This window comes from Nuphar pumila, chromosome 12 (assembly GCF_984573655.1).
Source record: "Nuphar pumila chromosome 12, dmNupPumi1.hap1.1, whole genome shotgun sequence".
Classification (NCBI taxonomy): Eukaryota; Viridiplantae; Streptophyta; class Magnoliopsida; order Nymphaeales; family Nymphaeaceae; genus Nuphar; species Nuphar pumila.
In genome coordinates this window covers 94,865,161-94,937,249 of record NC_143260.1, presented here as the reverse complement: position 1 = coordinate 94,937,249, position 72,089 = coordinate 94,865,161, and the positions used below count along the sequence as shown (strand labels likewise).

The window sequence follows — 72,089 nt, the reverse complement described above, 5'->3', positions numbered from 1 at the left end:
AAATTTTCAATGTAAAAATGATAAAAGAATATATACATTTACCGAGTATAGTTCGGGTCTGGTTCATGTAATTCTTATAAGATTCAGGTATGGTTTCTCTTATGGTGGGTGCGATTGGACCTGAATTCGGATCTGATACCAACAGCTTAAATCATGTTGGTCAGGTTCCACCTGAGTTCGAACCAAACCTAACCGGTTGACACCCCTACACACATGACATGGATGATGGCATGTGAGCACATGCATCCATGTCCAACGACCTCTTTTGGTTTTCTAAAAAAAACACCTTCTTTTGTAAAGCCTCCCTCTTTCCAAAACAAATCCAGTTCGGCTAATGCCTACACCAATCTTTCTTTTGGTTTGGCTACACCTACGCCAGCTACTTCCAAAAAAAATCCAGTTTGGGTAAAACCAATTTGTAAAAACTATTTTCTTAGAAATTCGTACTAAAACCAATGTTGTTCGTATATCTGCCCTGAATCGTTTGCCCAACAATTCAAGTGAATAGGCCCATATCGATTTTCAAGTGAATCGTTCTGAATCGGCTAAAAATAATTAAAAAAATATTTTATATATGTCAATCAGACTGTGACACGTGTTAAAATCATTAAAATTTTAATTTTAACCATTTTTTTAGATTTATTAAAAAATAGCCGATTCAGGTTAGTATCGTGTCTGTTTTCTGCCGATACGATACCTATTGTCCAAATCGTTAATGGATTAATTGTATGTAATATTGCTGGAAGAGAGCACCATCAATGGATTGTATGTGATAAAGAAACACTTGCAATTTATAAAAGAATTTTTTTAAGGGCTAAAGGTTTTTGCACTTCATAGATATCCATCGTAACAAAAGATTAACTAGCTAGAAAATCTGAAATAACATCGTATAAAAAATCATGCAAGTAGAATTTGAAGAGCTCTTCTCTAAATAAAAACAAAACAAAAAACAAAAAAATAAATATTATATTTTACTATAAGCAATCATGAAACATAAAACTAAAATCTAACTCAATTTTCATCTTTAATAGGTTCATAATGAATATTTACCAAACAACTAGAAAAGATTACACCATCTAGTAGTGCAAATTGGGTCCTCATTTGATTGTTTAATTGGATGGAAACATAAGAAATTTTGCACATGATATGTACTTGTATAAATCAATAAAAAAATTATAAAAGGTTTCAACTATAGGATTTTTGTTACTTTTTTCAACCTGTTGCAATTGCATTTGTCATGGCCAGTCCTTTTGCAATGCTTCATTTTTTTTTTTTGAAAGCCAAGCTGGGGTTAGGCAGACCCCTACTAGATATCTCTTAAGCCCCATGTGGCGTAGGGATTCGAACCAGGGCCTTCAGCTAGGCACAGGACCCCGCTTACCACATGGGATACCACCACAGTGGTTGCAATGTTTCATTTTCTTAATGCTTTTTCTGCCATCTCTAAGCTTGATTGAATCCTCACACATTTAGAAGATTTTTTTTTTCACAGAATATGGTGGATCTAACACAATCGTTTAATTTTCAGTTACACCAATGTCGGTGATGTTTTTGTCTACAGATTCATGGCAAACAAGAGATTATATGACCATTCTTGTTTGCATTAGTAGCATCTACCGTCCCTTGATCAATATTTTTTAGAGTAAGGTAGAAAGCATCTAATAATTTAGCTCCAACTTGTGCTAACTTGATGGCTTGATGACAAAGATAATTATAGAACAAAATATATGAATTTTGAATATCATTGCCTGTGTACATTGTGACCTTCAATTATATTTCTATTCCTAGCATCTTTTGTCCATCACTTACAAATAAAGTGACTTGGAGTATTGATATGTTGTGCATTCCGAGCACCACTAGTATATGTTTGTAAGATATGCTAGAAAACACAAACATTTGGCATGTACAAGTGGCCGATGTAACCATAAGGTGACTGTTGGGTGCCATTCCAATAGTCATAATATTCAAATGTAAGAGACATGTCTCTTGGGAAATGAAGGATTTCTTTCAGGGTTATGACCCAAAACTTGAACTCTTCACAAACTATAAAATGCAGTGAAAAGGATATGGTTCAAGTATGAGAAAATACAAGAAATCATACGAGCATTCACGGTTACAATCATAAAGGCATTCGGTCTTGTGAACCGGTTGAGAGTGTGGACCCCTAACAATTTTGAGTGTAACAACATCTTCATCCCGTTGCAAATTTTGCATCCGTGTATCGGGTTCTTACATTGGTATCAGAGCGGGTTTGACATATCTCTGATGGTACCGAAAGCAACCTGTGCATGCGAACATGTTGATGCAGAAATCAAACACCGGTAACGACAGTGACTCATCGCCAGAAAAAGTGCATAAAAGAAAAATAATAAAAAAATCAAAACAAGAGGTCAGTGCTTATTTTCTGATTTAGACAAATCGGCATTCTCGATTTGCGTAAAAAAAATAGGAATAGGGTTCGGCCCTCTTCGGGTTTTTGATTTTTTTCTAGATAGAGAAAATGAAAACCACCACCGGTGGTGATCAGACACCGGTGGTGGCCTGATCATTCTGACCTTCTTTTTTTGTGTGTCGGATCACCAGATTTCTCAGTGGTCTCAATGCCAAAAAAATAAAAAAATAAAAAGAGAAGAGGAAGAGGGGTCGGTTCCCTCTTTCTTCTCTCTCTTTTCTAAGAAGGCTTGAACCAAACGAGGGTTTGATTCCCTCTTTTTTTGAGAAGGGCTCAAACTGAACGAAATCATCTACAGAGGCGTCGGTTGAATCTATTGAAAAAAAAAAAGATAAGAGGAAGCGGGTTCATTCCCCTCTTTCTTCTCTCTCTTTTCTAAGAAGGCTCGAACCGAACGAGGGTCCAGTTTCCTCTTTTTTTGAGAAGGGCTTGAATCGAACGGAATCGCATGCAGAGGCATCAGCTGAATCCATTGAAAAAAAATTGCTCACCTTTTCGATTGGAGGCCGGATTAGTCGGCGAAGGTATTGGTGGGTCATCATTGACCGGAGGTGTTGTTGGACTGGCTGTCTGCAGCGATAGACAAAGGCCAAATTTTCTCCAGCTTTCAAACCCTCATCGGTAGAGGCTTTCAGAGGTCGTGTAGTGACTGTTAGTCACCCAATCTGGTGCAGTATTCTGTCGTCGGCTGATAGTCGGGTGTGGTGTGCAGTCGTCGGACCGACGCCGGATTTCTGCCTGCAGCAGCAAACAAACATCAAAATGAAAAAAAAAAAACTAGAAAAAGGGAGGAAGAAGAAGGGAGAAAAGGTATTGCTTACTTGGATATCGCCAGACAGGTCGGAGAGGTCGCTGAAAGGACCCTTGCCAAAAAATTGACCCTGCTTCACTGGCGGGTTCCCTCTTTTCTCAAAACAAAATAAAAGAAAATGAAAAGGGGAACCCTAATCAGGTTCCCTCCTTTTGTTTTAACGTATAAACCCTTTTACATAAAAAAAAATCAGTTTAAACCTGGAATTTCTTGAAAATTTGAAAAAAGGGTTGGTTTTCTTGAAAACAGAAAATAGCATACCGACTTTTTTGAAATTACAGAAAAATTGTTTTTTTCTTTATTGTTAAACTTAGAAAACTTTCCTTTGAGGTTTTTGTTTCTGTTTTTGCTCAGAAAGGTTTTGTCTTTTTGGAAATTGCAGAAAAGTAGTTTATCTTTTTTTATTAACTCAGAAATTTCAGAAAGTGGTTTGCTTTATTGAGTTTTTGCATAACAGGGTTTTTGAACTTTTTTGATATTGAAGAAAAGAGTCTGAACTTTTTGTTTAACTCAAAAAGTTTCATAAATAAGTTTCTGTGATTTTTGTTTACACAGAACCTCTCATATTACTTTTTGAAATTTCAAAAAAGTGGTTCTGAGTTTTAGAAAATGACCTGCTACTTATTTTTGTCAAATAGTGCTTAAATTTAACATTTTTTATGAATTTCTTGCATACTTAAATACCATATTGCATGCTAAACTAGTTTAGAAGAATCAAAACTAGTGACATTTATAAATATTAGTTGAAAAAACTTTATTAATTCTAATACTTGTTTATAATTAGGAATATGGCAAATCGGATAGTCATGGCTGAGTTATCTAAAATCAAAAAACTCATTGAGACAAATTTTGGAATGTGAAGAAAAAAATGAAATATCTATTGACATATGACAAGACTTTATACGTATTGAACAATGTAAAATCTTCACTAACTAATAAATCGACTAAAGAAGAGAAGAAAGCTCATAACAAGTTTATTGAAGGCGATCAACTTGCTCGATCAACTCTTCTAACATTTATGCAAGATGACCTTATCCAAGTGTTTGAAGACTTTGACAGTGCAAAGAAAATGATGGAAGAAGTCAGAAAGAAGTATGATATGACTTCAGAGACCCACGTTCAACTTCTTCTGGAGCAGTACAACTCTTGCAAGATGAAAGAGTCAGATAACATGGTCGATCATGAGAATCAAATGCTAGTAATGGTTAAAGACTTAGCCATAGTAGGAAATGATATTTTCGAGCGCATGCAAATCTCCACCATATTAAACAGCCTTCCTGTAATATAGAAAATGGTGTCAATTGCCATGAAATTAAATCAGAAAAGCCTTACTTTAACTAAGCTCCTTCTGCAATTAGCTCTTGAGAAAGAGCACATGTTAAAAGACAAAAAGAAAGAAGTTATAAATACCTAAGAATTCTTTTCGGCAACCTCTCACAAGTTTAAGCCTAAAGGCACATTCTTCAAAAAATTTAAGAAAAATAAATTCAACAAGAAGCGTCTAGTGCAAACCAAAAACTCCAAGACTGTAACCAGGAGAGCATGTTTCTCTTGTGGAAAAGTTAGGCATTTTAAGAATAATTGTTCAAATAGAACCAAAAAAAAGAATTCAAGAAAGCAAGTAAATGGAGAAAAAGAATTAGTATGCACTGTGTCTGAATCATTTATTACAGATAGTGATCTCTCAGGGTGGTGGATTGATTCAGGGGCGATGCAACATGTGTCTAAGTCAAATAAAGGACTTGTGGAGATGAAAGAGTTGAAGCTTGGATATCATAAAGTGTATATAGAAAATAATACCTATAGTGATGTAGTCGGGATAGAGACCTACATGCTTCAGGTAGAAGGGACAAGTCTCCTACTAACAAATATATTTTATTTACCTTAAATGAGAAGAAATCTTTTAGTAGTGGGAGATTTTGTTAAAAAGGACTTTGAAATCCGCTTTCGGGGTGACAAGGTCACTATTGAGAAAGATGGAAAAGTGAACCTCAGGGGTCCCTATGATACTGACCATAGTCTTTTTCATCTTAATGTAACTCCTATAAATAATACAATGAATGTTTCTGGTTATATTAATTATGCATTTAATGTTGATGCATATTTATGACATTTAAGGTTAGGTAATGTAAATGTCAATAAAATAAAAAGAATAATTCTCATGAGATTGTTACCTTCTCTTAAAAATATAGAATTTAAAAAATGTGAACCATGTATATCAGGTAAAATGACTAGAAAACCTTTTTCTAAGGAAAGTAGGTTATGTGACTTGCTAGTTATAGTACACACAAATATTTGTGGACCTTTGACAGTAGAAACACATGAAAGAAAAACATACTTCATCACATTTATAGATGATTACTCAAGGTATGGATACATATTCCTAATCTCTAAGAAATCTGAAGGTCTAGAATAGTTCAAGGCACATAAACATAAAGTTGAAGGATTATTAGGAAGAAAAATCCAAGTTATTAGATCTGATAGAGGAGGCAAATATAACTCTGATGAGTTTAAGACCTTCTGCATTGATAATAATATAACTCTTCATACAATTATGATTTATACACCACAACAAAATGGTGTAGCAGAACAAAAGAATAAAACCTTAATGGATATGACAAGATCCATGTTGGCACATGCAAATCTTCTCAAGAAATTCTGGGGAAAAGCAATTTGCACTGTTATGTATATCCTAAATAAACTTCCTTCTAAGGTTGTAGAGCTTACACTCCATGAATTATGGACTAGTAGGAAGACAGACTTGAGTCATTTAAGAAAATGAGGGTCATCTGCTCATGTGTTGATTCCTAGTCAAATAATAGACAAGTTAGATAGTAAAACTATCAAATGCATCTTCATGAAATCCCCAAAAGGATCAAAGGGATATCGTCTATATAATCCTTAAAAGAGATTTATAGAGAGTAAAGAGGTAAAATTCCTTAAAACTCAAGAAAGCAATTTTGTTCCTAAAGATGATAAAGTCTTTCTTGATATCATAAATGATCCTAGGGTACCAAGTCGAGGTAGAGCATAACGATCCAGTTGTGAATAATGAAAAAAATTTACAACAAGTAATTGAATAGAAAAGAACAAGAACTCCTTCATCCTATTTGAAGGATTATTATACATTCTTGAGTAAGAAATTATGTTATTTCATGAATTTGGATGAAACTCTTGACAACTTGAGTTTTGAAGATGCAATTGTTTCTAATGAGTCTAAACTATGGAAGGAAGCAATAAAAGATGAGTTGGACTCCATAGAAAAGAATAAAGTTTAGGAACTAGCTACTTTGCTTAAAATGGATATAGGGAAATTGGTAGTAAGTGGGTTCTAATAAAACTCAAGGCAGATAGATCTATTAATAGATTCAAGGTAAGATTAATAGCAAAAGGATATTTTCAATGAGAAGGGATTGATTATAAAGAAACTTATTCTCCTGTAGCCAAACTGACATTTATTCATATTATTTTGGCATTGTTAGCTTATTTTGATCTTGACCTATATTAAATGGATCTGAAAACGACCTTCTTAAATGGTGAATTAAATGAAATTATTTTCTTGCAGCAACCAGAAGGTTTTAAAATTGAAAGTCAAGAGGATAAAATGTATAAGTTAAATAAATCCTTGTATGGACTTAAGCAGTCACCAAGACAGTGGTATTTGACTTTTCATAATGTTATAACCAAATTGGGTTATGAGGCAAATTGTCTGGACCATTGTGTATATGCCAAGAATAGTGAAAGTAAGTTTATTGTGTTATCCCTCTATGTTGATGATATATTAATTGTAAAAAATGATATAGACATGATAAATATGACTAAATCATGGTTAAGTTCTTGATTTGGAGTAAAGGATATGGGTGAAGCTTCATATATCCTTGAAAATAAAATTCAGAGAGATAGAAAATCAAAATTGCTATGTCTGAGTCAAGAAAAATATTTTGACCACCTTCTAAAGAAATTTAGAATGAAAAGTACCAAGGCAAAGGGTACTCCTATAGTAAAAGGCCAAAAGCTAAGTGAGAATGGTTGTCCAAAAGATGGATAAGAAAAGTTGAATGTTCCCTATGCTTAGGCAATTGAAAGCTTGATGTATGCAATGTTTTGTACTTGACTTGATTTAAGTTTTTTTGTAAGTCTAGTAAGTAGATATCAAAGTAATCCTAGACTCTCTCACTGGGAAGCAGTGAAGAGAATTTTTTGATATCTAAAGGGAACTAAGAAACTTAAGCTATACTATCAGTTAGTTTAAAGCTTGTAGGCTACTCAGATGTTGACTTTGCTTATGATAGAGATGAAGCAAAGTCCACCTCTGGTTATGTATTTATATTAGGAGGTGGAGCAATTGCATGGTAATGCAAGAAACAAGGGTGTGTGGCACAACATACCCAGGAAGCTGAGTATATTGCCTATAACATGGCAGCTATATTTGGTGTATGGATAAATCATTTTCTAAATGAGGAAATTGGACATTTCAAAAGATCTAGTTCAACTTTATTGTGACAATAAAGTTGCTATAAGACTAATACAAACAGGAGCTGATAGCTCTAAAAGTAAGTATATTGAAGTTAAATATCAATATATTCATGATATGCTTATGAAAAATGAAATAACAGTGGATTATATTCCTTCAAGTGACATGGTAGCAGATCCGCTAACCAAGGCAGTCACTGAGGATGTTTTCACTAGACATGTGAGTCAGATGGGACTCATATACGTCTAAGTAATGAATGAGTAAAGATTACTCAGCAAGTGTGTATACAAGGTTCTGATTGAGAACAAGCACATAAACACAGGGTGAGTAAAGATTACTCAAAAAGTGTGTATGCAAGGTTCCAATTGAGAGCAAGCATATAAAAATAGGAAATCTCTTATGGCCAAGTGGAAGATATAAGGCCATGTGACCATAAGGTGACTATTGGGAGTCATTCTAACAGTCACAATATTCAAATGCAAGCGATGTGTCTCTTGGGAGATGAAAGAATTTCTCTTAGGGTTATGTCCCAAAACTTGAACTTTTCACAAACTATAAAATGCAGTGAAAAGGGTATGGTTCAAGTATGAGAAAATACAAAAAATCATACAAGCATTCACGATTACAGTTATAAAGGCATTCGGTCTTGTGAACCGGTTGAGAGTGTGGACCCCCAAGCGATTTCGAGCATAACAGCGACATCTTCATTCTGCTGCAAATTCTATATTTGTGTATCTGGTTCTTACAGTATTAGATGTATTCAACACTATAATGAACTTTTTATCTGATTCTTTATATTTTCATATGATAAACCATATAGTGTCTCTATCTTTCTTTTTCTATTTTGTGAAACAAATATTGCTATCAATAAGTTCTTGAAATTCCCTGAACAATTTCTTGGTATAAGTTTTTACTGCTTGTATCTTTATGAGTGAACATATCTTTAAAATAGGCTTTGTATGCATTGTTTTATAATCTGCATATAATTCTCCTTCTCATACTTGTTTTCAATCACTTTTACATATTGCTTAATAAATTCTTGTAACGTAGTCTTTGAGTTCACATACCCATAAAAAAAGAGTTCAAACTCTCACTCACTTGATTTGAATTCATACCTGTAAAAAAAGCGTCTCTTAAATACACATGCACCCATTTTACACTAATGTCATATAAAGAATTCAAAAATTCATTATCTCTTAATGCAAACTTATCAACGAGTGATTCCTATGATTTTTTAAATTCATCAATGGTAGATGAATATATGTAATTCTTAAACTCATATTTGAATCCTTGCCTTCTATTGCTTAATAAATTCTTGTAACGTAGTCTTGAAGTTCACATACCCATAAAAAAAGAGTTCATACTCTCACAACCTTGATTTGAACTCATACCTGCAAAAAAAAGCCTCTTAAATACACATGCACCCATTTTGCACTAATGTTATATAAAGAATTCAACCATTCAATATCTCTTAATGCAAACTTATCAACGAGTGATTCCTATAATTTTTCAAATTCATCAATGGTAGATGAATATATGTAATTCTTAAACTCATATTTGAATCCTTGCCTTCTATACACTTCAGGTGCAACAACTGCATTTGTTATTGCTTGATCTTGGTTTGTAATTAGTGAAACTGGATAACATTTATTTATTGCTTCAAGCTCTGTGTTAAATAAACAAATGAAAGACTTCTCAGTTCATTATGAATTAAGGCACACCTGAACAAGATAGATTCATTATGGTGGTTAACTCATGTAAATGGTGAAAAGGGCATAATATAGTGATTTGTCTTGTATATAGTGTCAAAATTAAGTACGTCACCAAAGTCATTATGTAACACCCCAATCTGGGACCTCGAGAGTCTGAGTCTGATTGGTATTACTTTCTAGATGGAAAGCATACAGAGTTCACACAAAAAAACACAGTTAAATTTTTTTTATTCTTTTTTCAATAACCCACTTTTTTTCACAAAGTTCATCATTCATAATAAAAGAAATTCACAAATACATGAGTGTTCAATGATAAGAAAATAAAAGCTACCAAGTATTTGACTGAAGAAGTTGATCATATCCTACATGTGATAGTGTGCCTTGAACCTACAATTGTAATTATACAGGGGTGAGTCTACAACCCAGTAAAGAATATTTATAAGCAAATAAGAACTTTAACTTACAACTATAGTGGGTTTTAGGCCTCTAGTCTGGGTTTAGTTTTAAATACACAACATAAGATTTGCATGTTTTAATTTTCGCCTTTTAAACTCTCTTAAACACTCATTCACACTAAACTAAAACACTAGATCAATTATACTGATTATAGTCATCTATAGGTGTAGCAACCCATGTAGAATACCCCAATTCTACAATATTGGCCAGACTATGAACCATACACTCTCAGTGATCCTCAGATCACTAGGCACTATAGTGAAACAAAAATGGGACCCCACTGGTAGCTAGCTAAGAGGTCAAGCTCAAATTCAATCTTGGCATGGTTCATGCTACATCCTAAACATGATGGCTTTCAACCATCCATGGTTGTCTAGAGTCAAAAATACTGTGTGTATATAACCCTAAGTCATATTTTAAGTTCATTACATTGAACTTTATTCTCAAGCTTGTGTTTCACTCGTTCTCTCATGAAATGATTATGATAGATCTCACTCTTAATCTCAGAATAACATTAGGGTTCATACTTGTATCATACTAAGTACACAACAATGTAGAGTGTCAACGTCGTTAAATCAGCGATGACCTACTTTCTATAGTGGTTGTACTCTAGCCACCAACCAGGTAGCCCTTTCCACAGGTTGCCACTTCTGGAATTTAAGGGGTTATGCATGATAATCTCAATGTAAAAATTCACATGATATGAATAGAATAAAATGACTCAAGTCTAATCACAATTTCATCATGATGCATATTATTTACAGATTATAACATAAATATGCTATCATAAAAATAATATCTTTCTAATATGCATGACATATCATGACTAATATGTGTATATAAACATCTCATTACAATGTATGGTTATTTTATGCATATCATGCTCACACTCAAGAGTTATCTTTATAATCATACTAACACATAACATCAACAATAACATGCAATACAAAATGGTTTGTTCACAACTAAGATTACTTATAATATCTCTTACCTTGGATACAAATGTTGTGCTCTGGTCACAATCGAGTTTCAAGAGGCTCTAACAGTATGATTTGATCACCACACAAGCATATTCGTATTAACACACATAACTTCTTATATTTTAATAAAATTACCAAAATACTCCTTCTAAGTTGACTCATCAGACCTCAAATTTTATACCCCTGATTTGACCAGAACTAGAGGACAAAAAGATTTTCCTCCACAATACGAGTCCAATGCACCAAACCTCACTCAATTCTGAGTTTAGGGTACAAAGTTATGCCCATTTTACTTAATTGGATCTTGGGTACACATAAGGGTAATTTGGTTATTTCAACTCTTATGATTTGACCTGACTCATCTTAGGTAAAAACAAGTTTGGTTTGAGCTTAGAGCACTAGGTTTATTGAACCTAGTCTCAATCCATCTAGGTTTAGATAAAAAACTCAATTGGATTCTCAAAATTCGTAATTAATCATAAACTATATCCAGATCCATTTCTGGTCTTGATCCAAAACTGTCAGACTGAATCCAGACCCAGTTCTGTTTTGGATCCAACACTATCAAATTGGATTCAGACCCAATTCTAATTTGGATCTAAAACTAATCTATTTAGTTGGATCCAGATCCAGTTTTGATCTGGATCTAACACTGATTCGAACAAAATCCAGTTTTGTTTTAGATCTAGACCTAGATTTATTTGGATCCAGTTTCATTTGGATCGATCCAGACTGAATGGATCGAACTGTCCCATATTCGGTGTGGTCCAGATCAGACCAGATTCTAATAGAAAACCGAGACTCAATCAGACCCGGCGTAGTCTGGTTCACACTCAGACATGTTTGGTCTGACTAAGTCGATCCAAATCGGTTTGATTTGATTCAGACCGGTTTGGTCTGAACTGGTTCAACCCGGTGCACATATTTTTTTATTACTTACGTACCTGGTTTGCACCCAGACTGACCCAGTTTGATCTGGGCCGCACCCAGACTGACCCGGGTCGTCCCATATAAAAGGAAGAGCGAAAGGGGCACAACCCCATCTTCCATCTCTTTTTTTTATTTTTCGCTGGAGCCGGCCCTCTCTCTCTCTCTCTCTCTCTCTCTCTCTCTCTCTCTCTCTCTCTCTGCAGTTTTATCGGGGTTCCCCCCCCCCCCCTCTCTTTTTTTTCTTCCCTGCAACTCGTCGACGGCCATGGTTGTCGACCCTCTTCTCGATCAAAAAAAGAAAGAAGAAGAAGAAGCACTTTACCTGTGTCGCCGGCCGAAATTCTGATAAGCCCCCCTTTCTGCAACTCCTTGTTCCCTCTGTCACTCTCTTGCTCGATCAGTGGGTGGAGGATACGTGACTCCCCTCCTCTACGAAATTGAGGAGACAGAGAGAAGAGGGAACAGGGAGGAGGCATTGCCCCTCCCCTGCGATACCGAGGAGAAAAGAGGGAGATAGAGAGAAGCGAAGAGAAAGGGGGCTCACCTAAGAGGAGGTGGCTAGGGAGTCGTCGGCGTCGGGTGGCCAGAAAAAGGGGGAGAGAAGGGAGCAGGGGTCCAGGGAGAGAACATCGAGAGAAGAGAGGGAGAGAGTCGGAGGTCTCCTTTGCATAAAAAGAGAACCACCCCCTCCCGTGTTTAAATAGAAACACGAGGGGGGGGGGCAGGTCGGGTACAGGTCTGAATCCAACCTGGATCCAAAACTTTTTTTTAAACGGGTTTTACATGGTGTGGGCAGATGTTGTTTGAAAAAGTAACCACCTTAAACATTTGGAGGTTCTAAGGGGTAAAGTTAGGGGGTAAAATTAGATATTGTCTCATAAACACATGCCAACATGCTTGTCTGACATTTCATGATAAGTCAGTGTACAAAACATTCTCTTCCTATGGGGATGGCATGTTGCAATTAAGGTCAAGAGCCATTGGTTGCCGAAAAATGTTTTGTTGATTATCATATTTAAAATAATATACTTGCAATTAGTTTTTTTATGAGATTTATTAATAGTGATTAAACCTTTTTCAATATCAAAATGCATGCATGATAGTCCAAATTTAAACTCCTATTAGTACATGCATCACTTCTTGGAATTTGGGTTGTTAATGCCTTGTCTAATGGAAGTTCAGGTTTTAAATAACTTAATGTATATGAATTAGTGGAACTTTATGTGTGAGGGAGGGAAGACGCAAGGAGGGAGGGTCTGTTGGTTTGTGAATTAACCATGTATAAATTGTTTCAGGATATTCCAAAAGACAAAATTGGTGTCATGATTATGCAAGGACGGTTTCTTTTGCAATGCTCCACGAAGTGGTTTTTAACTACAGGACGACATCCTCTTCCGGTATAAATATATTGTAATTTCTTATTTATTTTGTTGTTAATTATCATCTGTGTAAGATGTACATTTCTGGAAGGGTGGCGTACCCGTGTCAGCATGTTATGACACAAGTACTGGTTTTGGTACTTCATGTGTACGAGTCAGACCAGTTCAGATCTGATCCGATCTATACCTGACATGGTACCTGTCATCTAGGACTAGGATCATTTCCATCCATCTTTAATGTGCATAAAATGTTTTCATTCTTTTGTGGTGTTTGATGCACACAAAAACACACACATAGATGTACCCTCGTATCCATACTTTTAAAAATCCCTGTTTTGTACCTTATGTACCTGAAGGCCTATGGAATCTGGACATAGGATACCATATTGATGGATGTTTCTTTTTTAATGAAGTAGCTAAAATCATGTGAACATATGGGTTGCATGCATCAAAATCAAATCACAACTTTTTGCAATTACAAAACATCATGAAGATCCCTCATGGACATGCCTTTAATTCTCAGTTTAATGTTCGTATACGTAAAATTCAAAATGTTGAGTTAAAAATAAAAATGAAATTGATGCAGTTCCAACTTTGTGTTTTTGTGATGCAGATGGTTGCTGCTGTAGTTACTTTTGTTGCAGAGATCAATGAGGTATGTTGTATTTTTATGTCAATGATTTACTTTATATTATCTTTGGTTATTTCTTTAATGCAATAGTTGAGTTATCATGCATGAAAGTTCTGTTGTGTTTTTTCTTAATCTACTTACACCAGTTATGACATGTTTGCTGGCTGGTGTTCTTGCATTTAATTTCACTTGTTACTGGATGATAGTAAACTGATGCATTTTTCTATCAATAAAAGCAGGTCAATGTAGGAGTAAAGGATATTTCAAAAGAGCTTTCTGCATGTGAGGTTACTAGCAAACAAAGACTTAAGGAACTGCAGGTTTTATTTTACTAGTTAGTTTTTTATAACATTTTTATTTAATATGGTGGCACTTGAATCATCTCATGTTCTTGTTCTCGCCTATATTTGGTAAATGCCATGTTCATTTTGCTAGAGTTTCTAGTTCCGTGTTTGTCTTTATCTATTAAAGGTTGTCATGGACCCTTGTAGTTTTATTTATATTGACACCATGGAGTTGAAAAAAATGCTTGGATTTATTAAGGGCTGCCATGGACCCTTTTAGTTTTATTTGTATTGACACCATAGAGTTGAAAAATGTTTGCATTTTGTATTGGTATGTTTGCTGTCTGGAGTGTGGTGGAAAGCCTGAGACTAGGAAGGAAAAAAAATGAACAAACTAGGAGCAAAGACTTTAGCATTTGTATGTTGACTTTATCAATGTAAAGTTAGGTCAAATGGCCTCAACTGGTTTGATTGTGTAAGGTTTTTTACTTGTTGGACATCACTGAATCTTTCCATTTCTTCTTGCTGTTTGTCTTTCAGTTTGTATGACATTGGTGGTCATTAGAAATAAAAGAGATACCTATGTAAGGAAACAAAGTCAAAGATATTCACCAAATCAACAACGTGGACACTCAAAGAGTTCTACTAAAGTACCAAAATAACATACACAAGCCACAAAAATGAGTTCATACACAAACACCCACTAAAGAAGTAAGCAAAAAGAATAGAAAAATAACATTTTATTAACCAAAATATATGCAAGAAGCGTACAAGAATGAGGGGAGTCATTCCCTATATATACACAGCCAACAACTTCCATAGAGGACATTGGGAGAGGCCCCAATGGCTCTATCCCCTATATATACACAGCCAGCAACCTCCATAGAGACGTTGGGAGAGGCCCCAATGGCTCTATTTAGAGCCGTTGGGCATCTCTCAATGTCTCTTTGGTCTTGAATGTTGACTAGTCAACTATGTTGACTAGTTAGTTTTTAACCAAAGAAAACAAACCTAACCTAGTTCCTAAACCTAGTTATATATGCATTTATGTATGTACATAATATATATATATATATATATATATATATATATATATATATATATATATATATATATATATATATATATATATATAACACTCTTCCTCAAACTTAGGGTTGGATAACCAAAAGTTTATCTAAGAGAAAGTGAAATTTAGGATCAACGAGAGGTTTGGTGAAGAAATCCACCAATTGATATTCTAAAGTGACATATGGAAGATTGATAGTGCCATGAAGTTATTCTTCTTGTACATAGTGACAGTTCATTTCAATATGTTTGATTCGTTCATGGAAGGTCCAATTGTTAACAATATAGATAGAACTTTTGTTGTTACATCATAGTCGTGATGCTCTTTTACTCTGAACATCCATGTCAGCCAGCAATCTCCTTAGCTAGACCACCTCCACAGTGGTTGTTGTAATGATACAGTATTATGCTTCAGTTGAAGAGAGAGAAACTTTCTGTTATTTTTTACACCTCCGTGAAATCAACGAGATACCTAAAAAAATACAAAAACCAGTGATTGAGTCTTGGTTATTCGGATCATCTCCCCAGTCAGCATTAGTATAAACAATTAAATCTAATAACGAAGAAGCAGACAAGAAAAGTCCTAAAAAAATAAAAGTTTTGATATACTTAATAATACACAAAACTGCTTCCATATGGACATTGGTGGGAGCATGCTGAAATTGACTCGTTGTGTGAACTGCATGCATAATATCATGTCTCGTAATTGAGAGATATAATAGAGCCCCGACAAGTTATCTGTATGATGTTGGATTTTTAAGTGGTTCTCCATCATCAATCTTCATTTTAACATTTATAACTTCGAGAGTGTCAACCTTCTTATCATCTGAAATACCTAACCTGACAATAATATCTAAAGCAAATTTAGATTGAGTCACTAAATAACCTTTAAAAAAATAAGCAACTTTTATACCAAGAAAATACTTTAAAATTCTCAAATCAGTCATTTCAAAATGTATTTTGAGAAGTCTTTTAATGTGTTCAACTCCCTGTTTGTCACCTCCTGTGATGATCATGTCATCCATATAAATGAGAAGGATAATAATACCTATATCAAAAATCTTAACAAATAAAGTTCTGTTAGATAGAAAAGACTAAACCCAACATCAAGTATAACTTGACTAACCTGTCATACCAAGCCTTTGGCGCTTGTTTAAGACCGTATATGGCCTTATTTAGACGAAGAGACTTTTCTTTAGAAATAATTATACCAGACAATGCTTTCATATAAACTTTTTTAACCAATTTTTCATTAAGAAACGCATTCTTAACATTTATTTGATATATAGGTCATTTCTTCAAAGAGGCAAGGGCTACTACGGTTCTAACTGTGGTCATCCTAGCAATTGGGACAAAGGTTTTCTCATAATCTATTTCATAATCCTAGGAGTATCCCTTGGCAACTAACCTAGCTTAATTTGTACCTTTCAAGAGTTTTGTCACTCTTGGTCTTTATCTTATATACTCATCGGCAACCTATGGGTTTCTTTCCTAAGGGGTTATCGTAGATAGTCCAGGTGTTTGCATTTTCTAAAGCATCTAATTCTACCCTCATGGCTTCTACTCATTCAGGATGTTATGTTGCTTAAACTTAGTTTGATTGATACTTTAATGAAAATGACTCATAAGACACGCTAGGGAGTTTTAATATGTTGGATGACCTTCTAGTCTGTATTTTTGCATGGTTTTCATTAATAGTATATTTTTTAAGGGCACATGGATGATCAAAATTACTATGCTTAGAATATTGGATACAGTTTTGATATTGAGATTTTTCTTTATTTATCTCATTATCATGAGATTCTTCTTCACTCACTATATCATTTATGATTTCCTAACCCTTATCAAGATCAACATCATAATCATCAAACTTTGGAATTAGATACAACAAAAAAAATACTCAGTTTACTTAGGATTTTTAAATTCAAAAAAAATATTTTTTAAAAAAAAGATACATTTCTCGAAACATACAGTTTTTTATTTTTAAACTCAAAGCATCTATAACTTTTTTTGTTATTTCCATATCCAAAAAAGATATAAGGAATAGCGCGAGAAGAAAGCTTATCATTTTTATTAGTGAAAATAAAATGTTTGCACTCAAAAACTCTTAATCTAGAATAATCATGGGTAAGTTTAAAAAGTTTTTCAACTGGTAATATATTTTTCAAGGAGACAAATGACATTCTGTTAATAAGACAAATTTTAGTCACTGTGACTTCGGCCCAAACTTTTTAGGTACTTGATTTGAAATAAACAAAGTTCTTGTTGTTTCTATGATATACCTATGTTTTCTTTTAGCCAAACCATTTTATTGTAGAGTGTATGGACAAGATTTTTTATTTATAATACCATTCTATTCTAGGTAATTTTAAAAAAAATTTAGTAAAAATTCTTTCCCTAAATCAATGTGAAAGATAGAAACATCTCTTTGAAATTTATTTTTGACCAAATTGTGAAATATTTAAAAATATAAAAAAACTTCAGATTTGTATTTAAGAAAATAGACTCATGTTTGTCTAGTAAAATCATCAACAAAGAGTATATAATATGCAAACTCATCCTTAGATATAGCAGGTGTTGGGCCCCAAGCAACCGAATGCACTAACTCAAGTGGTCGTGTAGAGACAAAAGTTCTTTTTTGGAATGGTAATCGCTTTATTTTACCAAGAATATATTCTTCACATGTAAAATTTTCAAGATTACAAAATTTTTTTCATATTTGGAAGGTGTGAATTTTGAATACATTAGGATGGCCAAGTCTTTTATGCCATGAATCCAAATCCAGTTTCTAAATATTATAACAAAAAATATTCTTGGATGTTTCCAAAAAATCCATATAGTATAACTTTCCTTCTATATAGCCTTCCCAAATCAGCTTCTCTGATTGACGATTATGTGCTTGAAAACCAATAGAAGAGAAGGAAACATTATACCCATGGTCAAATAATTGAGAAACACATAAAAGATTTAAATTTAACTTGGTAATATATCTAATTTTTAAAATAAACTTTTTTTTTGAAATATTTTTAAAAAAAATATTACCTTTATCACAAGCTTAGTTGTCAAAGGTAGCGCCTAGGCGCATCCCAACCACCTGGGCGATTAGGTTTGGGTGGTGGGGCCCCTATATTACCTTCTAGGATTATTTTTTTTAGTATATATCATTTGTTTTCTTCTTCAAGGAGGAAAAAAAGAAGGAGAAGACATGTTATTTGTCTATTGCTGGTATTATGTCTACTGTTGAGAAAAAGAAGAAGACGACATATTATTTGTCTATTGCTTGTATTATGTCTATTGTTGAGAACAATAAGAAGAAGACATTATTTGTCTATTCCTTGTATTATATATATTGTTGTTCTTAATTTTTTTGTATATATGATTTTATTTTTTGTATATTGTTCTTCACATTGTTAGTTGTATTGTTTGCTTATTCAATTATTAATTTATTCTTAATTTGTTTAAGCAAGTTAAGGTTATGTAATATAATTGATTTACAGTGTTCAACAACATATTATTTGTTTATTGCTTATTGTTGACTAATTTTATGTTGTATAAATGTTTCTTATTATATTTTTTATGTTTTTTATTTGAGCCTGCCCCGCCTAGACTCTGCACAGTGCTTATTACAAATAAGATCTCAAGAGATGTTCCATCGGCAGTAAATATATTTGACTCACTTGAGTTATAACTATAACGCCTCCAAAATTCTGGATTTATAACTTTTTAGAAAAATTTTAAAAGCCTTGTAAACATTCCTTTATTAGAGTTTTAAATAGTAATTCAACGAAAAATTGTATTCTTGAAATAATAAGTCAACGAACCTTGGGTGCATTACTTGCGAAACCTTTCTTTTACACAATAGATTTAAAACACCGTACATTCAAAACTGAATAGAGTAAATTAAGAATGCAGCTTTAATAATTTAGTTATATAAAAGATGAATTTTCAAGGAAACCCTTATGCAAAATTATAGAAATGTCTTCAGAAGCAAAACATCAAGGAAATAGTCTCATCTTGATACCATCACGTTATTGTGCCATCGTTTGTCATACTAACCTAATCATCACATGTACCCATAAGACAGGTCAGTTTCATGAAAAAACTGGTAGGTGCACAAATATAATAATTTAGGACAAAGCTAACACATATTTATTTCATACATGATTTGTAATTCAAAATATACAAAAATGAGCATACTAATCTTGTTTTTGTATTGTTCCTATATTATCCGATGTCTCTAAAGAGACGAGCAAAAATGAGCATAATTAGCATAATTCAGCATAATTAGCATAATTCAAAACCCAAACTAATATATATGTCGTTCCTTTTGTAGTGTGCAAGTCAAAATAAGTAAAATGAACATGACAACTTTGTTTCAATATTAACTGTCCTGAGGGTACGCACAAGAGCAAAACGTAGAAACAACTAAGGTTGTTCGAGAGTTTGTTATGCTATGTATTTTTTATACCCCGAACAGGTAGCTGAGTTTGTTTCTAAGGGGATAGCCAGTGATCGAGATAGAATTTCCTAGAGGCATTCGTAGTAAGGAATACATCCAACTTCTACAAAAATCAATGGGATCTACCACCTAGGATATGTTTTGGTAGTCCCGTCTTCTAACTTCGGTGACTGAGGACACTGAATCATTTGCCCGAGGGGTGATTGTTAACAACCTGTCCATAAGAGTTTTTGTATCATCTCATCCTCTTTCTTGACAGAAACAAGTGATGAATAGCTATGTCAAGTTTTATTTTAATTAACAACTCATTCTATATGCTTTGTTCTCTCAAACCAAATCGAGCATCTTACCTATGAAGGTGATGATCACCATTTATGTGATTTCAATAATATGCTTTTTACATGTTTTGAAGTTATCATAAATCTCTCATCCAATCATTGTAGTACTAACATATTATGCATGTCTAATAGTACTGCTATGATAAGAGGGCTATAGGTTTCTCAGAAGAAAAAAAACCCAACTTTATTGTATTGTGAAAGAAATGATGTAACTATTTTAGCTTAATTTGATATGAATTGGTCTTTCAAAACACTTTTATATCATTGTGCACTTTACACAATATGAGATCGCCATGAATCTCTCATGCATTCAATCATCGTAGTACTAACATGTTGTGCATGTCTTATAGTACCGCTACGATGAGAGGGGTATAGGTTTCTCAGAAAGAAACCCCAACTCAATTCTTTCTTGAAAGAAACAGTGTAACCATTTTAGTTTAGTTTGACATGAATTGGTCTTTCGAAATATTTTTATATCATTGTGCACTTTGCACGATACGAGATCGCCACAAATCTCTTATTCATCCCATCATCGTAGTACTAACATGTGGTGCATGTCTTGCGATACCGCTTATGATAAAAGTATTTTTCTATGGCTGTCTGCACACAAAAAATTATATGCATACATGCATTTAAAATTGAACAAAGAGCAAATGATTAAACAAGGTACAAATAGATATGCAAGAAGAAAAGGGTGTACCATTCACTTTTATGTTGCTTGTTTAGTCTCTAAACTTGTGTTTTCTGAAATAGCTGTTTATTTTTGTTTGTGTTGTTTTCACAGATTGGTCTTCTTTTTGTTTATGTTAGCTTGTCTATGGCAGTCCAATCATGTTTGTTTCATGGCCATAAGATTTGCTAGATCTGCCTGAAGATCACAAATTAGTTTGTGCGAACTGGATGGTGTGTTGTCAGCAAATCCAAATTTTCATAGATGAGTCTTCGGAGTGAGAAAAAAAGAGAAAAAGAAAGGAACGGACACTATCCACTTTGCATATGGTTTATACAACTTTAAACTTATACATATGTTAGTTTCGTGACTACGATATGTACATCATCGTAACAACAAGGGCAACAACAACAATAATAATAAGAATAAATAAATAATAGCAAATCTACTACTATGGCTGCTGCTACTATTATAGAATGCTGGGATTGATAGGCTTGTGGCCCGATGACCAGGCTTCATCCACATGTTCTGTTCATTAAAGTTGAAAGAAAAACCATTAAAAACTTCGATAGAAAATGTGCATGATTCATTGATTTTGATTTCTCAACATTTAATTTGGCAAGCAAGATTTTGATTATCTATATTTCATTGTGCTCCAGGAGGAGAAGAAAGATAATAGCTGCAAAGCTGCGGATCCACAAAACTATGGGTTCCAAAATCTCATCTCTGAGCCATGACAGTCAGATTGAACAAGGTTTTCTTTCATATGCAGATGACGGTTGCAGTGCAGCAACCTGGGATACAACCAAACAATATCAGCAAGCAATGAGAAGAGATATTGATTGGGAAGATTGTATTATTGAACTTCTCCTCCTGCATCAGGTATATGCAATCTGATTCACCTCTATTTATATATGTGAAGATTTTATTTTTATTGATTGCAAGAAGTAACTTGGACAAATGATAAAAACTGCCAAAGAAGGAAAGTGTCGAAGCTATTAACATGTTTTATTGTGATGTTTAATGATCATACTCATCTGCTTCTGTTCTTTCAGTATGTAATGAGTAGGTATCCAAGGTTCTTTAATTTGTACTACTTGCTTTTTCCTGAAAATGTAAAATATTGACAGGTAAAAAAAAACTAGGAAGTTCATGATCCAAATACGGTTTTTACTGTGTGAACTTTTTTATTTTTCTTGTTTAGTTTGACGAGGATGCAAACATGTAAACACCACCTCCTAGTTGTTGTACTTATGTTTTTCACTTGATTAATTAAAACTTAATGCTTGCCCACAGGGTTTTTTTCCTGAAAATGTAAAATATTGACAGGTAAAAAAAACTAAGTTCATGATCCAAATACGGTTTTTACTGTGTGAACTTTTGATTTTCCTTGTTTAATTCGATGAGGATGCAAACATGTAAACAACACCTAGTTGTTGTACTAATGTTTTTCACTTGATTAATTAAAACTTAGATTGCCCACAGGCCACAAGGGCTCCACATTCAAGTTGAAGGGCATCATGAGTTCGATACTCAGGGTGTGTCCCTTGCCGTAAGTCCTGGACATCATGAAGTTACAGGTTCTCTTTGGTGAGGGAAGAGGCAGCCTTTGGGTTTTACACCATTGGGCATGGCAACCGTAGTTAGCCAGGACTTTCCAGCTGCATGGCACATCTCCTGACCCAACGCTGTTTCCCCCATATGAAAAATAATAATAACAAGAATTAATGCTTGGTCGAGTCTTTCCTAGAGAGAGAGAGAGAGAGAGAGAGAAATCTGGTGTGTTGAGTGCATAATTACCTATGTCGTTCAAGATATTTTCTCGTAGATATTTTTAGAAAGTAATCTTTCTGGAAAAAAGCTTGGAATCTTTAAATTTTGAAAAATATAAATAGTAATAAGATAAGAAAATAATAGGTTTTTTATTATTTTTCTTGCAAAAATATAAAGAAACAAGTTTTAAAAATTTTTAATAATACAAAATCAACCAAAAATAGGAAAACTGAACTTAAAATAAAAATAATAATTTTTAAAAAATATCGTGATATTTTTATTTTGGAAATATTTTGCTGATATTATTGGTCTCGCTGAAATTGGTGAGAATATCATGATATTTTCAAAATATCAGTGATGTCGGTGACAGTGGTTGAGTGAATATATGTATCTGCAAAACATCTCACCGTAATTCTTATATTCAGCAATATTATTCTTCAGACGACTAGGAATACCTGATGGTACATGTGTGTAAACACGACGCATTTTCCTAAATATAATTGATCTATTCTGTGTTAGCAAGCCATAGATTTGTAGCACAAGTTTTGTGTATGTTCTCAGCCAGCTTGTTGCATGTGAAGTGATTAACAATGTTTCTTTAACTTGGTTTTTGCCGACTTTAGGTAAGCGAGGAGGAAATAGAGAAGGGACATCATCGTTCTCTGCGTGATCTGCACGTCTTTAATTGTGGTCATAAGATCTCAAACGAGGAGCTTGGGAGTTACTTGCGCCCTAAAGAAGAAGTGAGGCGCTATTCCATGCCTTGAGAACCACAGAGTTCCAAAACCGGTTTCGTCTTTCATTTGCTTTGTGTCCCTTTCTAAATGCAACTTATATATTCTGTTTTTTGCATTAGGTTGCATTATTGTCGTTGCTAAGAGACTGGGAGTGAAATCCAAACTTGATGGGGGCAAGACCGAAGCAGGTGATATGTCCCCCCCCCCCCCCCCCCCCCCGAAGAGGGCAGTTTGCTACATCTCATGTTCGGGGGTCCCAAAGAGCACCACGTATGTAAGCATGTGTGGCTCGTATCCCCATGTTTGTCAGCATTACTTAGCGTTGAAGTTTGATGCGATTGCAAAGACTTAAGTACCCTTTTCTCCATTGGTGCAAAAAAAAACGACGATTCTAGAAAAGGAGTGGTTGTAAAGACTTAAGTACCCCGAAGATGGTTATTTAAGACCCAGTCTCTGCACTGCAAGATTATCTGAGAAAGGAATCCCCCCTAGAGAAGGCCATGAACATCAACCCTCTCACTTTCTCTCCCTTCTCTTTTTGCTTCTGTGCACATCCAGCAGACGATCCTACATTGCTCCATCAAGCACCGACTGACTTGCACATTGACTCCAGCATCGTTCAACTTGATGAGTTGTGTAGCCTGATTCAGAGTTTTTGCCCTTACAGGAGGAGGGTTTGGGGGTTCCCCCCGGCGTGGGTAGCATCATTCAACTTGATGACTTATGGAGCCTGATTTAGAGTTTTTGCCCTTACAGGAGGGGGGTCCGGGGGCTCCCCCTAGCGTGGGTTCCGCTGTGCGGTCAGCGAGCGAGGGTCCAGGGGGCGCGCCCCCCGGAGCAAATTTTTTGGGGGACTTATATAATTTTTTTTTTTCTTTCCCTCTTATAACTATTAAAAAAGAGCAATAAAGTATTTTGTTTAATCGTGGTGCTCATGTTTCTTTCAGTTGTTTCTTGCTCGAGGTTTTCGTAACACTCTTACCCACGAATATTAGAATATTTTCAGATATAAACTAATTGAAATATTAATTTCAGAAACAGGAAATTGGATTTTAACAGACAGGTTTCAGTAAATTGGGTGTTATAGAAGCTAAACTGACTCAAATTCTCCCAAATTCGTGGGAGAAGTTACTTAATTCAATCAAGAAACTAATCCAATTTACAGAAATGGAAAATCAATCTTGGTTTGAAGATGGTGACTTCAGGAAGTTACCGTTTCATTTTAGGAAATGAACCTGTTACAGAACCTGAAATTTTGTAACCAGTTCCGATTTTTAACAGATTTAAAATATCAAATGAGTATATAAAGTTATAAAAATTTCTAGATATAAACTAGACAAATAAAAAAAGAAAACTCTTTTTATAGATTTGAAAAATAATTGCCCGTTGGGGAGATATGACTCTTGCAAAATGAACTAAAAACTTGAGTAACTCAAATGATATAGAGTGTCACAGGTTCTTGGTTTTTGACCAAAAACAGGTATAAAATGACCGTAAAAATTGCTGAAAATTAGCAAAAATAAACTAGACTCAATAACAAAGATGTCACTTTTTACGGATCGGAAATTCGATCTCCGGTTATGAAGATACGCCCCCGACAAGTTGGTCTTGATTCAAATAGAAATTTATACATGATGGCTTACTGAATAACACTACAAATCGCTATAGTGATTTGCGGAAGACACTACAAATCACTATAGTGACTCGTTGAAGACTCAGCAACACTATAAATTGTTGTAGAGACTCGTTGGAGACCCGAAACACTATAAATCACCATAGGGACTCGTTGGAGACTTGATAATACTATAAATCATTGTAGGGACTCGTTGGAGACCCAGCAACACTATAAATCATTGTAGGGACTCATTTGAGAGTCGACAACACTATAAATCATTGTAGGGACTTGTTGAAGACCCGACAACAGAATAAATTAACTTTTTTGGGGGCCTTTTATAAATTTTTTCTTTTCTTTCTCTCTTGTAACTATCGAAAAAGAGCAATAAAGTGTTTTGTTTAATCGTGGTGCTCATGTTTCCTTCAGTTGTTTCTTGCTCGAGGTTTTTATAACACCCTTTTCCATGAATATTAGAATATTTTCAGATATAAACTAATTGGAATATTAATTTCAGAAACAGGAAATTGGATTTTAAGAGACAGGTTTCAGTAAATTGAGTGTTACATAGGCTAAACTGACTCAAATTCTCCCAAATTCGTGGGAGAAGTTGCTTAACTCAATCAGGAAACTAATACAATTTACAGAAATGAAAAATCATTCCTGGTTTAAAGATGGTGACTTCGAAAAGTTATCGTTCTATTTCAAGAAATGAACCTGTTACAGAACCTGAAATTCTGTAACCAGTTTCAGTTTTTAACAGATTTGAAATATCAAATGAGTATATAAAGTTATAAAAATTTCCAGATATAAACTAGACAAATAAAGAAAGAAAACCCTTTTTACAGATTTGAAGAATGATCTCCCGTTGGGGAGATATGACTCTTGCAAAATGAACTAAAAACCTGAGTAACTCAAATGATATAAAGTGTCACAGGGTCTTAGTTTTCGACCAAAAATAGGTATGAAATGATCATAAAAATTGCTGAAAATTTGCAGAAATAAACTAGACTCAATAACGAAGATGCCATTTTTTATGAATCGGAAATCCGATCTTCGGTTAGAGATATACGTTCCCGACAAGTTGGTCTTAATTCAAATAGCAATTTATGCGTGACGACTTACTGAATAACACTACAAATCGCTATAGTGATTTGCGGAAGATACTACAAATCGCTATAGTGACTCGTTGGAAACCCGACAACACTATAAATCGTTGTAGGGACTCGTTGGAGACCCGACAATACTATAAATCGTTGTAGGGACTCATTGGAGAATTGACAACACTATAAATCACTGTAGGGACTCGTTGGAGACCCGACAATACTATAAATTGTTGTAGAGACTCGTTGCAAACCCGACAACACTATAAATCGCTGTAGGGACTCGTTGGAAACCCGAAAACACTATAAATTAATTTTCTTGGGGCCTTGTATAAATTTTTTCTTTTCTTTCCCTCTTGTAACTATCGAAAAAGAGCAATAAAGTATTTTGTTTAATCGTGGTGCTCATGTTTCCTTCGGTTGTTTCTTGCTCGAGGTTTTTGTAACACCCTTTCTCACGAATATTAGAATATTTCCAGATATAAACTAATTGAAATATTAATTTCAGAAATAGAAAATTGGATTTTAACAGACAGGTTTCAGTAAATTGGGTGTTACAGAGGCTAAACTGACTCAAGATCTCTCAAATTCGTGGGTGAAGTTGCTTAATTCAATCAGGGAACTAATCCAATTTACAAAAACAGAAAATCAATCCTGGTTTGAAGATGGTGACTTCGGTAAGTTACCATTCCATTTCAAGAAATGAACCTGTTACAGAACTTGAAATTTTGTAACCAGTTTCGGTTTTTAACAGATTTGAAATATCAAATGAGTATATAAAGTTATAAAAAAATTTAAATATAAACTAGACAAATAAAGAAAGAAAACTTTTTTTACAGATTTGGAAAATGATCTCCCGTTGGGGAGATATGACTCTTACAAAATGAGTTAAAAACCTAAATAATTCAAATGATATAGAGTGTGACAGTGTCTTGGTTTTGACCAAAAACATGTATGAAATGATCATAAAAATTGCTGAAAATTGGTAGAAATGAACAAAACTCAATAACGAAGACGTCGCTTTTTACGGATCGGAAATCTGATCTTCGGTTAAAAAGATACGCCCCCGACAAGTTGGTCTTGATTCAAATAGCGATTTACGCATGACGGCTTACTGAATAACACTACAAATCGCTATAGTGATTTGCGGAAGACACTACAAATCGCTATAGTGACTCGTTGAAGACTCGACGACACTATAAATTGTTGTAAGGACTCGTTGGATACCCGACAATACTATAAATCGCTATAGGGACACGTTGGAGACCCGACAATACTATAAATCTTTGTAGGGACTCATTGGAGACCCAGAAATACTATAAATCATTGTAGAGACCCGACAACACTATGAATCACTATAGAGACTCGTTGGAGACCCAACAACACTATAAATTAATTTTTTTGTGGCCTTGTATAAATTTTTTATTTTCTTTCTCTCCTGTAACTATCGAAAAAGAGCAATAAAGTGTTTTGTTTAATCGTGGTGCTTATGTTTCCTTTAATTATTTCTTGCTCAAGGTTTTCGTAACACCCTTTCCTACGATTTTTTTTTCTTTGCGATTTTCGTAAATTGCTACTCAATTTGCCATATTTTTCGCTACACAATTTTCATAAATCGCCACTCGATTTAGCGATTTGCCATTTTTTCGCTACGTGATATTCGTAAATCGCTACTCGATATAGAATGTTGCACTTCTTCAACAAATCGTCATTTGATTAGCAACATTCTTCAGCAAAATTGTTATTTCGAGTTGTCAAGTCTCCAACGAGTCCCTATAGCGATTTATAGTGTTGTCGAGTCTCCAACAAGTCACTATAGCGATTTATAGTGTTGTCGGGTCTCCAACGAGTCTCTATAGTGATTTACAGTGTTGTCGGGTCTCCAACGAGTCTCTGTAGCGATTTATAGTATTGTCGGGTCTCTAACGAGTCTCTGTAGCGATTTATAGTGTTGTTGAGTCTCCAACGAGTCACTATAGCGATTTACAGTGTTGTCGAATCTCCAGTGAGTCTCTGTAGCGATTTATAGTGTTGTCAGGTCTCTAACGAGTCACTATAGTGATTTATAGTGTTGTCGGGTCTCCAACGAGTCACTATAGCGATTTGTAGTGTCTTCCGCAAATCACTATAGCGATTTGTAGTGTTATTCACTAAACTGTTAGGCGTAAATCGTTATTTAAATCAAGACCAACTTGTCGAGGGTGTATCTCTCTAACCAAAGATCGAATTTTTAATTCGTAAAAAGTGGTGTCTTCGTTATTGAGTCTAGTTTATTTCTACTAATTTTCAGCAATTTTTATGGTCATTTTATACTTGTTTTTTTTGTCGAAAACCAAGACCCTGTCATACTCTATATTATTTGAGTTACTCAGGTTTTTAGTTCATTTTGCAAGAGTCATATCTCCTCAATGGGAGACCATTTTCAAAATCTGTGAAACGGGTTTTCTTTCTTTATTTGTATAGTTTATATCTAGAAGTTTTTATAACTTTATATACTCATTTGATATTTCAAATTTGTTAAAAACCGGAACTAGTTACAGAATTTCAGGTTCTGTAACAGGTTCATTTCCTGAAATAGAACGGTAACTTCCCGAAGTCACCATTTTCAAACCAGGATTGATTTTTCGTTCTGAAATTGCTCCAGTTTATACAAGTTTTATCACCAACCATTCTGTCATGATGGGAAAGTTGGAGGTTGTACTCCGTTGTAGGTTTACTGGAGGAAGATTTCGTTGTAGGTGTCCCTCAAAGGCGGAGGAGGAGCCGCCGCAGTCGGTTGCCCGCTGGACGATAGTAGCATTCCGGCTACTGCTAGTAGAAAGAGGATGACAATCACCATTGGATTGCTGACTCTTTGCCTCCCTTGATTTCTTCTCTAGAGAGAGAGAGAGGGTTTTACAGTGTTTTACGGAGAAGGAAGAAGAAGAAGATGGCGATGAAAAGTTCAAACAGACATTTTTTATGGCTCAGGTTCGTTTCGCCGAATCACCATCGGATCGCCGTCTAAGGTTCGTTTCGCTGTGTAGACTTTGAAGAGTCAACATCATCCTCGACTTTCTGGATAGAGGACATGTTTGTCCTTTTTTTGAACCGTTTGTTTTCCTTTTTTTGAATAAAGGATATTTTTGTTATTTTCTCAAACCGGCATTTTATGGCAAGAAAGGGTACTTAAGTCTTTGCAACCGCACCAGACTCCGATGCTAAGTGATGTCAACATACACGGGAATACGAGCCCCACGTGCTTACATTTGTGGCGCTCATTCGGACCCCCGAACACAGACATGGGATTTAGTGAATCATCGGAGGAGAACATACACCACCCTCCTGGGCAAGACTGCAACAATTTTCAACAACGTTGGTTGAGACTGAGCGCATGAGGTATAGATTTGTGGTGACTTCTTTTTGGGAAGGAACAATGTTGTTAGTATCGTTTGGCCAACGATTCAGGTGAATCGGCCGGATACCGATACTCAAGTGAATCGTTCTGAATTGTCCAAAAAATAATTAAAAAATATTATATGTCAATCAGAACGTGACACATGTTAAAACCATTAAAATAATATTAAAAACTATTTTTAAATATTTTTACATTTATTAAAAAATAGTCGATTCAGGGGTGAAGTGTATTGATTTTCTGCTGATACGATACATGTCTCGACCGATATACACCAATACTGACAACATTGGGAAGGAAAAGTAAGTTTCAGGAGTGAGCTCAAACTGTCAGTGGGATTGTAATTTAGATTGCATTGTTCGATTGTACAGAGATTTTAGTGCTACAGATAAGAAATGCATGTGCATAAAGTTTTTTATTTTTATTTTTCTTTTTTTTTGTAATAAAGATGTTGCTATAGCTTTTATATATCTTAATGGAATAAAAGGTGCTTCCTTCACCATTTTTTATCACAAATCCCTTGCAAAGAAAAATATTATTTTATAGATAAAAGAAAATATCATTTTCTGACCTGTAGCTTCATCTTGGTGAGCAAGTCAATGGCCAGGATCGACGATGGGATACGGACTGGTTTTTAGTGGCTCAGTTTTTTAAAGTCGTATGTTTACTGCGTATAAATTGTAAGAAAGACAGCTGATATTTGGTCATTAGATAGACTTATTTACAAATAAATGCATACCCCAGACCTATTTAAGAATTTTATTAAGGAAATGAGCCCCCATGCAGGGAGGGACAAAGGGGCTCTTGAAAGAGTTCCTACTAATCTATGCAGGTATTAATTCCCCAACCAACAATGTTGTTGCTTCATTATATTATGAACTCACATGAATGATCTAAACATCAGTGTGCTTGATAAGATATCCTATTAGTGAGACATCCAACCGAGCTGGAATCTGATTGGTCAGATTGGGTAAAGAAAATAGAATTCAGTGTGCAGATGTTCATCTGAATTTGAACCAAAATTAACCTGAATCCGATGGATAATCTGACCCGATTACTCATAGAATGCACCTGATGTGATTAACCAGATCTGGGTTTGATTGGAATTGTCTTATCTCATCCAATTTTGAATCTGAATCCAAATCTGATCTGGCTAAATCTTATTAGGTCAGATTCAGTAATGTCTAGATCTGAATTGGATCTGACCCATTTGCATCCCTATCCTCATATAAGTATTCTTTTGTAAGAAGTAGACCAAGTGATATAATTGCTACTCAACATGTATGTTTCCAAACATTAATAGCCGACTAGTGGTAGGCGACTGAGACTGATATTGTTCCAATATCCTGGATATCTTGCCCCCTTGTCTGACACCCATTTTGGATGCCACCAATGTCAAAATCATCATAACTCAGTTTCTTGGTTCAAGCATGCTTGTTATGGAGCTCTACCATTAGTGCAGACTCCCTATTGGGCAAAGGGGTGGCCAGCAGAGGGGATCGTATAAAATAGTGGGTGACATTAGTGATGTCACCCACCAACCGCAACCGCAACCACTAACCCCCAACCCCTGGTTCCGCTTGTCCTGAGGTGCAGAAAACAATAATTCAGTAGTAAATAAAAAGGATCACAATTACAAGTCTTAAATGAAATGAGCAGACTGAATTGAAGCCGCCGCATATGTATCCAATAGATGAGATAACACGGTTTACAATCTCTCCTGATCCCACAACTTGATCAAGGGTTTCTCCTTAATAAACATAAAAAAAATGAGTGATGTAAAAGGCACTATAGCTTATGGAATAATAGTAGCCCCATCTCATTCAGTGTGAAGCCAAATGATTGAAGGTCTAAGTAAACATAGTACTTGTTGCACTTCCCAGGATGAGCTAAATTGCTTGCTCTCTGCCCAAAAATACCAATTGATTTGAAACATTGCATGCTTGGGAATGAGGCTACAAACCCAACAGATCCTGGTAGGATCTCTAAGAGTCTACGATTATGAAAATGCATTGAATTAGGCCGTGGCCGATGTCTTAAGATTGAGTCCACTTGGGCCAAGGTGAAGCTAATGGTTAGGCAAACTTAGACTTTATAATGGTTGTGCCGGCATAATCCTTTGAAGCATGCTAAATCAAACGACAAACATAGATTCATAGACCATGCAGTAGTGTTACAGGCAGAGAAGAACCAACGACTGAAAAAATGGAAATTGCACTATATTTTGTATTAGAGCATAAAGAAGAAACCCTTGACATTATTACATTGAGAAGCAAAGACTTCATACACATAAGGCATTTGAGCCCAAAAAAACTAAAACTGAAGCATTTCAGCACCAAACATCTGAGAACATTGTTTTAAGCAATTAATTCAGAAGAATGCGAGCGACAAAACAAGAGCACTTTGTACTCAGTCATCAGTAAAAGAAAGACAACCCCATTGTTGTTGCTTATGTTACATAGCTAGAGAAAAGAAAGATTTTATTTAAGAGCTGCTCTACATCAGTTGTGAAGTTATCAGTCTTTCAATGCTTATGGATGAGCTAGAAAGTAAATATTACACTACGTGCATGGACAGTTAATGGTACAGACTTTTCTTTTCTTTTCTTTTCCAGAATAAGATGCTACACGAACTTCTAATAAATGCTTAACCATTAATTTTTACATGTCAAAAGAAGCAGCCTTCTCCATGTAATAATCAAATATCCACCCTTTAATTATCTGGAGTTCAGATTCCCTCTGGTCTATTAACCATTTTGGATCCCAATCAGTGGCAGCCCGAAGATCCAAGTGATGAGCGCCTGAAAATACCAAAGTTGAGTACATCTATCACATAGCCCTACACACACACACACACACTTTAGCTGTATGTTGGAAATGCATGATGTGCTTCAATGTAATTTACTATGAATGCATTAAACCATGGGATCAGTTTTAAATGTGTCAGGGTATAAGTTCGTGGTTGCAGATGTTAACAGCTATATATATAGGGACCATATTTCCTACAGTCGTCTATAGGTACAAATGCGCACTTTTTTTTTCACTTTTTTGGTTGTTTTCATGAAACTAACTATACAGATGTGATCGACATGTTTCTCTTACTGAGAATCGGCTCTTAGACCGTTCAATTATGGCATGTAGGCAGGTTTTTGAGGCTTCAAAAATTAACGACCTCCAATGTGTCATACTTTGTCGGATGATAAAATCATGTTTTTTCATAAAAAAAAAAACAATCCAAAAGCCGATCCCCACTATTTTGGACATGTTGAATCCATCTATGAGGTCCGATAGGATCAAAACATCTTGCAGCATAGTGATCCAAAGGCATTTGTACCCACAAACTTTTGTAATAAAACATTACCCATATATATATATATATATAGGGTTAATATTTTGTACTAACCAAGGTATAGAACTATTTAGTACCTTTTTTCATACTTTTTAGATTTTTTTTTGCAGGTTGGACCCTATGGTTGTGATCTACAAGGTTTGTTTAGTGGGAAATGAGTTTTGAATCATGTCATTGTGATGTGTTAGTAGGTTTTTCATGTAATATCGTGTATTTTATACTTAGTAGAATTTAGAGACTTTTGAAAATTTGTTTAAGTGTAGAAAAAAAATCGATAAACTTTTGATATTAGGAATGCGATATTTGACTGGGCTTGACCCAGGTCTCATCAACAAGACCTAAACGAGCCAATTAAAAAGTGATAAAAAGTTTTATTTTAAACCTTTAAATTCAAATGAAATTCGAGCAAAATTCGAATTATATACCGTTAGATGCGCCTCAAAATTCTGAGCTCAACGGTGTTTTACTTTTTCGAATTTGGGATACGGTTGGCCCGAAAATCATAATTTTACAAAAAACGGCTGGCCTCGACGGGCTAGGTCCGAATTTGGATCGGACTGGATCCAATCCATATGGTCCAAATTAATATGGATTTGGACTCAGTCCAAGACCCACATTAAGTAGAATCCGATCCAGCTTCAAATCCAAATGGATTTTGGATATGGATTTAGATCTTGGATTTGGATCCAAATCCAAAACACAGATCCAGTGAAATTAAAGTTTTAAAATCAGAATAAAGGTTTAAATTGAAGATATTTAATGTTCAAAAGACTCCCAAAGGAATAAGGTACCTTCTGAAATTTTTTGGATAATTATTAATTAATTATTTTATTATAAAAATTAAGAAATTCCGAAAATTTATTAGATAAAGGTAGCTAGGGTTTCTAGAGGAATCCATAGCTACTATGAAATAAAAAGAAAGTAAGTAATGTAGATAAAAAGGTAAGAAAATCAAAAGAGGTAAGTAAAAAGGAAAGGGTTTAGAAAAGTCGACAAAAATAGTGTAAAAAAATTTGGAAAGAGGGGTGGAGAAGGAAGTCTTCTCTCCAGCCCCTTTTTAGAAGAAACCAGAAAAGGGGGGGAACGTCACCCCCTATAGGGCCTATATAAACAAAAAAAACAAAGAAAGAGAAAGAAAGAAAGAAAGGGAGAGAGAAAGAAAGAAAGAGGGAAAGAGATAAAGGAGAGGAAGGAAGAAAAAAAAAAGAGGAAATCTACTTTCTTCTCCGATCATCCAACTCTTTTTCCGGTCCTTTTTGAACTTCAAAGCAAGGTACAGGTTTTCTCTTTTGATTCGGATGAGAAAAAGAGTATAAATCTGATTTAGGTGATGTTTTTGAAGGAATCTGAAAAATCAGATTTTTGTTTCCTATGGTTGGATTATGAAAAAAAAATCGAAGGATTTATAATTGTTTATGTGTTTTTCATATTTAAAACTAATTTCATGGTTTGAGCATGCTTTATATTCGATCGATGCACTCGTAAATATGTTTTTCCAAGCACATGTGCACAAATATATATATATATATATATATATATATATATATATATATATATATATATATATATATATATATATATATTGTTGCATGTGTCGGCTGGGCTGATCATTAGTACTTTAGAAAAAAAATATATATTTATAGGGGTTGATTGGTTGCAACTCAGCCCAGATGAAACAGTCGGCTAGGCAGAGCTGCATACTGCTCAGTCCCAACCGACTGGTTCGGCTAGGCCGAGCCCCCATCAAACTAAAAAAAGAAAAAAAATGTATGGATATGAGCCAAGTCCCTCTCGGAGAATTAATGTAAAACTGGTGGGTCTATGCATGTTTGGTGGAAGCTGTTAGTGCACATTACTAGGTGTTGGGGTGTTGCAAGATTAAAATCCAGTGGTTTGTTGTGTAACTGGCAGCATGACTGTCAATAAAACAATAAAGAATAGCATCTAGGCAGGTTCATGACTTGTTCAGCCCAGCCGAACTACACGTCGGCAGGGCAGATGCATATTCTGTCGAGCCCAGCCAGCCTGCTGCTCGATTGGGCAAATTCATGAAAGAGAATATAATATATACATGTGTACGTAAATCTGTACCGAAGCGGAGCAGATGGGCAGTCTGTCAGGCCTAGCTGAACTCGGCTCAGCTAAGCAGAGAAAGAAAGAAAAAAATTTGTTGTAAAAAAATGATATTTTTGGGATAGGAAGATCTTGTCTAGTCCTAGCTAACACAGTCAGCTGGGACAGAACAGTATGATGTCCAGTCGGCAGGTGTTGCTCCATATTTAGTATTTATGCATTGCAAAAATCAATTTGATATTATGTGAATTAAATTGCATGGTTTCATGTTGTAACGGGCTGAGGTCCCATGATGAGTTTCGCATGTTGAATTACAAATCAGATGTTGTGTTTTGTATGTTGATTTGCTAAACAAGTATAGTGAAATAAATAATTTTTTTGATAAAAAGAGAAAATAGTGTAATTAATGTTTTTCTTGGATATCCCTTCTTTAGTGTGGGAATCTTAGACTGCGGTTTTGGGGAACCGTGAGGATACTAAAACTTAGTGAACGTTTGTACCCCTGAACCCAACTAGGTGATTCACCTCCTGGCCGTGGTTTTAAAGAAATTTTGTCACTTTGCTTCGGGGTAATGTGTAGACACTAACTGTTGTTATTGGTATACCAAGAAAGTGACATTAGTGGATGTTGATTTTCCTAATGTCCCGACATTAGATGTAGATTTTTAATGTTGATGAATGGTATTGATTCCTGGTATCGATCGAGGGCCAAGTGTGAGACCTAGTAATAAAATATGAATTGTGTGTTAAGCTACAACTGAGAACTTAACTTGAACTCGGAAATTTGTTATACTTGTTTTGTAATATTTACGGGTTTTAATAAAAGTAGAATTAAAATTGTATCATTTAATAGGGACATGCATACAAAAGAAAATTTCTGATAATATCTTAATAAGTTATTCATGTATGTAAATTGATTTCATGCATATTTGTTGCTTTGCATTAGATCATGCATCTTTATGTGATATATGGTGTTACATGATTATTGCTCATAAATGCATGAATGATTGTTCAAATTACATGCTAGTGTTATATTTTCTCTAAAATATTCTTGAATCTAATTTATAATCTTTTTAGTTATTTGATTCATTAGAAGAATTTGTACGCAAGATCTATGATTCTAACACCTTATATTTTATGTTTTTCACAGCCGCTGATGAGTGATGAGACAGGCTGCTACTGCGAGCTACGGGGACCACAGGACTACTGGACATTCTACTTGAGACAGAGTGGTACATATTTTTGTTCTATTTGTCTTTCATTTGCTTATTGTCATTAAACCTTATTGATTGATAAATAAATTTATTTTGGGTTAGAAAATGGTGGTATAAGCTACCTTGCAGTTGTAGTTGTATTATGACGGTAAGACTCCAAGGTCTCTGGGTTTGTTTCTGCAAATGTTTAAAAAAATCACTTTTTCACGGGTATGAGTTGGAGTCATTACAGCTTTGATATCAAAGCACACCACAAAATCTTACATTTTCACCATTTTTGTGTACCAAAATTTCCTTTTGGTAAGTTGAGCCTTATCCAAAATGTCAGCAAGTCACATCTCATGCTCAGACACTTTTTTTTTAGGAATGTGTTTAAATTTCTTATGATGAAATATAAAAATAACTTAACTTGAATTCCTTTTTGGTGTACATTAGGAATTTTGATATGATTATATTGTTACAATTGAGATAAGATCAATCCTAAGAGCTAGGTCGAGGAGACAAAAAGAGCATTCCATGTCTTGCCTATGCCCGAGGACAGAAAGACGGACTTTGGCACGTATCAGCTGAAGGGCAATGCCAAAAAGTGGTAGGATACCCTGCAACGGGTGAAATATGATGGAGTGGATGTTATCCCCTGAGAGGTTTTCAGGAAGGAGTTCCTAGAAGCGTACTTCCCACCTATGCACAGGAACGTATGCAATAGCAGTTCCTCGAGTTGGCTCAGAGAACCATGAGTTTGGTGGACTGCATCACCAAATTTAGGAGTTGAGAGCGCTACTGCCCGAACCTCTTTGCTCATGAAAAGGCGAGGGAAACCAAGTATGTTCACGGACTAAAGGACGAACTCTGAGTTCGCGTGATGATGAGTCGCCCCACTACCCTCAGTGATGCTATCGAGTCTATATCTGTCCTCAATGAGGAGTGGGAGAGGTTCCAAGGTGGATCGCAAAAGAATGGTGGCAATGGAGGCAACACTAGTGGCGGAACAAGGAAGAACCCACCTACAGGCGGCAAGGCACAAGTGGGTAAAAGGCAGAGGACTCATCAGGGACGTCAGCAGGGTCGACCCTAGCAGAGACAGCAGCAAGGGGAGACTCCATTTGTGGTCAGTAATGCAACAAGAGCTATCCTTAAGGCTCTTGTCCAATGTTCAAGGGACTCTGTTATCAGTGCCAGCAGTCTGGCCATATCGCTACCTATTGTCTGAACAAGTCGACGACTTAAGGAGGACAGCAACAGCAGCAGGTATAATGGAAGACTAATGGGAGGGTATACATTGCCACACAGGGCGATCAGGTTGACCTGATCGAAGGTATTTTCTTAGTTGTTGATCATTATGCTCATGTGATGTTTGATTCGGGTGTTACCCCAGCTTTATATCTGCATCGTTTGTGAGCTTGCTTGATATTGTGTCATCTAGCCTCGAGAAGACGCTTGAAGTGATGCCCCCGATGGGCACATCTTCTTGTGAGAAATACTTTTCTGCAATTCGTGTGGTTATCGAGGGGCATAAGTTGTTTGCCGACCTGGTCATCCTAGATATGAATTTTTATGATGTCATTCTAGGTATGGACAGGTTGTTCAGACACAATGCTACCCTCCAGTGTCAAGGAAAGAAAGTTTGGTTAGAGCACCCTGATTTCTCAGCATTAAAGATTTCTAAGTACCACAAGCAGAGTTGCATGGTGTTCTTGGCCAGTGTATTCACGAAAGATAGTCAGGCGATACCCTTGAAACAGTTGAACGTAGTTCGAGAGTTTCCAGATATCTTTCTCGATGACTTGCCGAGTTTGCCACCTCACAGAGAGATCGAGTTCTCGATCGAGTTAGTGCCTGGCATGGCACCAGTAGAGCTAGTGGAGCTCAAGAAGCAGCTGCAGGAGCTTCTTGACAAAAGCTTTATCAGATCGAATGTGTCCCCTTGGAGTGCATTGATTCTCTTTGTCAAGAAGAAGGATGGGTCCATGCGGCTCTGTATTGACTACCGCATGTTGAACCAGGTAACGGTGAAGAATAAGTATCCTTTGCCTAAGATCAATGATTTATTTGACCACTTGAGAAAGGCAAAGGTGTTCTCAAATATAGACCTTCGATCCGGGTACCATCAGCTGCAGATCAGGGTGAAAGATATTCCGAAGACCGGATTCAGGTTCAGATACTGGCATTATGAGTTCCTGGTGATATCCTTTGTACTCACTAATGCCCCTACAACATTTATGGAGCTCATTAATCGGGTCTTCAATTTGTGGCCGGACTCTTTTGTCATCATGTTCATCGATGACATTTTTATCTACTCGGAAAGCGTGAAGGACCACTGAGAGCATTTGCGGATCATATTGCAGACATTGAGAGAACATCAGCTTTATGCTAAGTTCTCGAAGTGCGAGTTTTGGCTCGACAGAGTGATATTTTTCGGTCACGTGATCTCTGCAAAGGGTGTTGAGGTTGATTCAGCCAAGGTGGAGGCAGTATTGTCATGGGAGCAGCCGAAGTGAGTTACAGAGATCAAGAATTTCTTGGGATTGGCGAGCTACTACCGTCGATTCATCCAGGACTTCTCACGTATCGCTACCCCGATGACTCGATTACTGCAGAAGGGGGTGATGTTTGATTGGTCATCTCGGTGCGAGAAGAGCTTTCAGGAGCTGAAGAGGAGGTTGACGGTTGACCACGGCCCCAGTTTTGACTTTGCCTTCTGAGACAGGTGGATTCTAGTGTACAACGATGCTTCAGAGACCAAATTAGTTGTGTTCTTATACAGCACGGAAAGGTCATCGTGTACGCTTCTCGACAACTCAAGGTATATGAAAAGAATTACCCCACACACGACTTAGAGCTAACAACGATTGTATTCATATTGAAAATCTGGCATCACTACCTATATGGGGAGCAGTTCGAGGTCCTTTCCGATCACAAGAGCCTCAAGTATATATTCACATAATGTGATTTTAATTTGAGGCAACGAAGGTGGTTGGAGTTCTTGAAGGACTACGACTTCTCCATCGCCTACCACCCCGGTAACGCGAATGTAGTGGCAGATGCGCTTAGCAGGAAGGCGTCAGTCACAGTGGCCAGTTTGATAGGGCGCAGCTGGGATCTAATTGAGGAATTTGTTAGATGATAGCTGTTTGCAGACGATTCTGGATGCATCCTTTGTGCTGGGATACAGACGTGGCCTGAGATTATAGACTGTATTGAGGAGCTCCAGTTAGCCAATCCGAACATCGAGAAGTTGTGTGTGAGCGCCCAGAAGCCAGATGCACAGTTTTGCCATGAGGAGGATGGGACCATCATGTTCGGAGACAGATGGTAGGTCCCGAAGGCACTGCGAGAGGAGCTGATGAGCGAGGCTCATAAGTTGAGATACTTTGTTCACCCTCGTTCCACTAAGATGTTTAAGGATCTTCAGCGGACTTAATGTGGAATGGGATGAAGCAAGACATCGCAGAGTTCGTGTCTGGTGTCTCACCTGCCAGCAGGTGCAGATCGAGCACCAGAGGCCTGGGGTACTACTTCAACCACTAGATATCCTAAAGTGAAAGTGAGATGATATTTTGACGGACTTCATCGTAGGGCTTCCGAGGACCCGTCGTCAGCATGATGTCATTTGGGTGATAGTAGACATATTGACGAAGAGTACCCACTTTCTATCGATCAGGATTAGTCAAAGTTTGGACAGCTTAGCACACTTGTACATGGACGAGATAGTCCGACTTCACGAGGTGTCGTGTAAGATCGAGACTCTCATTTTATATATCAATTTTAGCGCTAGTTGCATAAGGCCCTGGGTACCACGTTGAAGTTCAGCACGGCTTTCCACCCACAGACAAACGAACAGACAGAGCATACGATACAAACACTCGAGGATATGCGGAGAGCATGCACTTATGAATGAGCATGAGACTGAGATAGCATGTGAAGCTTGCAGAGTTCTCGTACAACAACAGTTACCATGTAGTATCAGTATGGCCATGTACGAAGCTCTGTATGGCAGACCATGCAGATCCCCAGTATGCTAGGATGAGGTCGAAATGAGAGCACTAGAGTCTCCAGAGGACATCCAACACTACTCAGACCAGGTGCGATTAATCCGGCAAAGGTTGGTCACAGCACAGATCAGGTAGAAGAGCTATGCCGATCAACGGCATAGGGAGCTCAGCTTTGATGTGGGCGATCATTTGTCTGTACGGATCTTACCTATGAAGAGTGTCTTCTGGTTCGAGAAGGTGAAGTTAAGTCCTCGGTATGTCGGACCCTTCGAGATTCTTGAGCATGTTGGTAAGACCACGTACTGTGTGGCACTTCCTCAGTTTCCGTAGATTCACGTCTTTTACGTCTCGATGTTAAGGAAGTATGTGCCTGACCCCTCACATGTGATTCACTATGAGGCGATCGAGGTACAACCTGACTTGACGACAGATGAGAGGTCGGTGGAGATTATGGATCACCAGGAGAGGACACTACGCAGTAGGACAATCCCGTTCGTGAAAGTGTGTCGGCAACATCACGGACTAGAACGAATGCACCTGGGAGCCCGATGCGGATATGTGTGAGCACTACCCACACCTATTCGGTATGTTCTAATTTTGTGGACGAAATTCTTTTAAGGGGGTAGGGATGTAATATCGTGTATTTTATACTTAATCGAATTTAGAGACTTCTGAAAATTTGTCTAAGTGTAGAAGCAAAATTGATAAACCATCGATATTAGGAATGTGATATTTGAGTCTAGGCTTCGCCCAGGTCTCATCAACAAGACCTAAATGAGCCAATTAAAAGATGATAAAAAGTTTTATGTTTAACCTTTAAAATCAAGCGAAATTTGAGTTAAATTTGAGCGAATTTGAGAGGCGAAATTCGAATTATATACCGTTAGATGCGCCTCAGAATTTTGAGCTCAACAGTGTTTTACTTTACTGAATTCGGGTCGAAGACCCATATTAAGTAGAATCCGATCCAGCTTAAAATCCAAGTGGATTTTGGATATGGAGTTAGATCTTGGATCCAGATCCATATCCAAAACCCATATCCAATGAAATTAAAGTTTTAAAATCAGAATAAATGTTTAAATTGAAGATATTTAATGTTAAAAAGTCTCCTAGAGGGATAAGGTACCTTATGAAAAATTTTGAGTAATTATTAATTAATTATTTTATTATAAAAATTAAGAAATTCAAAAAATTTATTAGATAAGGGTAGCTAGGGTTTCTAGAGGAATCCATAGCTACTATAAAATAAAAAGGAAATAATTAAGGTAGATAAAAAGGTAAGAAAATCAAAAGAGGTAAGTAAAAAAGAAAGGGTTTAGAAAAGTCAATAAAAATAGTGTAAAAAAATTTGGAAAGAAGGGTGGAGAAGGAAGTCCTCTCTCCAATCCCTTTTTAGAAGAAACTAGAAAAGGGGGGGTCACCCCCTATAGAGCCTATATAAACAAAAAAAAAAGAAAGAGAAGGAAAAAGAATGAAAAAAAGGGAGAGAGAAAGAAAGAAGAAAAACATAAAGGAGAGGAAGGAAGAGACAAGGAGGAGGAGATCTACTTTCTTCTCCGATCATTCAACTCTTTTTCCGGTCCTTTTCGAACTTTAAAGCAAGGTACAGGTTTTCTCTTTTGATTCGGATGAGAAAAAGAGCACAAATCTGATTTAAGTACGGGTTTTTAAAGGAATACAAAAAATAGGATTTTGGTTTCCTATGGTTGGATTATGAAAAAAAATCGGAGGATTTATAGTAGTTTATGTGTTTTTCAGATTTAAAACTAATTTCATGGTTTGAGCATGCTTTATATTCGATCGATGCACACGTAAATATGTTTTTTCATGCATATGTGCATAAATCTATATATATATATAAGGTGCTGTTTATCATAGTCGTAGCTGCGGTCTGGGCCAGATTCGACCCAGACCGGGCCTGCGGTGGCATTATTTATTTATATATATATATATATATATATATATATATATATATATATATATATATATATATATATATATATATATATATATATATATATATATATATATATATATATATATATATATATATATATATATATATCAGTCAGCTGGGCAAGTGCATGTAGTGCACAGCCCCAATGGACTGTGTCGTCTGGGCTGGTCATAAGTACTTTAGAAAATATATATGTATATATTTATAGGGGCTGATTGGTTGCAACTCAGCCGAGCTGAAACAGTTAGCTAGACAGAGCTGCCTACTGCTCAGTCCCAGCCGACTGGTTCGGCTGGGCCGAGCCCCCATCAAACTAACAAAAAAAAGAAAAAAAAATGTATGAATATGGGCTGAGTCTCTGTCAGAGAACTAATGTAAAACTGGTGGGGCTCTGCGTGTTTGGTGGAAGTTGTTAGAGAACGTTACTAGGTGTTGAGGTGTTGCAAGATCAAAACCCAGTGGTTTCTTGTGTAACTGGCAGCATGCCTCTCAATAAAACAATAAAGAATAGCATCTGGACAGGTTCATGACTTGTTCAGGCCCAGCCGAACTGCAGCTCAGCTGGGCAGATGCATATTCTGTCGAATCTAACCGGCCTGCTGCTCGGCTGGGCAGATTCATGAAAGAGAATATAATATACACAGGTGTATGTAAATCTGTACCGAAGTGGGGCAGATGGGCAGTCTGTCAGCCCCAGCCGAACTCGGCTCGGCTGAGCAAAGAAAGAAAAAAAAATCTGTTGTACAAAAAAAAATGATATTTTTAGGACAGGACAATGTTGTCCGGTCCCAACTGACACAGTCAGCTGGGACAGAACAGTATGTTGTTCAGTCCCAGCCGACTGGTTTGGCTGGGGTTAGAAAAGAGTTGTGGACTGATTTACAAAGTCCAAGTTCGTGCATGGTAAATAAGTTGATTTACAGTCTAAATATTCAGAATTTGTACTTGCTACATGTTTAGACTTTGACATATTAAATACTAAGATATATGGACGTTGAATGTGCAGATTTACATATGTCTAGATTTATATACATGTGCAGATTTACATGTATATTCAGATTTACATTTTCAAGATCACTGCACCTTGGATGTTCATGATTTTTGTCTAGATTCATATATGATGGATGATCATGATTGGGTTCAGTTTTACATGCTAAAATGCGCACATTTATGGCCAGAATTACATGTGCTAATAGTACAGATTCTATACATGAAAAATGGTAGATTGATACATGTGAAACATGCAGAAGTGTATGTCCGGACATGTTCAAATTTTTGTATATTCATAATGGACTGATATGCATGTTTGCATATGAGTATTAGAACGTACTCATGTGTCTACCAATGCTGTCCCGCGTGCGAGGAGCATGACTTGGACCCGATGGGTGAGTTTTGCACACCGAGCTTGCCGAAATGGCAAAAAAGAATTTTAGGTCATGCATGATTATGACCTTTAATATGTTGTTTACATACATATGCATAAAATGAAAATGTAAAACCTGAAATTTTGGTTTTGTTGTTGCACTTCATGATCACGTGAATGTTCGCATATCGAATATGAGATGAATCATGAAAAGAAAGTTGTATTTTTACAATCATGTGATCATATGCATGTGAAATTTGTTATTCATGTACATTCTTGGTTAGTGTGTATGAATGTGCATTTGAGAGTATATTGAATGACCACCATAAGTGGTATGCTCATGGTATTTTTTCATTAGATGCATCGATGGTCAAAAGTGGACCACAGTAGGTCGTGTGGGCCTCGAGCAGGTGTTGCACCATATTTAGTATTTATGCATCGCAAAAATCAGTTTTATATTATGTGAATTAAATTGCATTGTTTCATGTTGTAATGTGTTGAGGTCCCATGATGAGTTTTGCATGTTGAATTGTGAAGCAGATGTTATTGTGTTTTGTATGTTATTTGCAAAACAAGTATCGTGAAATAAATCATTCTTTTGATAAAAAGAGAAAACAATGTAATTAATGTTTTAACTATATATACCTTCTTCAGAGTGAGAATCCTGAAGTGCGGTTTTGGGAAACCATGATGACACTAAAACTCTGTGTACATTTATACCCCTGAACCCAACTAGGTGGTTTACCTCCCGGCCACAGTTTTAAAGAGATTCCGTCACTTTGCCTGGGAGTGGTGTATAGACACATCTGTTGTTATTGGTATATCAAGAAAGTAGCATTAGTGGATGTTGATTTTCATAATGTCCTGATATTAGATGTTGATTTCTAATGTTCCGATTGATGGTGTTGATTCCTGATATCGGTCGAGGGCCAAAAGTGAGACCCAGTAAGAAAAAATATGAATTGTGTGTTAAGCTACAACTGGAAACCTAACTCGAACTTGAAAATTTGTTGTACCATTTTTTAGTATATGCAAGTTTTAATTAAAGTGAAAGTAAAATTATGTGCATTTAATAGTGACATGCATACAAAAGAAAAACTATGATAATAACTTAATAAGTTGTCCATGCATGTATATTGATTCCATGCATATTTACTGTTTTGCATTAGATTATGCATCTTTACTACTTTCTTTCATGTGATATGTGGTGTTGCATGATTATTGCTCATAAATGCACGAATGATTGTTCAGATTACGTGCTAGTATTATATTTTCTCTAAAATGCTGCTTGAATCTAATTTATGGTATTTTTACTTATTTGATTCATTAGAGGAATTCGTACACAGGATCTATGATTCTGACACCCTACATTTTATGTTTTTCAATCACTAATGAGTGATGAAACAAGCTGCTAATGCGAGTTACGGGGACCACAGGACTACTGGATATTCTACTTGGGACAGAGTGACTCCATCTTTTTGTTCTACTTGTCTTTCATTTGCTTATTGTCATTAAACCTTATTGATTGATAAATAAAGTTATTTTAAGTTGGAAAATAGTGGTATAAGCTCCCTTGTGGTTATAGTTGTGTTATGACTGTAAGACTCCAGGGTCTCTGGGTTTGTTTTCGCAACTATTTTAAAAAAAAATCCACTTTTTCCATGGGTAGTTGGGGTCGTTACATTTCAAGGGCTTCAAAAATAAACAGCCTACAATGTACCTTTATGACTCAAGATATCATATTTTTACATCGAAAAAACATGATCCAAAGTTTGATCTTTAGCAAACAAACAATGTTGAATACATCTATTTGGTTGGATTAAGTTGATACAGCTTGAACCTATGATTTTCAATTCAATAGTTTTGTACCTTCATTAGTATCAAATATAAACCCATACATATATAATATTCGGTGCTATTGAAGGCACATAATACAAATCACCTTTTTATATTTTTTAATTTTTTTTGTACATCGAACCTTATGGATGTGATGTACAAGGTTTGTTTATTAGAAAATGGGTTTTGAACAGGATTTTAAGGGATTCAAAAATCAACGGCCCACAATGCACTAAAATTTCACGACTCCACCACTGATCACTATAACCATCCAAAACCTTAGCTCAATATGAAATCAAGAAAAGGGGATATTCTTTTTCAGTTTCATTAATTGGGTGTTGGTAACCCAGTTCGGCAAGCAGTTGTTTAAACTTTAAACCTACCAGGCAAGTTAAATTACTAATTCAAAAATCATCAATTTATTTGTTCAGTCCAAAATCATTATGCATTAATCAGACATTGCAGTTATTACCATATTTTAATATTAAAATACATGTGTCAAGCCCTCAGTTATTATAAGCTTTTTAGATAGGTGGGAAGTGCGCTCCAACCAAACTTGCTTCAGAAGTGCGATATTCCTTACTTCTGAAACTTGATAAGAATGTTGATGCTTCCACGCTTCTCCGATACTTCTCACATGCTTCATCCATTCTTCCTACATGCTTCTCATATGTCAAACACTTTTTCTCGTGTTTTCTATGTGCTTTCTCTCATGCTTCTCACTCACTTTCCATGTGCTTTCGCTAAATTATTAACCATTATTTTTAGATTTTAACAAAAATTTAACTCACCGAAGACATGGCATTGGATAGAAATGATTGGAGGAGAAGGATTCATGTGGAAGACCCAGAATGATTTTCTTTTTTGGTTCATATCGCCGACCCCAATTGTTTTGGGATGAAGGCGTAGTTGTTGTTGTTGTTGTAACAAAAATTTAACTCTTACATTAAAATATCATGAAATTTAAGAATGTCACTTTTATTTTAGTTTTTATTTGCTTTTCATTCTATTCAAATATTGCTTCCTTTTCAACTCCCATTTCACTTTCAAATCAATTCCTCAATTCTAGCTTCCTCGCTTCCGCTTCCTGTATTGTTTCTTGCATGTGCTTCCTAGTCTAGCAACCTTGGCCAAGCTATGCATTGCCATAAATGCAATAGAAGAAGCAAACAGCCGATAGTTCTACAGCATGTATCATGGGACCATTCACAAAAAACCCAATTTTCTTTCCTTCAAGCAAAAAAATCATTAGGCTTTATTTATCGACTTCTTTTTTTTTTGTGTGTGTGTGTGTGTCTGTGTGTGCAAATTGGCCCCTAAAAACACTTGGCTTAGGCAACAAATTGATCCATTTAGTACGACCAAGTTCAAAATAAGATGGATTTACATGAAAACATTCACTAACCAAAAAAAGTGCATCAGTCAAGTAAAGTGTCTAATGAAGAACCTTTTGCACAAATCCCAAAAAAAACAAGCCAATAACTACTAGACGAGTTAGAGGATACATCGGAAAGTACAGGATAATATAAATGGCAAGCAAAACCTTTTAAACGTACATCAAACTTATGGAATTTGATTAATGAAGCATACCTTCCTCAGTAACAAGTGAAATTATACTATCTGACACATTTTGCAGCACGCTGTCACACATGGAGAGGATCCCAATCAAACATAATTTATAGTTGCATTGTCACAATGGAAAATAAAATTATTTGGTATAACTTCCCAAGAAAACACATTAAACTCACCCCCCACCACTCCAAGGATCTAATAGTCCATTTGTGAAAATAATATTGCTGCCAAAGTGTCTCAAATCTCTCCTTATGTCCTATACAATAAACGAATAAGCCAGTTAGTGGGTTGATATTGAACAAATAAGATATGTATCTTTTGTTTGTGTGCATGCAGATGTGCTTGTAGCCTTGTACATGTGTCTATTGTTGGACGCAATGACCTTGGATAGTCTTCCTCAAAGATATCAATGTAGAATCCTTACCAGTTTTATATGCCAAATTTAATATTGTGAACATTATGTGGTTCACATAGATTAGGAGGTATACACAGATAAATCACACAATATCTTACAGTTTGTAACATGCTTTCTGTATATATAAATATGAATTATATAAACATAAGTATAAATATAACTATATGTGTGTGTGTGCAAGCACTAACCAACTTGGGTATGGACCATTTTAGCTTTTCAATGTTTTATTACCTGTCTCATAAATCTTTAGAGGAGAATATTTACTAAATTAGGATTTTTTAATGTTTAAACAAGTTTTTATAAAAATCTAAAAATTCATGGACCATATTACACCAAAACTTTGTAATAGAAAAAACATCCAACCCAGATAAGTGTAAATTTCCATTAAAAGTAGTATACAAGGGGACACAACACAGGGGTATGTTGGAGTATCTATGTGACATAGATGGTTGCTTTCTATATAACCTATTTGAAAGTAAAGCAATTAAATGCTATTAGATGTTGTATACGTGCTCAGTTTAGAAGGACGAGAAAAACTGAGTTTTGGCTGACATTATTAAATGAAGTTACTAAAGACAGGCATATTTAGACAAACAGGCCAAATTTGATACAATTTACTTACATGACCACCAAATTCAGTAGTTATCCATTTAGGCCTTGGGCGGATGCCATATGTCTTAATGCATTCGTCTTCGTATGCATCATAATTAAAACTGTAAGGGGGAAACATGCTGCTTTCTTCATTGCTGGACATGGGCATAACCATCTCAGTGCAAGCCTGTCAAAGGTAATTGAACTAAATGATACTCTATGATCTAATTTAGAATTAACTAAAAGATTGAAAAGCCAAAAATATGTCTACAGCCAAAATACCTGCCAATTCCAGCCATCCATTCCATGAGGATCATCACGTATATCAAAGCAATCAATGGATCCAGTATAATTATAATAAATACTAATTCCTCCAAATATACGTTCTAGAATACCTGTCCCATCAGGGTAGCTGTCAATTGTTTTGCAAACCTGGTAAAAAAATAAAAAATAGAAAGGGTACACATTTGTTAGAATCGTGCTGAAAATTAAAGCATGAAAGAAGAAATATAACAGTGTTTCATTGAACAACAATCATTTAATCTGAAGACAAGTGGCCTCTGATCAGGATTGACCAACTTTTAATGGAGATACCTAGATGAAAACAGAAAAATAATATGTTCAAAAGTTTGCAACATGGGGCTCAGATAACAACATTACATGTTACATTATTTTCAGTTGCTTGCTTCTTCAGTATCTTGTTTAAGATCCAAATACTGTGAAAAACTTTACAACCATCAAAATTTGATTAAATCAGAATATGCAGTAAAGTGGAGTTCTGGATACATGACTGAATGGCTTAGATACTCAGTTTAGCCTGATACGAATCAGGATTCGTGTTATTCCCACTTAAGTTGGAGCAAATATCATGGGAGAGATGAGGCTCAACATCCCAATGCTTGATTTCTTGCCAGACCTCATCCAAAACATGCCAGAATCTCAGGTATAGGTTTTTTCCCTTAAATTTTGATTTTATCTTTCAAAACCTAATATTTACTTTTAATCAACAAAAAAAAAAGGTTTTGCTTAAAACTCCAGGGTTTTTAAACCAAGACTTTTATCTCTCGACTTGATGTTCTATACATTTCTAACTGATTTAGTTATTTAAGACTTTTTTTATAGTTCATAACTTCATATATACATGTGTGTGTTCATGTGCCTAGATTTCCAAGGTCCGATATGCACCATATCCTTGTCTGACACTGAAACATCTCAGTTTCCTAGTAACAAGGGAGAGATCTCATGTAGCCTAGTTCAGCTTATACCCTTTCTAAAGGGACACCCAATTAAATCCTATAAACATATATGAAGGATTATGAACATATTGAAGGGTGCAAAATATCTAGACTTTTATCTTAATGTACTCCCTTCTCTCCGTTAAAAAAGTGTATATACATATAAATATACTTATATATAATATATTTATAAATTATTTATATTTTTTTCTTTTTTTTTTCTTTTTTCTTTATTTATTTTGTCTTTTTTAGGCTGTCTAAACTCGAACTAGCCAATTTTTTTTAATAGAGCAGTTGACTAGCTCCAACGACTCTTTTGGAGCCTTCTAAAGGCTCCTCTCTCCCTCTCTCATGTATATAAATAGGGGTAACTTCTTTCTCATTGTATCAATGCTTCTTAAGCATTTTATGTAAATGAAATAAAGTTTATTATTTTTCTTTTGAGTTCTCTCATTTGTGCCCTTTTGTGGGTTATGATTAAAGTGTCTTTGATAGACACTTGTTGCAAGCATTTGTCCTTTTGTGGAAGATCCTCATTTCCTTACATGATATCAAAGCTTGGAAGATTCTAGATCTTGGAAAGTTGTTGCCTCATTTTTCATGTCATTCTAGCAAGAAGTTGATTTGTCTCCTTGTTTGTGATTCAAGTGCTCTTGTACCTACATGGTTGAAGAAAGAAGTGGTTTGAAGGATCGTTGACTACTTAAAGATCGTGATTGTGCTCTTCCTCCTTCTTTCGCACAAATTTTCATCTTTTTTCTTTTTTTTCTCATCTTTTTGTCTTCTTCACCCTTGTAAGAATGGATGACAATGATAAAGTCACCATCATGCTCGTAAAACTAAATGATTCAATTATGTGATGTAAGCTTCAATTATGAAGCACCATATTTGGGAGAAGGGGTTGTGGGGCTTAGTAGATGGTTCCGATTCGAAACCAAAACTAATTCTCAAAAAAATTGAAAATGAAAAAGAGGTACCTCTCATGGAATGAGAGAAAACTAAGGCATTCGCTACATATGAGAAAAAGTGAAAAGAATGGAGGATAGGCATGCCAAGATCATATATTGGCTAATTAATAACGTACATGACAAGAAATGCTCTAGTCTTGCAAAATTTGAGCATGCCAATAAAGCTTGAGAATATCTTAGAAATATGTATTCCCTTAAAGACATTGCACATGTATGCAATTTATAAGACAAGGTGTGAACTATGACCCAAAGACACAAAAGTATTAGAGAATACTATAATGAGTTGTCTGAACTTTGAGAATAGTTGGTCCGAACTTTGAGAATAGTTGGCTCTTCTTGAGCTAAAATGACATTCTCCCAAGGATATCGAGTTTCGCCAAAAACAACTTGAAATGGAATATTTTTATCAATTTGTAAATGGTTTGTGGCCAAAATTTGAAACAACCAAATCGGGCCTTCTACATAGAGAAAAAGTTCCCTCTATTGTTGACACTATTGAAGAATTAATTATGAAGAGAAATAGGTTAAAAAAGAATACTTCAAAGAATAAAGAAGATTTTGTTCTACCCATATCTAGACCGAGGAACTATATGCGCACTTATAGACCACCTCATTTCGGTAGACAAAGCAATGATTATGACAAAAGGAAAGTGATTTGTCATCATTGTCATGAACTGGGATATTATAGACCTTAATGTCCTAAATTAAAGAGAATAGATGAAAAAAAGTTGCATCTATAGGTTCATCACAAGAATCAAAAGACTAAGTCAATCAAGATGCACCTGTATCTATGGCACAACTAATGAAAATCCTTCAACCTATTCTCAAATGAGCATTTTCCTCAACGTAAGCCTCAACAAGAGCAATTGTTTCATTCTTTTCTGATCCCAGTAACTTTCCTTGGCTTCTTGACTCTGGTACTTACTTTCATATGACCCCAAATAATAATAGTTTGTCTGAATGTCATAATAATAACTCAAGTGTGTCAAATGTTTTAACAGTCGATGGTACATCTCTTGAAATAAAAAAAAATAGAAAATTTCAAAAAAATTCAAAACTCTAAAAAACATTTATCCCAAAAGTTAGATATATTCTCAAATTAAATCTAAATCTTTTATATGTCTCTCAAATATTTGATTATGGGTAAAACATCTCCTTCTCTTCTCATGGTTGTTGGGTAAAGGATCGTCAGTCAGGGAACCTGATTGTGGAAGGTCATAGAGAAAGACTCTACTATATAGATTTTTTTGAATTACCCATGAATGTTTTTTGTTATAATGTTCAGAAATTAGATTTGGATCTATGGCACAAAAGACTTGGCCATCCTCGTATATCCAAAATCCAACACTTTCCAAGTTTAGGAAAATTTTGCTTGTAAAGATTGTATTCTTGGTAAAATAAAGAGATTACCATTTCATGATAGAACTTTTGTTTCATCTAAACCACTTGAGTTAATACATTCAAATTTTTGGGGTCTCGTACTAGTCATATCAAAAGGTGGATATATATATATGTAACTTTTGTTGATGATTTCTCTAGGCATGCTTGGTTCTACTTCCTTAAACATAAATTAGAGGTCTTTTTGTATTTTTAAACATTTCACCAAATGGCTAAAAAAACTCAAAATGATATTTTCATTCTTTTCATCGACTCAGGGGAAGAATTTTTGTCAAAAGAATTTAAACATTATCTCCATCTACATAGCATCACACATCAAAGATCGTGCCCTCACACAATACAACAAAATGGTTTGACCGAACGAAAACACCAACACATTATGGAAACTATTAGGACCTTATTGATAGCAAATCAAATACCAAAAGATTTTGCGCTGAAGCAATCCTAACTGCTACCTATCTCATTAACTGAATGTCATCTTCTTGGAAAAATATAACTTCAATTGAAAAACTTGTTAAATTATCTCATGATTACTCTACGTCAGTGTTTTAAAACTCGCCGAGTCAACACATTGACTCGGCTCGGCTCGCCCCTCCAGCGAGTCAACCCAGCAAGGCAAACTCGATTTGCCAAAACTCGGGCTTGACTCGGCTTGACTCGGCCTGACTCGGCTTGACTCGGACGAGTTTTGGGATGTTTGAAATTTGTTTTTTGAGTTTCAAATTACAGTTTCAAAATATATAAGTACATATATTTTAACAAGGGTTACCCCCAGATTTTGTATAAAAAAGAAAATAAAAATCATTTAAAGATAAAAAAGCATTTAAATCCATAGAATAAAATCACCATGTTGTTCGAACTACTGTTCACCTTGTGTTATCAACTTATTCTAGCAAAATATTTTAAAAAAATGATTCTCACTATATATGGCGGGTCAACTGTGCCTATGGGAAGTCACATTTAGGTTTCATCATCCATTTGTTATGTGAACAAGCATTGTACATATTCAAATATTAGTAGTCTTTTTATAGTTGTGCCATTAATATATTTCCTGCATAGTTTTATACATGAGAAAATTGCTTATTTATGTTGATATTGGGCATTTTGTAAACTTTCAATATGCACATATATCCCTGTTTTACATTTATGGATTTGTTAGAGGGAATTAAAACTTTTAAAACAAGCTAGCATATATGATTGGCCATTTTAGGAACCTTAGGTAGTAGCAGACTGAACTCATGGTGACCAAATCCTCTAATTCAAGTCATGAATTAGTCAAAGTGCTTGTATAGATATCAAATTCAATTATTCAAGCAAACCTCTATAGCTCTTTGCAGTTGTTTTTATATTCTTACAGACATTTGGAGACTATGTTTACTCAAAAACATGGTTTCAGACAAATTATATATTGTTTTTCTTTTAAAATCAAAAGTTAACAAAACCCGGTCCGAGTCACCGAGTTGACCCGCCGAGTCACGAGTCAATAAAGAACGAGTCGAGTTCCGAGTCACGGGTTTTAAAACCTTGCTCTACGTTAAGAGTTTTTGAATGCAAATGTTTTGTCTTTTCTAACAAGAATGATAAACTTTCTTCTCATGCCATTCCTTGTGCTTTTTTATGTTATCAAATAACCAAAAAGGCTATAGGTGTTTTGATGTTAAAAATGAAAAATTGTATGTATCAAGAAATGTATGCTTCTTGAAAAAGGAAAGTTTTTTTTTATTTTGAAAAGGCCAAGTAACTGAATATTCTTTTTTGATAGATTTGAATTTGAAGTCTGATAGATGTGACTATGAATGCGACCTTGACGATGATCAAGATATTATAGATACATAACATAATGTAATTAATGAAGAACAAACCCATAGGGACACCAATTGTTTACAATACTCAAGACGTAGGGAATCCAATCTTCCATGTGCATTGAAAAAATATTCAGAAGTACAAACCAAAAAGTCATCCGGAGACTCTAAACCTCCCGATAAATTTGTGACTTACGAATCATTTTCTCTCACATATAAGACATTCATTGCATTGATACACTCGTATATCTATGTCACATGGGTGCGGGTGCGGGTGCAGGTGTGGGGGTGTGGCACTTTCAAAAAACTTGGGTGCGGGGGTGCGGCAAAAATATAAAAATATATATATATATATATATGTATATATATAGTCCAAAAGTTGGACAAAAATGACCCTGTGTGCGTTGTCTGCACCCAGGGTCAGGTTGACCGCATCGGGTGCGGGTGCGGCACCTAGTTGAAGAGTCCCTGTGACATAGTCGTATATAGAATCTTCATCCTATACTCAAGTCAAAGAACATATAGAATGGGTAGAACCGTAGAAGTCATGAAGGCAGAATTAGAAGGCTTAGAAAAAAGCTAACACTTGGATTATTCAAGATATTCTACAAGGAAAGAAACATATAGGTTATAGGTGGGTTTATAAGATTAAAACCAAGAGTGATGAAACTCTTAAAAAATATAAGGCCAGATTAATGGTCAAGGGGTATTCTTAAGAGTATGGCATAGATTACAAAAAACTTTTACTCCAGTTGCCAAGATAACCGCAGTTAGGACCTTAATAGCCTTAGTCTCTGTTAGAAAATGACTTATATTTCAAATGGATGTCAAAATTGTTTTTCTCAATGGAAACCTAGTTGAAGAAGTATATATGAAGGCACCACCTGGTATAAGTATTTCTAAAGGTAAAGTTCTTCGTTTAGAAAAAGCTCTTTATGGTTTTAAACAGGCACTAAAAGCCTGGTATAACAGGTTTAGTCATGTTATGCTCCATATTGGATTCAAAAATTACCTGGCCGACACTGCTTTGTTTATTAAGATTTCTGATGCAGTGATTATTATTTTTTTTCTTTATGTGGATGACATGATCATCACTGGAGGAGACAAACAGGGAGTTGAAAACATTAAAAAGCTTCTTAAAAAATATTTTGAAATGACTGATTTAGGTTTATTGAGATATTTTTTAGGAATTGAAGTTGCTTATTTCTCTCGAGGTTATTTATTATTTCAATCTAAGTTTGCTTTTGATATTGTTTTCAGGTCAGGATTCACATATGATAAGAAAGTAGATACTCCAGAAGTTGTCAACACCAAAATGATAATTGATGATGGAGAACCTCCTGAAGATCATACTCCTTACAGACAGCTTATTGGAGCACTTTACTATCTCTCTATTACTAGACCTGATATAGCAAACGTTGTACAAACAACTAATTAATTTCAGCATACTCTCACTTTTGTTCACATGAGAGTCGTTTTGAGCATTATTAGATACATTAAGTCTTTTCTTTCACAAGGTCTTCTTATTTGCTGCATCTTCATTATATTTAATTGCTTATATTGATGTTGACCGGGGAGGTGATCCTAATAACAGGCAGTCAACCACTGGTTTTTGTGTTTTCTTAGGTGAATCCTTAATTTCGTGGCGGTGCAAAAAGCAGCAAAAGGTCTCTCTTTTGTCAACCGAAATTAAATACCGAGTCATGGCCACCACAACAATAGAAGTAGTTTGGCTTAGAAAACTGTTGGCTGACATGGGAGTTGAAGTGACAAAAGTCTCAAGCATGTGTTGTGACAACAAGAGTGCGATCTACATTGTAATCAACCGAACATTTCATGTACACACCAAACATATCAAAATGGATTATCACTATGTGAGAGAGGAGTATCTACATAGAACCATTGATCTGCTTTATGTTACATCACAATACCAATTAGCAGATTTTTTAACCAAACCTCTCGTTGCTCCTAGATTTCATTTCCTCTTAAACAAACTTTTGTTCATTGTACCGTAAGCTTGAGGGGGAGTGTTAAAAAGTGTATATACATATAAATAAAATTATATATAATATATTTATATATTCTTTTTCTTTTTCTTTTTCTTTTTCTTTTTCTTTATTTATTTTTTATCTTTTTTAGGTTGTCTAGTTCATATTGAACTAGACTCAAACTAGTCAAACTTTTTTACTAGTTTGAATAGTCATTAGAGCTAGTCCAACGGATACAAATAGAGTTGTTGGACTAGCTCCAATGACTCTTTTGGAGCCTTCTAAAGGCTCCTCTCTCCCTTTCTCTCATGTATATAAATAGGGGTAACTCCCCTCTCATTGTATCAATGCTTCTTAAGCATTTTATGTGAATGAAATAAAGTTTATTATTTTTCTCTTGAGTTCTCTCATTTGTGGCCTTTTGTGGGTTATGATTAAAGTGTCGTTGATAGACATGTGTTGCAAGCATTTGTGCTTTTGTGGAAGATCCTCATTTCCTTACACTCTCGTGATAAACTGGATTTGCAACTTTATGGACAGCAAGACTGTGAATTTAACTTGGGTAATTTTCAAATGACCACCAAACTTTTGGTCCTAATTAATATATCCACCAAAGCTTTCGCATCCGTCAAATACCCCAAATATTTTAACAAGGGCTAAACAAATAGCCCAATGAATTAACTCCCATGAAACCCGACATGTTGAACTGACCAATCTATTATTATAAAAGTAACTAAAGTCCATTTTAGTTCAACACTTTACCACATTCTTGTTTTGACTTTTTATGTTTCCAATAATAAACATGATCTGCAAATAAAAACCCAGTTTTACTCTAATAATCTTCGACACTCAAAATAGTGAACATTTGGCATGTTGTAAACTATGTCACACGGACTCGGCTAGGGAGGCGCCGCACCTGAGTCGACACGCCCCGACACGAGTGCGGACACGGGTGCGGCTTCGGACATGGCCCAGACTCGGTCAACACCGAGTCGGACTCGGTCAACGAGTCGAGGCCGAGTCCGTCCTTTTTTTGGACTCGGTCAACATTGACTGAGTCCAAAAATGTCCATTTTTAGGGCAAAAAAAATTAATTTTTATATATATATATTTTTTTTAAAAATATATAACCAGATTGTGCAACTGCACAGTCACTGCATTGCACAGTCTGTGACTGTGCACAGTCACAGACTGCATTGCACAGTCTGTGCAACTGTTAACGTATACAGCAAGATATTTGGTACTCACTTGGAATGTTATCAGCATCAAGACGCATGATCTTAGCCGTGTCCCCTAATGGGCTATAGCCGACTTATTATTGTTATATATATATATATATATATATATATATATATTTTAAAATATATATATATAGCCGAGTCCCCATGTCCAAAATTTTTGAAATTACGCCGCACCCGTGTCGCACCCGCACCCATGTGACATAGGTTGTAAAGGTAGAAAAACAAATTTATATTGAGCAAAAGGAAAAATTATGTATACCTTTCTTTGGCAAAAGTTTGGGTGTCATTTGAAAAATGCAAAAACTTTGGTGCATATATTAATTAAGATAATAAGTTTGGTGGACATCTGAAAATTACACATTTAACTTGCATCAAGAAAGTAGAGGTCTCAACCAAGACATTCACATGCACTATTAGCAATAGGCAATATTAACCCTCTGCACTTGACCCTGCCACTACATTCTATTTTTCCTTACCAAGCAAAGTTACTTTCTGCCAACAACCACACTAGCTGAATGCAAGCCTTTTTCTGGCCCCATCAACATGAGTACAAATAACAACCTCATGATGATCGAGGTTCAAAAGTAAACCACACCTTCCAGGATTTTGATCAACTACCCTACAATCCAGCAAATAACTTTCAAATGATGAGCCAAAGAGCATCTATTCTTTAGTCATGAAACATAGATAGGTGAGCAAGGGTCACGTCTATAAGCATTCGTGCAAGTCAAAATTTCAATGTCATTTATAGTTTCACTCTCTATCATCAAGATTTTGAAAATTTTCTGTGTGAGAATCAATAAGCCTAGCTCCCTGGCAATCCACATTCTTGAAATAGATGACATACTTTCTTTGAGAAATAGTCTCATTTCTTGAATCTTGAAATTTCTGTTCATAAAAGTGCCTTAATGCTTCCAAATCTTTAATGTCAAGATTGCCATTAAGGTGATTTTTGACTCATGGATCCTCTCGACATTATTGACAAAAGATGCACAACGGGTAGCCAATTAATACTGCCCATTGGTTAAAAGGACTTATAATTCAAACTAGTAGAACTTTGTTTTCAAGAGACAACTTGCATAGAGGTAATGGATGTGCCACATACTTCTAATCCTTAACTTTTTACAAGACAATAAATTATTCACTTCCAACATCTTTCAAATTATAAACATGTTGAGATCAAATTCTGAAGGGAGTTAAACCAGGCCATGAAGAAGATACACCAGCTACAAAAATTCCCAAGCTTAGCCATTGTAAAAGGAACTAACCTCCTTTATTGGATTTGCTGGCAAAGGCATCAGAAAGTTTGCTGGATAGGGATAATTTACCATAGCCAAATAGCTGTAGGCAGAGCTTAACCAATCTGCCAAATCCTGGGATCTATTTAGATTCCTGATAGTTACATAATGGTTCATTAGTTTAGAATCAGAACAAAATAAAAGTATTGCACAACGCACTTGTAAAAGATTTCAAATAAATGTTGCAGAAATTGATCCAACAGACCAGCATAAGTTAAAGCTTCTGCTCAGATTAGCCAAGCCTTCACTTGTTTGCCCCAACTGTTCAAGAATATTCCAGGACTCTTTTATAGTTCTAAAGCAGCTCAAACTTTCCCTCTGCATTATGAAGAAAAACAAAAGTTCAAAGAACAAGAAACAGATCATTAGCAACCATACAGGATATATAACTGGAACATGGAATATAAGAAACTTAGAGCCAGAATTTCATTACTCTGAAATCATTGGACACAATATCATAAAAATTTTGTGATGGCACAATATCCTGAAATTGCAATATAGGTGCAGATGAAGAAAGGGCTCCAACGACAATGTGTGGATATTTCATCCTCATCCAAGCAGCCAACACTGTTTCAAAATTCAAATTAAAGCAAAACATAAGTGGACAATATACAAACACACATAGACATATATGTACATGCATGCATCTCTTATAAAGAAGAAAATAGCAGTCAGTGTATTTAGTTCCAGAACTGTGTGACCTATGTCATATTAAAAGATATGGACCAAGTAAAAGTTTTGATGCATGCAGCAAATAATTTAGAAGTCTTACTTCCTCCATAAGAACCCCCAAATAAGATTACAGGACATGCTTCAGCAGAAAAGTTTTGTTTCAGGTCAATAATTAGAGTTGCAAAGTCAGCAAGAGCTTGCTCAGCAGTAAGATAAGACAAAGTATCAATATTCTGGTATGCTCTCTCTCTGCTTACAAAGGGCATGGATTTGCCATAATAACGGTGCTGCAAATTAATCGAATTTTTGAAGTCAGAACACGAAAGTAAACATTGAAGCAGAATAACAACATATATAGCATGTTAGCATACTTCATTCTCATCTAAGTTGTGGTCTAATAGCATATCATGACCAAAGTTGCCAACAAAGGAACCGGAATCGAGAAGCAATGCAGGAAGTGGAAGGGAGAAAAGATGGGTTTATAAGTACATATGAAGCGGGAAGCAAGAAGTTAATAGGAAACATTTAATAAGTTTAATAAGAAATTCATTTAGAATTGCATAAAATTTTAAGAAACCATAGAAAATATACTTTTGCTTAAGGTATAATTTTCAATCTAATTAAACTACGTCAACCATGATAGTGTTATTATAGGAACCACAACTCATTAATTATGTAAATAGATTGTTTTTTACTGAAAATTCATTTCTAATGCTGAAAATCTGATGTCCTTGAAAGCAAGCTTCCCATGATAGAGAACCGAGTTTCAGAAGCACTTAGTTTCCAACTTTGAAAGTCAGCTTCTCAAGACAGGTAGAAGCTTCCAGTAACCATGATCATGACTGTCAGTGTTATGATTTCTTTCAAAAAAAAAAGACTGTCAGTGTTATGAAGTGTCGCATGTTCTTTCTAAAATATTTGTACAGTAGTGTACATTAGCTATTCTTTATTTCTTTAGGATTATCTTATATAGTTCTAAAGATAATTATCTCACTTAAAAAACCATAAAATTACCCTTTCTCTAGAGCAACAAGATATAGCTCTTCTTCCACTTGTTCTCCCCAGTTGCATACTAGATCAATTCATATAATCATGTAGCTGAAAATCAAGACTGTGACCTTATATTTTCTTCTTGCTGCTGACATTGGCCTCATGTCATTTGTCCATACACTTCCTCTAAAAAAAGAGACGCTGTAAACTAAGTAATTGTTTCAGTAGAACTTCTTCCTATACGGTTCACGCTTCATCTCTAGTAATTCCTACACCCTTGGTTTCTAGATTCTCTTTATGAACAAATGACCATCGTATTTAGCTTAGTTAATAACGAATCTGCGCTGATGAACAATTGGACTAGATCCCACAGAATGGTTGTTCACCACGTCACAGCAACTGATCGAAATTTAACCAACTAAAAAACCATTCACAAACTTTTCCATCCACATCAAACCTTTCATCATTAAGCTCAATCCTTCAGTCCAATGGACACCATATCTCCTACACCCAAATTAGCAGTTCGTCCTGTCAATCTTCTTCGACGCAAATAACTCGATTTTCACCCAAAAACTATTTGTTTGAGTCAATGGGTTAGTTCAATCCAAGACTTGTATTCACAAGGTTGTTTCCAATGGCATCCAAACCAAAACACGAGTGTATCGGTTCTATGCCGAATCACTCGGCATATAGCTCCTCAAATATGGGTACAAGTGATCACAAACAACAGCAAACAGCAGCATGGGGAACTTGTACATCTAAGTAGCAACCGAACTCACCTCGGCGAAAACAAGCATGGCGCCGAACCGTGGGGCGATGTCCCACATGAGGCCCGTGTTCTCCGCGAACCACTCGATATCACCCTCGTTGCCGCAGTAGAAGAAGATGGGTCCCATCCTAAGCGATCCCGACCAGTGGTGGTGGTCGATGAGGTACCTCTGCTGGAAGGTTGGGTGCTCCAGCTGCTTGAAGCTGAAGTGATCGACCGTCTGCGTGAAGTATCGGCTTTCGTACCGGTAATTCATCGTTGGGACGTGCGGACTCGGCGGGTTCGGCCACCATGACTTCCAGAAGGGAGGACGAAGGGTCACTGCTTCGGATGGGGAGTGGAAGTAATGGAGGAAAGAGAGGAGGAAATGAATGAGAATGGGTGTCATTCTCCCTCTATCCATGGATTCCTTCTTCCCTCTCTTGACGATTGGCATTTCCCTTGGGCTGCCTTTTTTTTTTCTAATCCACCTCTGTGGTAATGAAACGTGTTCAAAATTTAGCGATCAACAATGCATCAAAAAATATTTTAATTAAAAAAAATCACGGTTTTTGGTCGAAATCACGGTCACAGATCTCGTCATTCGGAATTTCTCAACAAAGGAAAATGCAGGGATAAATTAAAAAGTTGTGTTCTTACGAAAAAAATCATAAATATATTGATATATTATATACATATCACGTTAATAACATAACAATATTGATATAAAAACATTAATATTTTTCTCAAAAGACTAAGAAACCACCTTGGATCAGAGACCGAGTACTTACAATAGCTTTCTCGATGGTGTAAACCCGTGTCATACGAAATTACGAATAAAGTAAATTGCGACTGTCTTACTTTTACATCATCAACTGCATCTTGCAGCCCATGAGGCTTTTTCTCATCATCTGGTAAGGGCAACTCATGAACTTTATCAAGTTGAAGGAACATTACGAGTTCAAAACTCATGGGGGCTGTCTCTTACAGCAACGTAGAAGCTGGGCAGGGCCGTACCTGTGTTTTATGGGGGCTTGATTCGGAGGGAAAAAATGAACCCCCTATTAATAGTAGGAGTTCGGGGGCAGGACTCCTAAATTTTTTGAGCCCCTTATTAAAAATGGGCTCCTTAATTAAAATAGCTTTCCTATTAATAGTAGGAGTTCGGAGGCAGCGCTTCAGAATTTTTTGAACCCCCTATTAATAGTAAGAGTTTGAGGGCAGGGCTTCCAATTTTTGGGGGGCCCCTAATGAAAATGGAATCCCTATTAAAAGTGGGCCTCTAAATTTTTTTTTTGAGCTGGGTGTACTTTATGGTGGGCAGGGGAGACTTCAAGGTTTTTTTTTTAAAGACAAGTTGAGGTTAGGCAGACCCCACAGTTATTATTCAACGGGTTTAAACCTTCAACGTCCCACCACTAGGAGATGTGCACTGACAGCTCCTACCAACCACCCGATAGTTGACCTCAAGGGTTTTACCAATCAAAGGCCAGACAATATGTGGTCAGTGACAGCGGAATTCTTCCCATGGCTTAGGAAAAAGAAATGCATTTAGGAATGACCAAGCATGTTGTGTGTGGCTATCTACCGATGAAATTTGTATATTATCTCAATCAATGTTCTGATATTAATATTAACAGACCTCTAAACATTGATTTGCAGTCTCACCTTGGGTAGTCTTTCCACAGATAACTCGACCAAGAAGGGGTACACAAAACACAAAAATGGCTGATTTTCTGTAAAACACAAAACACAGAAAATCGTTATAGGTACAGCTAGTTTCTGTGTTTTTGTGTGGCCCTAGTATTTTGCAAAGTACTCAAGCCCGATCACTGGATCTGCTCCATCGAGCAAGTACCTACCTTGCAAAGGTACTCGGTGTGGTCACTGGATCTCCTCTTGCTTCCACAGTACATGTGCTCCTACTGCTTACCCTCCTCATCTTGGTTCTCTGAATGAGGATGACCATATCGGATGTCCTTACCATGGTTATTAAATAGAAACTCTTATGCTAAAACAGATTTATTCTCAGCTGAAACTTTGCGTAGGCAGCAACCAAGTCCAAGTGCAAGAATAATTCTTGGCACGAAATCAGAAGCATACAAGCTAAGTGGCACATTTTCTACAGGTAGGTCATACAAAACTGAGAAACATCTCTCATGAATTTCAACTTAGTTATTAGGTTATTAACATGTCATTTCTTCAACAAATGTTCCCTAAAGTTTTTGTCAAACTAGGGTCCCAGTGACTCTTGGACTCCTTTATTGACTCCATTACTCTGTTTCAGGTTGAGTATTCAAATGATGGGAAATGGCCAGAAAATGCCATCAGCAAGATTGTTGGATATGAGAATAAGATCTCTGACATGCGAATGGTCTGTCCTACATTTTCTATACACGAGTGCTTCTATAATTTTAGTGTGAGCACGCCCGTTTATGCGTTTAAATTTTTACCAATTTACATAATGTAGCGCAAGTTCTTCCTTGTATATCTGGTAGATATGGATTTATGAATTGATTATTCATACTTGCTATGGGTATGTTTTCTTCTGTCTATACTTCTAGATGCCATAGATTGCTTCTAGATAATAATCTTTTGGATCTTGCAGATGTTGACGTTCTAAAAAACAAAACCAGAATGTAAAAGCAGGAATACATAGTGGTAGATGTCATGGATGAAACTAGTGTACGCACGTGTTTGTCGTTCTCCTCAACCTATCAACGCCCATGATGACCCCAAGTCGTCAAGTCGATGGTGAGTAGGACCCTAAACCCAAATAAGAGAAAGAGGATACCCCTTTGTTGTTCTCATCAAGCAACCAAGTCTCTAATTATAGACTTATGAGAAAAGCCTAGAGTGGGAGGTTATCACTATCAGTAGTTACCCTGCATGGACAGTTGCAATAACTACCCTGTAACTCTCATGAGTCATGTCATCCCATGATGTACTCATGTAAAATCGGGTCACATCAGGTTGGATCCTATCCATATTTCAACATTCTTCCACTTGACCCATTGACATGGAAAAACACTTCATCAAGGTTTTACTATTATCTCGATTCAATTTTCATGTGAGTTCACATGATATCCTGTATCACAAGAATGAATCATTTGAGTCATGAAGATGAACACATCTTTATGAAATGTTATATTTTCATGTACTACAATATAATTCATTTTCACTGTTTTACCTTTATGAATAGGTTGGTCTTTGACCCATTCTATTGGTCCTTCAACATTGTTATTCTATTATTCTCTCTACCCCAATGAGAGATCATTTATGCAAAATCAACAATACACAAAGTCATAAAGAATCAATTTAGTTTTATAAATGTGATCGCATATAACCACAATGTATTGTTATACATCAAAAAGAATCAAACAGACACATCCTCTTTACATATTGGGAATATAATCTCAGTCCTAACTCTTTAGTAAGGAGATCTACAGTCATTTTCTTTGTATTGTATCAACACACACTAAATGATTCTTAGTCATTTATTTAACAACAAAGTACTTTAACTCCATGTGTTGACACGAGGTTGAACTTTTGTTGTTATTCAAGAAGGACACAACAGCTTCATTCGAGTCATGAAGATCAACACCTCTTTATGAAATGTTATATTTTCATGTACTCCAATATAATTCATTCTTAGTGTTTTACCTTCATGAATAGGTTGGTCTTTGACCCATTCTATTGGTCCTTCAACATTGTTATTCTATTATTCTCTCTACCCAAATGAGAGATCATTTATGCAAAATCAATAATACACAAAGTCATAAAGAATCAATTTAGTTTTATAAATATGATCACATATAACTATAATGTATTGGCATACATCAGAAAGAATCAAACAGGCTCATCCCCTTTACATATTGAGAATATAATCTCAGTCCTAGCCCTTTAGTAAGGAGATCTACAGTCATTTTCTTTGTATTGTATCAATACACACTAAATGATTCTTAGTCATTTCTTTAACAACAAAGTACTTTAACTCCATGTGTCGACACGAGGCTGAGATCTTGTCGTTATTCGAGAAGGGCACAACAACTTCATTATCACACAAGATTTTTAGTGGTCTCTCGATAAAGTCTACAATCACATGACCTATAATGAAGTTTCTTATCCAAATATAGATCCATCAACATTCCTTTTAATATTGAGAACCTATTTGCTCCCAATAGGTTTTCTTCCTTTTGGAAGATTAACAAAATCCCAGACCTCGTTGGATGCCATGGATTTCATTTCCTCCTCCATTGCCTTGTGTCATTCATTCTTTTTAGGACAAGATAGAGCATCTCTAACACTCTTAGGTATATTATCATCTTGGAGTATAACCACAAAGGCTTTCCCTTCGATTTGAAATCTTCGACGAGGAATTCTCTTCCTTGAACTCTTTCGAGTTACCAGATTTTCATCAAAATCGATATCCACTTGAGTGTTACTCCTACTATCCAATAGTGGTATAAACACATCCTCTTGTGTCTCTAAAACATGATAAACAATTTCTTTAGATTGTTCTTCATCATCTAATTCATAGAACTGGAAGTGACGCTCTATCTCTCCTCTTTTAGGAAAGTCACTTTCAATAAATATGGCATCTCTAGAATATATCTCAGAAATACTTCCATCAGTATTCTCTCCTAAGAACACATATCCTTTTGAATGTTCACAGTATCTTATAAAGATACATTTCTTTCCCCTAGGACCCAATTTTCCATATTGATGAAAAGATTATGGACATATGCAGTAGACCCTCAGGGTCTGAGATAAGCCAAATCTGGCTTTCTGTCTTTCCATAATTCATAGGGAGTTGAAGAAATAGATTTAGATGGTACACGATTTAATACATGAGTAGCAGTTAACAAACAATCACCCAAAAAAAATGGGTAAATTTTCTTGTGCCATCATGGACCTGACCATCTCTAAGAGGGTCCTATTCCTTCTTTTTGGAACACCATTTTGTTGCGGAGTTCGAGGAGTAGTTAATTGTCTATCTATCCCTTTATTATCACACAATTTCTTGAATTGTTTAGATAGATATTCATGTTTATGAACTGTTCTCAAAGCCTTGATCCTACGATCAAGTTGATTCTCCACCATGTTCATAAAGGATCTAAAACAATCCAATGATTCAGATTTATGCGTAATTAAATACACATGGTTAAATCGTGTATAATCATCAATAAAAGTGACGAAATATGAAGCTCCATGCCTCGTTGCCACATTCATTGGACCACAAATATCTGAATGAGTTAATTGAAGATGATAGGTTGCTCTAATTGCCTTTCCAAAAGGTAATCGAGTTGCCTTTCCAGCAAGGCAATGCTCACATATAGGCATTTCAATCTTCGCAAGGGATCCCAAAAGACCCTCTCGTGCGAGCCTATCTATTCCCTTTTGCCCTATATGTCCAAGTCGTGCATGCCATACAGATACATCCACATCCATATTATTAGCAGTTGAAACAAGTGAAAAACATTCATCATTAACATTCAAACTTACAAGTTCAATGTCCAACACATAGAAACCATTCATCAAGAAACCAGAAGCAACTAAAGTTTGTCCATAAATTATTTCAATATTGACATCCCCAAACACAAGTTTATAGTCTAACATAGACAAAGCAAAAACTAAAATCAAATTTCGTCGAATTTCTGGAACATGCAGAACATCATATAATAATAAAGATTCTCCTCCTCGCAAATCCAATTTGTAAGTCCTGATCCCTTTGACTTTTGCTTTAGTGTTGTTCCCCAGAAACAACCACTTCGAACTAGATGACATTTTTCTGTATTCGACGAAGTTTGTGCGGTCTTTGGTCACATGGTCGGTGACTTCTGAGTTTACAATCCACATAGGATTAGTTTCAATAATTAGTGCACAACTACAAACATTTGCACATAACACATGAGTTTTAAGAGAATGTACCTTCTTCTGCTCATGACATTCACGAGCATAGTGACCCAAATTGCCACACTTAAAACATTTCGCATTTGCCTTATCTTTCTTGCTTTCATGCTTCCTAGAGCACTGGTAAGGCTTATTTTCTTGTTCTTTGTCTTGTCCCTTCTTGTTACCCATCTTGAACCTCCTTGGTCCATAAATTTTTTTTTTTTAAAGATTTTGGCCTTTTAGAGCTTTCTGCCACATATGCCCTCATGCTAGATGATTGAGTCGCCTCAAGGCAATCATTTTCTAACTCTACATGACGAGCGATATCATCGAAAGTTTTAATACTTTTGTTATGAGTCATATTAATTTTTATATGCTCTCAACTGTGTGGCAGAGAACGAATCACAGCCTAGATCTGTTGTTCATCTGTAAGGGTATGCCCTGCACTATTGAGTTTTCTAATCATGTTTGTCATCTCCCTGAGATGTTGACTCATAGTATGCTGAAGGGGACTTTCTGTATGAATCGAACCTGATGGTCAGCCTCCTTAGCTTTATGGCTGATGTTCCCCCAAACTTATCTTTAAGGGCCATCCACATCTGTTGAGCAGTCTTATAATGCTCAAATTGGCACATAATGTCATTCTGCATAGAACATAGTATGGTGACACGCGCAACAGTATTCATGCACTTTCATTTCTCATAGGTCTCCATGTCCCTACGAGATTGTTCCCCATTACCAATTTCAGGTCGATCCATAGCATGGTTGAGAGCTTCTAAGGCCTCAACCTCCTCCAGTGTAAACTGAATCTTTCTATGTCATATGTCATAGTTATCACTATTCAGTTTCTCAATCAGTACTAAATCCATTATGGATTTATTTGGTGCAGCCATGTCCTTATAAAATAAGAGTGAAATAATGCACAAATATGTTATTTAAGCATGTTATGATCTAATCATTAGTACATCTATATGCAGTCATAAGCACACGATTAGATTACATATAATTTTCACAAGGTGTGGAATCGAAAGCTCACTACGTTCACAATCATCTCCCACTTTCTCTAAGATAATTATATTTACCTAAACTATGTTATGACTGTTTAAAACAAGATATCAACACATAGAGTAAGTGCTTCCAAAGTACTTAAAAAATCCATCGTATAATCAATGTGATTATATCATATTCATACACATTCATGAATAAACTATATAATAAAATGAATTCATGAATGCCCGGCTCATCCGTGGCTCCAACCATTTGCTAAAATGCCTCGACCCACATGAACCCTGGCCCTGCTAGGGTTCAGCCAAAAAAATTCCGCAGCCTATGTCGTAGTGCCAGGAACTCGGCCTACGGCCTGTGCCGCAAGGCCAGTTAGGCAGGGCTAGGCCTGTGGCCTATGCCGCAAGGCAGAGACAGACCAGCTTGAGCCTGTGTCTTATGCCGCAGGGCTGGGAGCAAATAAGCCTGTGGCTCACCGTAGAATCGGGTCAGGCCGGATAACAAAGCCTATGGCCTATGCAGCAAGGCTAGAAGCATAAGAGCCTGCGGCCTGTGCCGCAGGGCCGGGTCAGGTCGGACTGAGTCTGCGGCCTATGCCGCAGGCTGAAGGAAAAAAAATCCGGCCAGTGCCGCCGCAGGATCTGGCCCAAAGTCGGGCATGCTTCGCAATAGGGATGGCTGCAGCCCAGATCTGTGACCTAGTCGCAGTATCTGCGGCTGTAACAGACCGCCTGGTCAGAGGCTAGGCCAACGACCTACCCGCAAACGTCCACCATGAACACATATAGTCCCGACCTTTTCTCAACGAAGGGGATATTACCGCAAGCAAAAAACAACATAAAATAACATGGCTTTGATACCAATGTAGAGATTAAATCATACCTTTTCGTTGTTGCGGAAGCGAATGATCGATTATGCTTTTTTTTGCTCAACGGATGTGTGCCCTCGCTTGGAGAGAACGGCGTATCCACAGTCCAAATGCTCCACGATGTTCTATCACTGTGAAGACACCTTTCTTCTTCACGTTTTTCTCCTTTTTGTTCAACCTATGCACGCACTGTGCATACACCTTCACATAGTTCTCCTCTCTGTGTTTCTTTTCTTTTCTATTTTTCCTCTTTTTCTGTCTCTGTCACATATCAGAGAGAAAACCCCTCTTGAAGAGGGGATGATGGGCGGTTATCAAACCGCCCCTCTCTCAATTGGTAGCCGGGTCCGGATCTCGCCCATCATGGGCAGATCCGGTTCCCAACCCAACAGAAAGTAAGTTCTAGTGAATTTTGGGAACATGAAGCATATTATTAAAAAAAGGACATTCTTGAACTAGGTGGAACCAATATGAAGAATAGGCAAACCTGATCTATCTCCAATCTTAAGGGAATCTGATCCTTGGTAGTCTGAGTGCATCACCGGTCACATATTGGGTGGCACCGTATCTGGGCACCAATTTTCATCACCATACAGGACAGAAACATCATGTGGGGCAGCATGATACACTTGTGGAGATGAATTCTTCCCTTCAAGAAGGTTGGTGTATTAATAGCAGTTCTTAGCATAATGATTGATTCTCACAAATTTGACAAACTATCCTATTGTTTTGATTCCTTGTTAAACATATTGGTTGTTTCCTTGATTAAATCGACCTCCACCACCATGCCTGATACGAAACCCGCCATGTTGAGACCCTCCATGGCCTCGATATTGGCTGCTATTGGAATCACAATAGGCAACATTGTCCAAAGGAGCATTGATGTGATGATCTGAGTTGGACCCATGACTCTTGGACCAAGAGAAGACTGTGTAATTGATCCGAGGTGATGGGGTTGCTTATGGTCTTATTAGTAGTTTTGAAAGCGAGGATTCACTAGGCAAACCTTTCAACACATACATGATAAGATCCTCATCATCAACTGGTTTTGAGACCTCTGTCAACTGATGTGCTAAGGCCTTAGCATATTTATCTATAGGTTTTCTCCCATTTTTGATATCCTGCAGCTGTGATTTCAGTTGCATAAATACGAGACCTTGAGTGAGCAAGGTATGACTACTTCAAGGTGTTCCAAATAGCATAGGAAGAGGTAAGGCTGACCAACTGGCTATGAACTTGCTCTGTAAGAAACAAGAGAATCCAACTAAGTAATTGGTCTCTTCTTAAACAATCTATATACTCAACAGTTAATTTAGAAGTCCCATTCTTAAACATAGGAGGGGCGGGTTTTGACCCGTCAACAACTAGTCCCAACATGTCATACGTGATAAGTATGGGAGTGAATTGCAACTCCCATAAGAGGTAATTCTCAGAGGTAAGTTTAATAGATAGAAACTGTTGTAGATTGTTTGGATTTTGCAACAAGGTCACATTAGTAGGGATGGCAGTGGGGCGGGGCGGGGCGGGGGACAAGGTTTCCACCCCCGCCCCGCCTCAAAATTTTATCCTCCACCCCCGCCCCGCCTCCGCGGCGGGGATGGATTTTATCCTCCACCCCCGCCTCCATCCCCGTTTCATACCCTTCATCCCCGGTCCAAACGGGGATGAGGCGGGGCGGGGCGGGGATATTGCGGGGAAAAGTGGTCGGTGCGGGGATTAGGCGGAGATCGTGGTGGGGACGGGGTGGGGCGGGGAAAAGTGCACGTCCACTACCCCCGCCCCGCCTCCGCGGCGGGGATGGATTTTATCCTCCACCCCCGCCTCCATCCCCGTTTCATACCCTTCATCCCCGGTCCAAACGGGGCGAGGCGGGCCCCGCTTTCCCCCGCTCCACTGCCATCCCTACACATTAGAATGTACCAGACAGTTGAAACTGATGAAGTTGATGAGTGTGACGAAGAGGTCGACATATCCATCGCAGCGAGAGATTTTGTATGGCTTTAATACCATGCAAAAACACAGTTCAAGAAGGAATGCACATGCACAAGCAAGAAGAAACACACACAAAGGCTCAATGGTTTGGTTAGTGTGATGTACATCCACGATCAATGGCTGCCTCTCTCTCTCAACCTTTCTCTATTTTATCAAACAATCCTTTATACAGAGGTTATGTTAGCAGGAACAAACACACCAACCTCTTTCTCAATGAGAGTAGGATTCTTGAGAATTTGACAACTTTCTTGAAGAGCTTTTGAGTTTCTTGAAATGCTACAACTATTATCTTTGTTGGAAGTGTGTGGATCATATTTCCTACTTAAATAAAGTTTTTTAATTTTCGTGAATTCAACTTTACGGTAAGTTGGAAGGGGGTTGCCCCTCTACCCGTACGGTGAGAGTTCAGGAGCATTAGTTTCGAGGCAATTTCTTTTAAAGTAGTTCTATAATTTTTACATTAGACTCCTTGTATCTAACAACTCTAGTAGCCTTTATGTAAAATTTATAGACTCCTCCTATTTAAGAAAGAAGGCATCCTCCTTTGTATCATGTATCTAAATCAATAAAGAAGATGGCTCGTGAACATAGGCAATTCTTACCCAACCACGTAAAATCTTTATTCTTCGTGTGGTGGTTTTTCTCATGTTTGTTTCTTCGATCCGTCGGTAATTCAAAGAGTTCTTCCCTAACAAACTTCATGACTAAGAGTTTCCAATTTGGCTCAGTTCTGGAAATCTCAAATGTGGATCTCAGGATTGTCTACTCCAGCTGTGATTTGAATAGGATCCATAGACTGAACTGGATTGGGTACAACACATTGATCCTGAGAGTCTGTTTCTCTAACAATGAAATAAAAAAATAAAAAATGAAGTGTGGAGGTCCGACCAAGTGTGGGTTAACCCGAGTACAGGGTGATGACAAGTACATGTGAGCTAATTGGGATCAAAGCATTACTCAACGATATGGGGATCTCAAGCAGGGGAACCCGTGGAGATAAAGTGAGATAACCAGGCAGCAATACATGCATGGTCGATCACATGGGGTGTCCTTTGCCAATTGCCACAAGGGTGAAGCTAGGTGAACTTTCTAGTGGTCCCCAGAGATCTCAAGGTTTTTACCAACTGGAGGCTTGTCAATTTTGCAGTCAATGATTAGGGATGGCAAAACCTGACACGACCCGCCAACCCACCTCTTAGGCGGGTTCGGGTTTGGAAAAAATGAACCCGTTTAATAAACGGGTCAACCCGCCTAACCCGTTTATTAAACAGGTCGGGTTCGTGTTAAGGGTATGCCAACCCGCCAACCCAACCCACCAACCTGCCAACTTGTCTGCCAACCCGCCAACCTGAGAACCCGTTTACCCGACCCAACCCATTTATTAAATGGGTTGGCGGGTCGTGTCGGGTTACCCGTTTATTAAACAGTCAGGGTTCGTGTTTGCCACAACCGACCCGTTTAATAAACGGGTCGGGTTCGGGTTGAGGTATGCTGACACGCCAACCCGCCAACCCGACCCAATTGCCACCTCTATCAATGATGGGAGGTTTCTTTTGGCCTAGCTAAAAAAATTGCATAGACAATATCTGAGGAAGAAGCTTGTGTTATCCTTTTCGGTTACTGCTGGAGACACCTCTGTTTTGTCAATTAATTGGTCCCTTAAGGTCACAAGGCTTATGACTAGATCTTTATTTGCGCTGGGGTGGTGCCACTTTGAAGCAAAACTCGGCAAGAAATCTAGTGTTTTTACACACATTTCCTTTCTAGAACCAGATCATCCTTATCTTCATACCTAATTTCCTTTTCATGTTAGGATATGAAGTTGGTAGAGAATAAAACTAGTGAAGCGAATGGATCTAGTATTTATATTTCATTTTTTTGGTTAGCATGAAGTTGTTAAGCATAAAAATACAGTGAAAAGAATGGGTTTTGTTAAGATTTTGGACAAAGTTGTTCCCTAATAAGCAAAATACGTTTGTAGCTGAAGATATAACTGACTTGGCTCACAAATGGAGCATTTTCATCAGCTGAGCCAAGCATCAAGATAGATGGTAAAAGTGCAGTTTTTACTATTAGATAATTATTACGAACCAAACTGAGCCACGAGCTTCTGCCATCTATCAAATAAATCACTTGCAGTTGTAGCTCAAAAAAAAAATGTTTTACCCTTTAGAAATGCACCAAGTTGCATGTCCCAAACGAACCAATTGAAGGATCCAGAAGATAGGTCACACGACACAGGCACGTGGGTTGGACAGATATCAGTCCTCAAGCCTTTTTTCAAGTTGGGCCTCCACAAGAGGGTCATCTAGTATGCCCAGTCATTATTTGACACCTAATAAATGTTGTTAAAGTCGGTTCATTA

General features: G+C 36.4%; 2 protein-coding genes across 2 annotated transcripts; one reads left to right on the top strand and one right to left on the bottom strand.

Annotated features, from left to right (window-relative positions):
- Positions 1–21,311: 21,311 nt before the first annotated feature.
- On the top strand, positions 21,312–23,360 carry LOC149821222 (uncharacterized). Its single transcript, XM_089982536.1, has 3 exons — positions 21,312–21,526; positions 23,041–23,160; positions 23,274–23,360. Exons 1-3 carry the CDS (start codon positions 21,350–21,352, stop codon positions 23,307–23,309), a joined length of 333 nt encoding a protein of 110 aa, XP_089838662.1. The 5' UTR covers positions 21,312–21,349; the 3' UTR covers positions 23,310–23,360.
- Positions 23,361–31,726: 8,366 nt separating this feature from the next.
- LOC149821221 (uncharacterized) lies at positions 31,727–60,447 on the bottom strand. The gene is made up of 10 exons (XM_089982535.1): positions 59,996–60,447; positions 58,327–58,513; positions 57,988–58,121; positions 57,760–57,872; positions 57,525–57,648; positions 47,907–48,056; positions 47,656–47,811; positions 46,795–46,874; positions 46,637–46,686; positions 31,727–32,063 (listed from the first exon to the last, which is right to left on the bottom strand). Exons 1-10 carry the CDS (start codon positions 60,419–60,421, stop codon positions 31,924–31,926), a joined length of 1,560 nt encoding a protein of 519 aa, XP_089838661.1. The 5' UTR covers positions 60,422–60,447; the 3' UTR covers positions 31,727–31,923.
- Between the last annotated feature and the right edge of the window lie 11,642 nt (positions 60,448–72,089).

Excerpts from the sequence above, each read along its gene's own strand:
- LOC149821221 (XM_089982535.1), bottom strand. The coding sequence starts at position 60,421 with ATGCCAATCGTCAAGAGAGGGAAGAAGGAATCCATGGATAGAGGGAGA. Across the intron at positions 47,812-47,906 it reads TGGATGGCTGGAATTGGCAG|GCTTGCACTGAGATGGTTAT; the intron begins GTATTTTGGCTG and ends TACCTTTGACAG. Across the intron at positions 46,687-46,794 it reads GATCCTTGGAGTGGTGGGGG|CGTGCTGCAAAATGTGTCAG; the intron begins GTGAGTTTAATG and ends CATGTGTGACAG.
- LOC149821222 (XM_089982536.1), top strand. The coding sequence starts at position 21,350 with ATGGGTTCCAAAATCTCATCTCTGAGCCATGACAGTCAGATTGAACAA. Across the intron at positions 21,527-23,040 it reads AACTTCTCCTCCTGCATCAG|GTAAGCGAGGAGGAAATAGA; the intron begins GTATATGCAATC and ends TGCCGACTTTAG. Across the intron at positions 23,161-23,273 it reads ACTTGCGCCCTAAAGAAGAA|GTTGCATTATTGTCGTTGCT; the intron begins GTGAGGCGCTAT and ends TTTTTGCATTAG.